Raw genomic sequence first — 72,089 nt, 5'->3', positions numbered from 1 at the left:
TGACCTCTTGTCTTTTAACTCTGTATTTGACTCTGTGTTTCTTATTTAAGAAGATGGTTACATGTCAGGACCAAACATGGGCCATGGAAAAGTACTAGCTAGGCCAGAGAACAAGCCCCTGCTCTAAACCAGATGCCCCCAAAGATAAAGAACAGGTCAGGCAGGTCAGGTAGCATAGCAACAGAACAATGGGCCCTGACCAGTGACCTTACCACCTAGCACAACACCCTCACGACTTGCATGTCCCCCTTCACCTGCATGTCTGGCACATCATGCACCCCTTCCTTCCTTCCTGCCCCCTCCCTCTCCCATGATATATAAGCCTTGCTGAGGAGAATAAAATTTGCAGCTTGATCAGAATACACTGTCTTGCTGTCTTCTTTCATGTCTCTCCCATCCCTTTCATTCTCTTCCACAGGTGGGTTGCTCCAGTTGACACCTGGCTGGCGGGGCAACTGGCGCCCAACGTGGTGGCTTGACCCTCACCACATTGGGAGTTGAAAGTCCTTCTCCAGGAAAGTCCAGACGTCTGGTGGAGATACTTTGCTGATCGTCCGTTGAGACCACCCAACTCGATGCCCTTTCTTGATGATCCGGAGGAGAGTGGGAAGGACAAGGTTAGTCTAAACTTAGGCTTAACCATGGGACAGGGAAGTTCTTCCCATGACCTTTTCCTTAAGGGCATTAAAGAGGCCCTCAAGACATGAGGGATAAGGGTTCATAAAAAAAAAGACCTCAACAAATTCTTTAGTCACTTAGAGGACTGTTGTCCCTGGTTTCCCCAAGAAGGAACAATTGATGTTAATGATATCCTAAAGCTTTATTTAAAAAAAAAAAAGTAAAAAAAAAAGATTTAGGAGACCCCTAAAAGCTGCCAACCTTATGAAATTCATTTACCGTCAGACTATGATAAGCGGCAGAGATTCTAACCCCTCCCTTTTAGGGAGGAACCTGCCGTTACTTCATTTAGGGTTTTACAAGGAGGTAACACAATATTGTCACACTACCAGACCTCCTGAGAGTGTAAACTAGAGTTAATGAAGTTCACTATGTTCTCCGTAGCAGCAGTGTCCTGCTACAAACAGGTTTTTTTTTTTTTTTTTTTTGTGCTCAAACTAAATGGATCTAAAGACCAACTTGAGCCTAAACTTCTAAATTGCTAACTAGGAGCTCACTCCAGCAGCCATCATTTAAATAACAATGCAAGCGCCACAGCCAGAGCCAGTTTAAAAACTAATGGCAACTCCCAGCTCTCCTAAAAAAAGTGTCCTTTTCTCTCTCTTTCCTCCTTCTGGGTTGACTTTTAAGTTCTTGGTAATTTACAAAAATCTTGGTCAAGTACAAGAACTTCAGTTAACGCATCGCAAAAACAGGTCCTGCTTAGGGGACGCCCTGCTACAACCTGTATGGATTCATCAGACCCCCAAAGAAGAAGACATTTGGGAGTTGAAATCCTAAACATCTGCCTTCTTCCCTCTGAACCTAACAATCTGCTATCTGCATCTCAGCTCACTTCTGCCTGTGAGTCCTCTCCACCCTTCTCCTCACCTTGCCATTTCCAGTGGCTATCTGGCTTGATACAGACTGGGTGCAGCTGCTAAAAAAAAAAAAAAAAATCCTCCTTTGTTTTACTGTGCTTATCTCATTTCATGATACACCTTAAAGGATTTATTAAATTGTTACTCTCCTTATATGCTATATTTTAAATAAGAGTTCCTGTTTCTGTATTAAAATAACTTCAGTGCAGACTTAATATTTTTAAGGCTAAACCTGACAGGTATAAAACCTAAGTTCTAAGTTTATAAAGACAACTAACTTATGAATTGTTAAGAATAAGTTTACTTAATTAAAGCTAATTAAAAAATAAAACTTGTTGATTGATTGGCTGACCTAAACTGTAAACTGTTAAGAATAAGTTGGACTTAAGCTACAAGCTATTAGAGATAATTACTAGGATACAAATTAAGGGTTAATCATCATAAATGATCAAATCTTCTAATGTGTGCAAAATCATATTTATATACATGCTGAGTATGCTAAATTTCATATAATCAATTCATTACTTAGCCCCCTAGCATTTAAAATGTTTAACCTTTGGACATAACTGCCATACCCCTTATTGCCAGGGTTTTGTCCAAACTATACATTGAGATCATTTAGATTATATCCCCATTTACCAGGCCTAAAAGATAATTTGCCTTGCTATCCAAATTCATAGAAAAGGTATCTTGCCAAAGAGATTTCAAAATAAACTTTGACTGTTTCTTTGTTTAAAGGAATTCACCACATTGGCTGCTCTCAGTAATCAATCACCTATATCTCCTGATAAATTAAATACAAAAATGCTTTTAGATGTAAAATTTTTATAGGCTGTAAAGGATTAGATATAAAGAATGTTTAAGAACATTAAGAAATAATTTATTACATATGTAACACAAGTAATTGGGATAGAGAAATATAACATATAAACATCTAGATATGTTATAAATGATACATAAATCTTAATAAGTAACCTAAAGATATTGAGAATGTATGCCTAAGTTAGATCTATTGATAAGGTTTTTATTGAGGTCTGAGATAGATATATAGGCTTTAAAAATAAACTTATGTATACCTTAGTACAAAAGTCTATGGACCTCCTCAAAAGGGACACTGGGGCTAATTATAAGCCATAGCTCCTCGGCTGTACAAGGTTGCCTTAGGGATGTGCGATTCTGACTTTACTGGAGAGATTAAGATCATTGTACAATTCAGATTCATACAGGGCAGCACCTAAGGGAGCTGCTGGTGTGGATTCTAGTGATATGGCCTTCTGGGTTCAGGAAATTAAATATTCCAAACAACTAAACACTTAAAATACAGGGAAAGAAGATAATTGGCTTGCTAGACATAAACATAGATGTTTCTTATATTTCAGAAAAAGATTGGCCAAGTACCTAAGACGACTATTACTTCTTCATCTCTTACAGGCCTAGGTCAAGCTAATAATGTAGCCACAAGGTCAGGAAAATCTAATGCTCCTATCTGGATCAAACAATGGCTTTTAAATGCTGAGAAAATTATAATTGTTACCTGTCTGGTGGAGGAAAAACTTAAATATTGGGCATATAAAGTCCCCCACCAGCCCTTAAATCACCCCAGTCTCTTTTTATTTAGGAAAATCAGGCTTATAAACTGTTACAGGTCCTTTAAAAATTAAATAAAATTTATTAAAGCCAAGGAAAGTCTCACAGCCTGGCTTGCCATCTCCCAGGGCCATCCCCAGAAATAAAAAAAAATAAAAATAAAATAAAAAATCATCATAGAAGCCGGGCGGTGGTGGCGCGCGCCTTTAATCCCAGCACTCGGGAGGCAGAGCCAGGCGGATCTCTGTGAGTTCGAGGCCAGCCTGGGCTACAGAGTGAGTTCCAGGAAAGGCGCAAAGCTACACAGAGAAACCCTGTCTCGGGGGAAAAAAAAAAAAAAAAGGTAGTAAAAAATCATCATAGATATACAAGATTGCTTCTTTACCATACCTCCTCAACCTAAAGATTGTCAGCATTTCGCTTTTAACTTGCCTACTCATCCTACCATGATGAAGGCCAAAGCTGACATACAGAGCAGGAAATGCGAGTTCTGTTTATCCAGGACTCATTCATTGAGCAAAGTTCCTCATTATATATACAGATTAACTATCAAAACTAACTGTCAATTTAGCTTCCTCACAGTCCCCCAACCTATATGTATGTATACATGTATATGTATATACATATATCTTACAATACATTTATTGTACAGATGATATTATATTTATATCAAACTATAAAATTTGTGAGTCTATAGAATGGCAAATAGTTCTACAGGATATACTGACACCTTTTCATATGTCTGGCCAACAACTATAAATTCTCTCCCTATGGAAGCTTACCCACGAGACTTATGTCCTTATGATTTATGGTTATGAAATAAAAAATAATATACCATTTCTTTCACTGCTTTTTAATTTTAGGAATGCCTTGAGCTCATATATAGACAACAGCCTTACATATACTTCAAGAGCTTTTAAGAATTGGTGCTTAATTTTTTATATCCCCCACTACAGGTATTCCTCATCACCACCAGGCCAAGTCACAAAGTTACACCTAAGCCTCTATGATCTCCTCACTGATATTTAAAAAGGTCCTGATGTTTTCATAATGTCAGGAAGAGGATACATGTCTTTATAGGACATTGACCCGCCTTTATGAATCCTGGATTGCCTGGTCATAACATATATTGGCAGCTGCAGGACAAAGGTGCTCTAAAGCTGCCAGTCTAAATACAGGCTGTTATTTACCTCTAGATTCTTAAATATTGAGCCTTGAATACAAATAAATTGATACAATTCCAGATCCTTTTGATGAACTGTTCATCAAAACTTATAGAAATATGGTTAGAACTAATAATTCTGTCCTAAATTTATTTTATTAATTTTTGTCACAATATATATGAGACTTGAGAGATATATAAATAACACATTTCAGATTTCATTCTCTGGCTATCCTGATGTTTTGTTGAGGCTCCAAGGACTCATAATTTTGCTCTGATAAAGTTCATCACTGTTATATTGCTAACATGTCTAAGATTTTGTCTATTAAGAAGGTTCTTATAAGCTTCAGGAGATCACGCTGGCAGTGATGGTGCACGATCAACATTTGCCAACGCCCACAAGCCAAGAAGGACTGGGAGGAACACAACCTGACTACAGTTTATATCTCCCACTTACAAATTTTCTTTTTCTTCTCTGGGGGTGGGGTCAGACTGCCCACAATTGCAAAATTTATTCAAGGGAAGAAAGCAGTAGGATGCCCCAACCCGTGACTGCGGTCACTCTGGCTGTCCTCCTGGGGGTTGGAGCTGCAGGGGCCTGTATGGGCATAGCTTCCCTGGTTTTATCTAATCAACATTATTCAGAGCTTAGAATTTCCATAGATGAAGATATAGCACAGCTTAAGCGAGGCATTTCCGCCCTTGAATCCTCCCTCACCTCCCTTCCAGAGGTGGTCCTCCAAAACCACCAAGGGCTCAACCTCCTCTTTTTACAGTAAGGAGGTCTCTGTGCCGCTCTTAAGGAAGAGTGCTGCTTTTATACTGATCATACAGGAGTAGCAAGGGATAGCATGGTCAATGTCTGGGAAGGCTTAGAGAAGTGCAAAAAAGAAAGCGATCAAGAGCTAGGCTGGTTCAAAAATTGGTTCTCTGCATCTCCCTGGCTAACCACCCTCCTGCTATCCCTTCTGGGACCCTTGGTTGGCCTCATTCTTGTCTTGACATTCGGCCCTTGGGCTTTGTCTCGACTAACTCAATTTGTGTGCAGTCAGCTGGCCGAACTTCAGGCAAAACAAATTCAGGTTCATTACCATCGCCTCGACCTCCATGATCATGGTCTCGATGAACCAGATAAAGACTCCGTATCAGCACAGGCCCCTCTGCTCAGGGGAGGATGCACCTGTGCCTGGGAGCTGGAGCCCACTGCATAGGGGATTGAGGGTGCAGCCGGGACTGCAGAAGGCAGGGAGACTAAAGTGCTCCACCATCCTGGGTGCCTTGGATGACATGCTCTATTTCATGGTGGTTATGCAGACCCTATACTCTTTCCTCCCGGAATTCAAACCCACCCCCTGTAAAAAAAACGGCATCATTCCAGCTTCCTTCGGGGCATGTGGGGACACCTACATGGACGACTGTTAACAATGGAACTTATCAGGGATAGAGCCTCTGTCACCCCTCTCCTGTCATGGCAAAAACATTTGGGCCTCCTTTCTTTGTTTTGCTATACGTATAGAAGGGGGAGATGTCAGGGACAAAACATGGACCATGGAAAAGTACTAGCTAGGCCAGAGAACAAGCCCCTGCCCTAAACCAGATGCCCCCAAAGATAAAGAACAGGTCAAGCAGGTCAGGTAGCATAGCAACAGAACAATGGGCCCTGACCACCTTACCACCTAGCCACCTAGCACAACACCCTCACAACTTGCACGTCCCCCTTCACCTGCATGTCTGGCACATCATGCACCCCTTCCCTCCTTCCTGCCCCCTCCCCCTCCCATGATATATAAGCCTTGCTGAGGAGAATAAAATTTGCAGCTTGATCAGAACACACTGTCTTGCTGTCTTCTTTCTTGTCTCCCCTCGTCCCTTTCATTATCTCCCATAGGTGGGTCGCCCCCATTGACACACTGCTGGCTGGGGCAACTGTTACATCTACACACAATAAACAAATAAATACAATGCAATACAATACAATGCAATACAATGCAATGCAATAAACCTTCAATGGTAACTTAGAGGAGAGGCCTCTATCTAGAAGTATTGTCATAAAGCCTTTCTCTGCTAACACGGTTCTACATGTACACATATTCTGGAGCACTGTCTAAACCATCAACACCTGGGAACAATCACATCTCATCTCTCTTCCCCAAGCAGAAGCTCATGTTTTATGACTAATGGGATGTAAGACACCCTTTTTGCCTAGGCTGCCAGGAAGTTCATTGTTAATATTGATGGCCAAATACAAGTGCCCTGGAAGCCCAGCTGTTACGCACATATGCTTTTCTCCCCACAACTTGGTATGGTGTTCTATTTATTCTTCCAGAGTCTTACTTCTGCTGCATATTTAAAATATGGCTTCTACTCTGTCTGGAAAACAAAAAAGGATAAAAATCCTGAATAAATTTTAAATGATGGGGAAAGTAAACCAATCTAACAGCATATCTAACAGTACTATCCCAAGTGCATTCTCAGCACTGTCTACAGGAACTGGAAACATGGGGCCTCTGTGCATGGCAAGAGAAGAAAAGGAAGGCAAGCAGGACCTCAAGACAGGGCCCTGCTGCACCTCTTGGCAGGACCACACATTGCTCTATGATCGTCAGTAAGAGAGTTGGTGTCTCTGTGTCTCAGTTTGCTTATCTGTCAAATAGAAATGAGACTAGTAGTGCCTGCTTCAAAGGATTGCCAAGAAGGTCAGTGAGGTGTTCAGTTAAAGCTGGCCTGGTGCTCACAAGTGAGCTTAAGACATAGTAACTCTGGCTTGCATTCTGTGCATTGTGTGGTGGTATTGTGTCCCCCAATATATTGTGTACTTTAATAAACTTATCTGGGGTCAGATAACAGAACAGCCACTAGACAGACATAGAGGCCAAAAAATAGTGGCACACACACCTTTAATCCTATGACTTGGGAGGCAGAGAACCATCCAGATCTCTGTGAGTTCAAGGCCACACTGGAAACTTCCAAGCATGGTGACATACACCTTTAATCTCAGGAAGTGATGGCAGGAAGCAGAAAGGTATGTAAGGCGTGAGGACCAGGAACTAAGTTTGTTAAGCTTTTAGGCTTCTAGGAACAGTTCAGCTGAGATCCATTCAGATGAGGACACAGAGGCTTCCAAGTTGAGGAAACAAGATCAGTTGAGAAGTTGGCAAGGTGAGATTAGCTGTGGCTTGTTGTGTTTCTCTGATCTTTCAGCATTTACCCCAATATCTGGCTCCTGTGGTTTTTTTCTTAATAAGACCTTTTAAGGTTTGTGCTATAGCATTGATTAACTATTCTCTCTTCGACCTAAGGGCAGTGCAACCTTCTATATTACTGACATCCAGTACAGAGGCTCATCCACAATAGATGTTTACTAAATCCTTGTAGATCAGAAATGGTGAACTAGAGTCAAGATTTGCTACAAAATTACCACCATGAAGTTGGAACTGTTTCCTCCTTCTTCAATCCTTGGCGACGTTCTCCTTCCTTGTCCCTCAATTCTACCAATTTTGTTAACTCCTCTCTCCAATTTTCCTCTCCCTTACCCTTCCTTGCATTTCTTCCTATGCCTATTTGCAGCTATATTAATTATTTTCCTGATACCCATTCATCAAAATTGAACCCTTCTGTAAGTTTTCCTGACCCTCTTTTCCACGTCTCACTTCATCTTGAAGTCATCACTGAAGTAACTCCATAAAAGACTCACATTTTCTCTGCACATTCTTCACCCTCTGCACACTATTCATTGAATAAATTGTAGTCTCAAATGTTCCCCCTCCCCAGTCCATTACATGGTAGCCCTCATCTCACTACTTCAGACCGTGACTGTATTTGGAGATGGGGTCTTTAGTGAGGGAACTGAGGTAAAATGAGATCTAGTATTAGTACAGTGTAACAGGGATCCTTATTACAAGGGGTGGCTAACACACAATCACACACAGAATGTGATCATGTGAGGGTATAAGAAGAAAACTGTCATCTACAAGCCAAGGAGAGAGATCTCAAGAAGGAACCAACCTTTCCAACATCTTGAGCTTCAACTTCCATCTTTGAAAACTGCAAGATTGTAGTGGTCATTGCTCCACCCATAACCTTGGGCTATATGCCTGCAGGAGGCGGTGCTTCTTGCTGTTGTATGTGATCTCTTAAAAGGAAAGGGAGAGGGGTCATGAGGTCCCTTTCCCCTGCTTCTTGCTTCCTGGTGTGATCAGAGAGCTAGGTGGATTTGGTCCTGGTCAGAACAGAGGACCACTTCAGCTTTCTATGAGGTTCTGTATTTGTGAGTGTATTTCCTCAATTTATACTCTAATAAATTCCCCAATCCTGCTTAACAAAAAGGAAAAAGGGCCACATGATGCCCCTCCCTTTCCTTTTGAGAGGTCACATACAATGGCAAGAAGCACCAACTCCTTCTCAGGGGAGTATGGGTGGAGCAAATACCACTACACAAGACAATATATTTTTCTGTTCAAGTCACTGTAACCTGGGGCTTTTCTCTGATATACCAATGTCATATATCCTGTATTGTTCAGTGATGCTGTATGCCAGGTTCTATTTCAGGACCTAGGAATAGAGATGACAATGAGCCAAAAACAAACTACTACCTCATGGACATTAGACAACCCCCTCCCCAAGAAATCAAAGATGTAAGATAGTGAGCAATGACTGGCTCTATGGAGAAAAATGAAGCAGAGTAAGGTGGTCAGGGAGGGCTCTACTCAGAACATACCCTTATTGCCTGAAACCTGAAAGACATGAAGAACTATTTTGTTCTGGATTGATAGATCTACAGATGTAAGCACCCCAAAAGCAGAATTTCATCTATTATTTTCTAAAGTAGGCCAGGAATCATGCAAGGCCTCCCAGATCATCACCAGGGACGGTGACTATTAGTTAAATTGATGAGGAAAGAAACTGAGGGCTCTCAATCAAGGAGCACCATAATCTTTTCTCTTTTTATGTAAACAACCAGACTGACTTCCTTATGAAAATGGTTGTCACTGGTGAAAGCTAGGGCACATTTTGGGGACTGCTGAAAAAATCCAGGAGAAGGATGATGGTGGCTTGTATCAAGCAGTGGGAAGGAAAGTATATTCTGGATGGAATTTGGTGGAATATTAGATGGCAGCATGGAATTTAGTGAAGACCTACAAATAGGAGTCAAGAGTGCTCAGAGATTTAGTCAAAGACACAGGAATGATGGAGGTTCTTAACTAGGATGAAGGAGACAGGGTGGAGCTGGTTACACTGAGGAGTCTGGATTTCTGGGCTGGAGATGAGAATGGAAGATATTATCATTTAGTTAGTATTAAACCACAAGACAGACACTCAGCATGGTTCTGTATATGGAGGGGGAAAAAAAGCACCTTCGGAATTAAGCCTTGAACAATCCTGTATTTCAAGGCAGAATAAAGGACAAGGAGTAAATGCAAGAGGCAGAAGGGAAGGATGGGCAATAGATGAACCACAAGAATATGTAAGAAACTGACCAATAGTAGCATGAAGACAGGGATGGGGAGCACCTGTAATCCCAGTCTTCCCTTGGGAGATTAATACAAAAGACTGAGTTTAAACATATTTTGGACTTGAAAGGACTGTCAGGCCAGGCAATTATTCAGCAGGGAGGGAGATTTGAAGGGAGAAAATTTGAAATATTCTCCTTGGAGCCCGAAAGGTGCATGTTCTCTGGAATTGTGGCATGATTGCCGGACTGCATCAAGGACACACTTGAGGATTAATGACCCTTACTTTAAAGTGAAAGTATTTATTTAGCATATCTGTGCCTATTTCTGCAGCCACATTCAACTGCACACTTGCAGACTCAGAATTGGGGTTTTGCAAGGTGAATACAAGGAAATGACAGGGAACTACCAAAAAGGTGTGTGGATTCAATGAAGAAATTCACATAACTAGTTATGGACTCTGGCTCCATAAGGATGGAGGTAAATGACAGAGTCAAGATTCAGTGAGAGTAAAGATTTAGTGACCAAGACAAAGGATCTCTGTATGCTTGGAAGAATGAGCTGCCTGTTGAAGAGCTGGATGCACAGTAGGAAGATTCTTTAAGGATGCTGCTTATAGAAGTAAGCATCTATGCTAGTGAGGAGGGCAATAAGTTGAGAAGCAGAAACACAGGGTCTAGAATTACCTGTGTCAACACAAAATCACCATGGATGTGCACATTTAACCAAGGCTAATGGCAGCCCCTTGAAACCTTCTCTGTTTAACAACTACTTACCCCATGCCTTGGCTTCATTGTGAATCTTAGGGATATAGCATCCCTGACTGTCACCTTACCTCAAAGCCTCACTGCTCTGTAAAGCTCCTTTGTCCTGCCCATCACCCCACCACTGAGTATTACCACTGCAAGAGCTACTGAGCTACAGCCTTTCAACCCTTCTTCAGCCTTGCCCTTGAGCCTTTTCCTCCTCCTCCTCTTCTTCTTCCTCCTCCTCCTTCTCTTCCTCCTCCTCTTCTCCCTCTCCCTCTCCTTCTTCCTTTTCCTCTTCTTCTTCTTATAATAGATGAATAATATAGTATATAATATACTCTAGGGGTTGGCTAAATGAAGCTAATGTATAAATTTATTGTTTGTTTATGGTGAGAACACTTAAAATCCACTATTAGCACTTTTCCAGTATATGGTGAGGATACAATTCATGTTATTGCCTGTAGTTACTAGGATACATGGTGTGGGTGGGGAAGGATTGAGTTATCTTTAAGGGCTGGCCACTGGGAGTTTGACCATGCTCCAATGAGTATATAGACAACACAATTTGGACTTGTTTTTTTCTTTTCTTTGGGAGGGGATATCACAAGGGTGGGTGCAGACCTGGGAAGAGTGGGAAGTGATTGTGATGGGGTGCATGATGTGAAATTCCCAAAATAAGCAATAAAAATATTATGTTGTGGGGAGGCCTTATGCCCTTTGACCAGCATCTCCCCATTCTCTTCAATTCTGCCACCTAAACTCCTAACATCCACCATTTTACACTCTAAGGGGTTCTGTGAGTTTGATTTCTTTAGTTTCTACATACAAGTGAAGCATGTGATACTTTTCTTTCTGTGCCTAGCTTTTTTTTTTTCATTTAACATGACTTACCTTGGGCTCATGCCTTATGTTGCAAATGGCAGAATTCCTTGTTTTTATAACAAATTAATATTTCATTGTGTATATACATCATAATCTTGATAACAAGTTTTGGCAAGGACATGGAGAATATGGACCTCTTGAATGCTGCTGATGAGAATATAAATTATTCCCATTATTCCAACAGTCATTATTGAATCAATGTAGAAGTTGGTCCAAAAACTGAAAATAAAATTGTCACATCCTCTAGTAACTGAATTTTCCCAAGTCCCTGCCCTGAAAATGTTCCTCCCAGAGTCCAGGGGAAGATGCTACATCCAGCGTGGGGTTATCTGAGGGGAAAGAATCTATATACGCCATGCTCTTTTTCCATTTACTTTATTCTTCTATGACAAAATTCTATCTATACAGCTTCAGTTCTGTTCTGAGTCTCAGTTCCTCTCTATACCTACTTTTTCTGTCCCGTCATAGCTCTAGTAAAAATTAAGCCCTAATGCTTTTGATCTTATCTTTGTCCTCTGTTCCTTCGACTTCCATCTCTCCTTGCTCTTCTCCTCTCATGATTTGATTCACCTATAATCTACAAGAAACGTTTCCTTGCTCCTCACTCTTCACCCTGAGCCATTCTGCCTTACCATCTACAGAAACTCTCCTTGTTCTTTCTTTCCTGGCCATACAACTCTCTGCTTGCCTCTGGAATCTCACTTCAGTCCTTACTGCACCTAGTTATGCAAAAGACCCTATTGTCCTGAGTCATTTGTTTGGGAATGCCATTTTCCTGCCTGGAGAAGGGAGGTCTGAGCTTTATTTGCACAAGAAGCAAAGCTATGCATCTATAGCCTGCCTGGATCAGCAGGTCTGAGAAGCTGAACTGTTTGCCAAATGGCCTAGTAGTATATGGGCCCACAAGAATTTCATAGCAGAAGACAGATAAAATATTAAAAACTGAATAACACCAAATATTCCTTGATAAAGGCTTCCTCTAGAAAAATGCCTTGAAATTTCTAGGTATAGCTTTAATATACAGCTGAATCTCTTTATATATATATATATATATATATATATATATATATATATATATATATATATATATATTCTTGTGGCCCACAAAACTCTATAGCATATAATGATCCTGTGTGTACACTTAAAGGAGATAACAGTTCTTCCATATTTACTACAGCACTGTTTCCAATAGACAAGAAGTAGGAACCCACACATTTCTAATTCAGTACCTACTATGTGTAAATTAAAGTGTCTGCCTTCTTTCATTCTGGTTGGAAGATAAAATGGCATCTTTAATTCTTATGGATATCTTAGCTTCCAACTAAGCCTGGAAGTATCCATGTCATTGCAGGGATGGGGGTTTCCACTTTTACCCACTGCCTGGCTTTTTTACCAATAAGCTCTGAGCTTTTCTTGACAAACACTAGTAGGATAAACAGGCTCAAGAAGTAGAGATTGTGGGGCTCATGTTGTTAGGTCAACTTCTACCTTGCTCAGCCCCTACTGTACAGCCTTCCAACAATTTCTTCTACACACTTAGCCTATAATAATTCCCTGGGAAGCCTTCATCCTAGGGGCCAGAGCCTTGAGAGTTCAGGGACATCAGTGGATGATCCAAGGCTGGAGGCTGGCCTTCCAAAAGAAGAAAGAAGTTTCTTCAGTGGTACTGAACTGCCTGCCTTTTACTGGATGATCATTATCCTTTTGTCTGACTGCTCTGTTTGGTGGTAAAAAAGCCATTAACTAGCACTTGCCAGACACTGTATTGCACAGAAGCCATCTAGGTTCCTTACAGACATACTATTTTCATGTCTTCATCTGTATGTTGTACAGGACCAGGAATTCTAGGGGAATTCAAACTCTGCATTTAGCACCCAGTGTGTGCAGTGACTTGCATGTGGGATTCTGGGAGAACCAAATTTCCACAACTATTGCTCTAGCCCAAAGTTTTTCCTTACAAAGCTTCTTTATCTGTCTCAGTGCCACCTGTTCATCCCCCTGCATCTCTCTCTCTCTGTCTGTCTGTCTGTCTTTGTCTCTTGCAAACATATTCTTTTCCTATCTGAGCCATCAGAATTCTCTACCCATTGGTACACACCTGTGATCTCAGCATATTAGAGGTTGAGGCAGGAGTATAACAAATACTTAAAGACTGCCTTGGATATCAAACAAACAAAATACAAAGAAAATCAAACAAACTTCTGATGGTCAAAAAAATGGCAACTTTAAGAGTGAGGTGGCTAGTAATAGACTTGAGAGGTCCTATAACAAAGTCAAATCACAGTAGCCTCCCGGAAGCCCTTGATCCTGCTCATTCTGCCTAGAATTAGTCAGTTCAAGATATCTCACAGATGTGTCTCTTGAGCCCCCACAAAGAACAAGTATGCTCATGATGATGAGAACAGAGCAATAGGCCAAAAACTCTGAAGATTTTGCCTTCAAGAGCTGTCACAACAAAGAAGACAGATGACACATTAGTAAATAAGCACAGCATAGATCAGATCCCATAAAGTCTAAAGTGACAACAATTTCATGACCTACCAATTAAGCTGAGCTACCAGCTGAGCTGTGATGTAGTGCTTGCTTTTCTACTTAGAATACAACAGCCTTTGATTTTTATTTTTTATTTTTATTTATTTATTTATTTTTTGGTTTTTGGAGACAGGGTTTCTCTGTGTAGCTTTGCGCCTTTCCTGGAACTCACTTGGTAGCCCAGGCTGGCCTCGAACTCACAGAGATCAGCCTGGCTCTGCTTCCCGAGTGCTGGGATTAAAGGCGTGCGCCACCACCGCCCGGCTAGCCTTTGATTTTTATCATCACATTTCTGTCCATTTCATTCCTTTAAAGTAAACTGCAGGCAGAATAAAATGGTGAAAGTGCACTTGCTCACATTTCACCTCTACTAAATCACTTTTGAACTCACACCTGTCTACATCCTATATATGTTTAGGAGTCTTTTCTCTAATGGTGAACCTCACCCTTCAGGCACAGCATTGTCACATGAAACTCACTCTCACTTCAAAGCCTGACTCACACAATAAGAATGGGAGAGTGTGAAGTCAATGTAGAATACATGTTTCTTAGGATCACGGTAATGTGTGTAATGGTAGCAGGCCTGTGGGAGAAAGCTAAGCAGAAAGGTGGGTGGTGTGAGAAGAAGTAGAGATGGCAGCTGTGAACTCACTGCTCTAAGGACTCACTGGGAAGTAACATTTGAGCCCCATTTAAAGGAGGTAAGAAAAATGGTTGTGCATATTATTTGGAGAATATTCTAGAAAAGTGAACTTCAATTGCAAAAGACCTAAGGAAAGTGTTAGTGACATGTCTGAGTTTGAAACTGTTCTACAGTGATACCCAGGCAAGGTTCATGTGACTGAAGCATTAGAATGTCCTTAGTCCTATCAGGGACATCAGAAAATGGGAAGCTTTTTGAGAAGTGGTCAAAGAACCCTTTCCCTCTTCCTCACTTAAGCAAGGCTACCATGAGGCAATTTCTGGCATGAATTTCTCATTCCACCAAAGGATGCCACTTTCCACCTTGTCCCTGTCATGCTCAAAATATGTGTGCACTTCCAAAATCTATATGTGGCAACCTAATCCTCGTTGTGATACTATTGAAGGTGGACTCTTAAGAGACTATAGTCCACATGAACATCATTAGTGAAGCTTAAGGAAATCTCTTTGTCCTTTGAAACATGTGAGGGTATATTGAGAAGGTTCCTTCTATGAGGATCTGAACCTGCTGGTATGTCAAACTCATATTTCTCATTAACCAGAACTGAGAATAATATGTTTTCATTATTCATAAGATACCTAGTCTTGGGTACCTTGTTATAGCAGCCTAAGCAAGCTTAGATGTATGCCTCTTTCTCTGAGGACATAGCTACATGTTGTGGTAACGCCCTCACTACCACCACCTGATCACCATGTCCCAGAGAGGGGCTGTGGATTAAAAAACAGAGACAAAAGACATCGAGTCATTTGCCCCAGCAGAATGCCAAATGCCAATTATTGAAGGAGGGAGGAAACCTTAAATACAGGCTTACAACACAATGGAGGATCCATGGAGGGCAGAAGTTCGCTATCCAATGTTCTACATTCTTGCATTTAAGCTGTTTACACCAAATGCAGGATACACAAAGAACCTCTGGTGAGCATTCAGGAAGAAGGAACCCGCCAAGGAATCAGCATAGCGAGGACATCTAGTCAAGGTCAGCAAGCAAAGCAACAGCTACCCAGAATGGGGGGCCAGGGCCCTACAGCTACAGGCTTGAGATTGGTTTGCTGCAGGATGGAAATGACTCCTTAGAAACACAGCACATTTCCTCTTGTCTACCCATTGTTTGATCATTTGATCCCAGTTCTGGTGGAACTAGGGACCTGGGATATACACATGAGCTCAATGTGTCTAGAGCAGAGGTCACCATGAGAAAGCATCAGGAAACAAGCTCAATAAATCCACCTCATCAGCTGCCTCTGCTGCAGACTTTTGATTTTTGTTCTGATGTCCCATCTAAAGAATAGCATTACCTTCTCCATTCTGTCTTAACACCTGTTTCCTTTTCTCTAGAACATTAACCACTTTGACATTTTTCTCATTTATTCATATCAGATTGTTAATTCTATGAGCACAAGGACTGACATCTCTGTCTGTTTCAGCTTCTTTCTGACTTTTTCTTCTTATTTCCTATCACATAGCCTAAGACCTGCATATGTTTTGAAATAAATATTCACAATCATTCTACCCAAAGTAAACTCTTTAAATGCTTATATATTATGTTACATTTTAATATTAAAAGCCAATTTAATACCATTTAACTAATATGTTATACATTTTTTATTTTGTGTGGGAGCCTGTTTTCAGGTTCCTCCTGGCTTTACCCAGCAGGTCCGCATAGAGGATGATTAGGGCCACAGTCCTGAGTGCAGGTGTCTGAAATGGTCTGCGCTTGGCTGTGCTGGGGGAGGAGGTCTTTTGCTCCATCCCTTGGAGTCTCTATAAATAACCTGGGGCAGAGACAGTCGGGCCCATTGGAAAAGGTTTCAGGCCCTCTTGAGGCTATCCTTTATTTTCTATCTGTTTATCTCCAAAATCTAAATCCTTCTATCTAATATTTCCTGCTGCTCACACTCAAGAAAACTCTGGGGAGCTGTGGGGTTGGTGGGTAAATGCTCCACAATTTTGCTGTCATTTAAAAAGACACAGAACTGGAGATGTAATTCACTTGGTAAAGTGTTTCCTAGTATGCCAGAAAACCTGAGCTCCATCTCTAGAACCCTGTAAAGCAAATATAGTACAAACCTTTAATCCTAGCACTTAGGAGGTAGAGACAGGAAGATCAGAAGTTGAAGGTTATCCATAGCTACATAATAAATTCAACTGGGGCCTGGGATACATAAGACCATGTCTCAAAATATGCAAACACATAAATAGTTACAAAGTACACATTAGAAAAATATTCAGCCGGGCAGTGGTGGCATACACCTTTAATCCCAGCACTCAGGAGGCAGAGGCAGGAGGATCTCTGTGAGTTCAAAGCCAGCCTGGTCTACAGAGCTAGTTCCAGGAGAGCTAGGGCTGTTACACAGAGGAACCCTGTCTTGGAAAACAAACCAAAAAAAGAAAGAAAAGAAAAATATTCAGTTGAAGGCAACGCTCAGCACTCCCCAGTTGCCTGTAGCGCTTTGTCTAGGGTTGGGGCCCCACAGAAGCATTCTCCCTTCCATATTAGCATGTCCATTGATGTTATCATTGTTCAGATCTTGTTTAGGTAGCCATGTTGAAAAGATTCCATGGGCATCTGCATTTCCAGGGAAGAGCACCCAATTGGTTATCCAATATCATGTGGTTAACCCTGAGATCATATATATATATATATATATATATATATATATATATATATATATATATATATATTGCATGATTGAGAAAGTTGTGTTGATGTGAAAGGAATACACAAACACATATATGTGTATTTATATACATATATGTGTGTGTGTATACACAGTCAAAGAAAAAGAGGCTGTGAATTTGAGAAAGAGCAAGGTAGGTGCATGGGAAGGGTTGGAGGGAGGAAAGAGAAGGAGGAAATGATGTTACTATATTATAATTTCAAAAAAATATTAAAAATATTGAGGTGAAATATTTACATTTATGTCACGTAGCATTAAGTATCATCCAGGCCAGCATGATGAGTAAGAGGGTAAAGCTGCTTGCTGCATAGGCCTGAAGACCTGAGTTTAATCCCTGGAGCCCTTATAAATATGGAAGGAGAGAATCAGAGTCACAAAGTTGTCCTGTGACTTCCATATATACACCATGGCATGCATGCTTGTGCACACACACACACACACACACACACGCACACACACATCATATCCACATGCAAGAATAAAATAAATTTTTAAATAGCCCCCCCAATACATATAATCTGATAAAAACAAACCCTGTGATATGTTGGTTTTGTTACTCCATATGTTTTTTTCGCACACATATGTTTTTCACACAAACACACAAAAAGGGAATTATAAATTATTTGTTCTCTTAATATTATCTTTATGATTTCATGGGTGACTTTTTTGTTGATTTAGTATAGAGTATATACTTACTTGCTTTTGGGAAGGGTTAATCTGGCTATTGTATAATAGCCCTGAAAGATAAATCTTTTCCTAATGTGGAAATCCTGGAATCATTGCACACTAATTCAACATTGTGATAACACACTTTTAACATGTCAAGTTAGAAAAAAATCACAAAAGAAACTAGGGATCTCTAAGTTCTTCTACAGTTTATAATCCCAATAGCCTCCAATAGCTTTCCGATTAAATTTAAGTTCCACTCTATACAAAAAGAAAAAACCAAAAAGAAAAAAACAAAATAATAGTGGTGGATTTTTGCTTAGGTCCTACAATCTCCTCTTCCACGGGTTCTTGGCCAGGTTAAGAATTCCAGGCAGAAGTTTAGTATCAAACTGTCTTAACTGCATCATACCCACAGATAAGTGCAACTCTCAGCTCTCATCACAGAGGCTTCTCTTTGCAGTGAACTATGACAGTTAATACAGAAGGTTCTCTGATGAGAACTGAGAAGTGCATTAATATATGGGAGCATCTGTGAAGAGGAGGTGGAAAGATTGTAGGAACTAGAGGTCAGTAAAGGCTGCTGTGAAATAGTGTCTCCTGGACATGACAGGCCCTTTGCACTGTGAATGAAAGCAGCTGTGGTTGCCAGGCACTGTTCTTTTTGGAAAATTTTCTGTGACTCAATGTACATGGACTTGATCATTCTATACTAAAAAGTTTCCAATCTTGTGAGCAGTGCTGATCTGTTGTTTAGACATAGATACAGCAGAAGCATTACTGGTAATGAGAGAAGAGAGGGAGGGAGGGAAGGAGGGATAATGAAGGAAAAGAAAAGGAAGGAAGGAAGGAGGGCTCCAACTCCCTTTTCTGACTTCCTTGGGCACCAGGTACACAGATATGCACACAGGCAAAACACACAAATGCATCAAATAATAAAATAAATAAATTTAAAAAACGAACAGTGGATACACAGACTGAAAGCTGTAGTTGAGTGATACAGTGTTTGATTAGCATACAGGAGGCCTGTGTTCAACCAACAACACACCAAAGGGAATAAGCAGATCCAGTGGTGAATGTACAACTGTCTTCTTTCAAAAATTCTTAATTGAGAACTGCTCACCATTCCATGGACTTTGAAACATTGGACAGTCATTCAGCTTATTGGGTTCATTTCACTCTTACAGGAAAGGTTTTTGTTTTTGTTTTGTTTTGTTTTTTGAAGGCAAGTATAATACCTTTATGGAGGGAAAGAAGTAGTTCTCTATTGAATAATCGGGAAACTATTCCATATAAAATAGAAAACACAGTAATTATCTCTCCGAAATTCAGCTGTCAACACTTCTAATATAGTTGTTATTTAAAACCTGTGAGGATTGCAGTTTTCAGGTTTTAGCTTTCAGGATTTTAACATCCAGGATTCTTAATCATCCTGGACTATGGAGTTTGGGATTTTGATCTTTAGAGGATGTGAGACTTTAGGAACTTTGATCTTTCCAGATTTCAACATCTAACGTCATGGATTCACCAGTTTCTTCCTACGCTGGCAGCAGCCTGCTGAAGCCATGAGGTTTTGTCGAGCTGTTATGAACTGGAGAGCCACAAGGACTCTCGGCTCTTGCTCCCAGTGATTTCTGTAGTGACAAAAGGATCACCAAAGTTCAAGGTCGCCTGATCTACATAACACATTTCTGCCTGGCCAGCTATATAGTAAGACCTTGTCTTAACATCTCTCATATATATATTTATTCCTCTCCTACCAAGCTCTTAATGTACCTTTGTATTTTTCCAAGTCTTATTTAAAGTCCTTCAATAAATTTTCTAGTTTTAAAATATTTTCTATATAATTGATATATATATATATATACACATACATACACACATATATTTATTTGTATGTTTGTTACAGTTGTGAATGAGATTTCTTAACCTTTTAGCTATCTCTGGCTTGTGAGAATTTGTGCTAATTTTTTTGTAAAAAATAATCTACAGTCATATACTTTTTAAAAATATTTATTAGTCATCTTCGGTTATTGAAAATATGATCACAGAATTGGCAAATAATGACAAAGTTCCTCATTTCTACTACAAGATCATGTATACATATAATTTGATACTACTAATAATATTAAAAATATTTTATTGAATGATTCCAGTTATTTTAAAGATTTTGTTTTTAACTTACAATTTTTGTTCAATAGTCTGTATTCATTGTATATACTATTGGGCTATACAAGAATATTTTCATATATATATATGTACTGTACCTTGAGCATATCTCCCCTATTTGAAAGACTTTTGAAATGGTCATAAAATATTGCTTTGTATGGAGACTTCAAATTTTCCAGGCACAGAAAATATACATTTCTCTCTTAAAACTGGAATATTGATCCCTTGGTTAAAAATTCCTAAGTTAAAGAATCTAACTTTTTCCTTATTGATTTTTCATAATTTTCTTGCACATCGTGTAGCACATATGTTACACCTTTCTTTGACTTCCTTTGTTTCCTTTTTTGCTATATTTTCATTAGTTATTTTATTGTAGATAAATGCATTGCTTTGTTTTTCCATGGTGAGTTTCTACATTTGTATTAAAAATAGCAAGTCCTATCTTTCCATTCAAGGATCTGAAAGATGTTTGCTAACTGCCTTTACAGTTGGAGAAAACAGACAATTCAAAGACATACCAACTCAAAGAGCAAGACAGCTTCACAGTGCTTTCAAAGCTCCCAGGCCTTCACTGACATGTCCCCTCTAATGTCCACCTCACTTCTTTACCTTGTGATATTGATATTGAGTCTAAATCCAGGAAAAGCCTGCTGAAGCTAGCTAGAAATGGCCTTTACATCATGTTTCCCTTTACTTTAAAGCTACTACATACTTCAATTAGAGTTTTATGTCTTTTTATTAATTCTTTTTAAAAGAAACATGTAATGATCATCTGTCTATTTTGTTCTCTGGAATCTAGAGAGAGAGGAAAGATCAATGTCTTTTCTCACTTTATAACGCTTCTAGTTCAGAGTGTGGTGATAAACTAAATAGTTACAAATGTTTGAGTGCATTTATTCATTTACTTATTAAAAACCAAAATATATGTGCAAACTGATATGCTGTTATATTCTTAGGATACTTTTTGATGAGGGACAGAACTATGCTTAAAATAATGTAGTAAAATTTGAACAAGAAACAAGAGGCACACATACTGGACATGATGCACATTAAAACTTTGCCAGTTTTTTGAAAATCATATGATTGCCTTCTTATATGATATATTATATGATAGATATTATATATTACATGATTAACAAAATTAAGAAAATTTTCAGCAAGATAGATGTATTTAAAACATTTTTAAAAATTAACACCTTTCTTATATATTATCAATATCTAATATGATGCAATGCTATGGAGAGTCTCAGGCAAGAGAGTGCTATGACAGGCTTCATGGATATCACTTTGGTGCTATATAGATAGTGGAACTATAAGGCTCATAAAAGAAAGTAAGAAGACCAGTTTCAAAAGTGACAAAAGTTATGAGCACAGGACCCAGTGCCACCGCCTGGATGCCTCCCAAACAGATCAGGCCAATCAACTGTCTCACCCACTCAGAGGGCCTGATCCAGTTGGTGACCCCTCAGCCATTGGTTCATATTTCATGTGTTTCCATTTGTGTTGGCCTGATCTGTTTGGGAGGCATCCAGGCGGTGGCACTGGGTCCTGTGCTCATTGCATGAGTTGGCTGTTTGAAACCTGGGGCCTATGCAGGGTCACTTGGCTCGGCCTGGGAGGAGGGGACTGGACCTACCTGGACTGAGTCTACCAGATTGATCTCAGTCTGTGGGGAAGGCTTTGCCCTGGAGGAGATTGGAATGGGGGGCGGGCTGGGGGGAAGGTGAGGGGGGCGGGAGGGGGGAGAACAAGGGAATCTGTGCCTGTATGTAGAATTTAATTGTATTGCAAAATAAAAATTTTAAAAAAAAAAGTAGTAACTAAAATTTCAGATTATCTAAAAAAAAAAAAAAAAAAAAAGCGACAAAAGTTGCTGGACATGGTAGCATGGGCCTTTAATCCCAGCACTCCAGAGGAGGCTGAGATACATGGATTTCTGTGAGTTCCAGGCCAGCCTGGTCTACATAGTGAATTTAAGGCCAGGCATGGTTATACAGGGTTATACACTGTCTCAAAGAAACGTTGCAAAAATAACAGCAACACATGTGAAAAATAATGATGGTTCTTCGGAGATACAGTACAGAAGGATTCTAGATGAAATTTGGAGGCAGAGCCAAAAAGATGTGCCCTTTGGTTGGCTGTTGAGAGTTGAGGAAATGGAAGTAGCCAGCGATATCCTAGGTATGTTATTTTTCTCGAGCTGCCTAAGCAAGTGCCACAACTGAGTATCTGTATCTGTTAGTTTGGGTCATTGTAATAAAATACCATAGACTGAGTGATTTAAATAATAGTAGTGTGCTTTCTCGAACTGCTGAAAGCTAGAATTCCACGGTCATGGTGTCTACAAACATCATTTCTGATTAGGATTTGTAGCCAAAACCATATTTCTGTACTAACATGGCTTTCTTCTGTGCACATCCTACTTACTGCATTAGGGCCCCTTTCTTCTGACATCAAAGATCCTGTTCTAAATATAGTAGTAGCATTAGAAGTTACAGTTTTAACATATAAATGGGAGGTTCACAATTTACTCTGCGATAGTGGCTTTGTGTGAGAGGAATGTGTTGTTTGCATTTCTAGGGACTAGCCTTAGGCCATGGTTTCCATCAGGTTGATTGTTCTGAGGGTGTAAGAGATACTCCACTCTATGCTTCTTCCCACAATTCATAATTTACCTCTTTTAACATAATCTTTACTGATTCTTTGAGAATTTCATATCATGTACCCCCATCCCACTCCTTTCTTAGTCCCTCTACATCTGCTCCTCACCCCTGTTGCATCACCTACAAAAGATTTTTATTTTATTTTATTTTTTGTTATTATTAAGAGATTTTCTATTCATTTTACATACCAACCACAAATTCCCCTCTCCTCCCTCCTCCCACCCCCCATTTTAACATATTCCAAGGCAAGGTCTCCCATGGGGAGTCAGCAGAGCATGTTACATTTGGTTGAGGCAGTTCTACACCCCTCCTCCTTGTACCAAGGTTGCACAAAGTGTCCCACCATAGGCACCAGGCTCAAAAAAACCCTGCTCATTCACTAGGGACGGGTCCAATCCCAATGCCTGGGGGCCCCCTAAACAGTTCAAGCTAAACAACTGTCTAGCCTATCCAGATGGCCTAGTCTAGTACCATTGGGGCTCCTCAGCTATTGCTCCACAGTTCATGTGTTTCCACTAGTTCGGTTAGTTGTCTCTGTATTTTTTCCAATCATGGTCTTGATATCTCTTGCTCATAGAATGCCTGCTCCTCCGTCGATTGGACTCCTGGAGCTACGCCTGGGACCCGGCCTTGGATCTCTGCATCAGCTTCCATCAGTCACTGGATGAGGTCTCTATGATGACAGTTAGGATATTCAGCCATCTCATGATTTTCTGTTGCAAGATGGGAATGATCCCTTCATCCATCATATTTAGATTTATCATGCTACCTTCCAAAGCAGCAGGAATGGTGACACAAAGAGGTGCCAGGAATAGAACATGGAAGGACAGATTAATGCTGCACTACATAGCAACTTTTCAGGAACATGGGATGACATGTCACACAGACAGACAGACAGACACACACACTGTTTTGTTTTTTTTTTTTTTGCTTTATAAGATTTATTTCATTTATTTATGTATAAGTGTGTGTGTGTGTGTGTGTGTGTGTGTGTGTGTGTGTGTGTGCATATGCATACAGATGGGAGTATAGCCTTGAATAGAGTGTCAGATTCCCTGGGGCTAGAGTTACAGGCAGTTATGAGCCACTCAACATGGGTGATAGGAAATGAACTTGCTCCATTTTTCATTGTTGATAAGAAAATACCACCAAGCATAATTTACAAAGAAAATGTCTGATTTTGGCCACATTTTTATGCAAAAGTGAGAAAATGAGTGCTGACCTTGCTGGCAGAGTCTCAAGGCAGTGAAGGGATGAATTGGTAAGAGGTGGGGAGTGGTCACATTTGACCACTCTTCCTTATAAAATCATAATATTCATGAACATTTTGAACCCTGATGAGTTTATCTAATTCTAATCACCTCACAAAGTCCCTTCACCTAAACACCGTATTCAGATTAGGCTTCCACCCTTTATACTTCACAAAGGGGAATAAATTTCAACAAAATGAAGCTTTGGGGACAGCAAAATCATATTGACTCTATGGCAAATAATGTCCAAGATTTCATGAATATGCTGTGGGTCTTCAGGAATTACACTGTGGATAGAGGAATGCTGTAGATATACAGTGGCCTGATTTTCAAATAAGGCCAAATTCTCACATACTGGCGCTTAGTATTTTACACAGGCATGTTGTGAAGATACTATTAAAACCATGACATCGTATTTCTAGCTAATGTAACTGAAACATGGCAGTACTATCCACTGAAAGATGCAGGATAATGGCAGGTGTTGAAGTTCACTTCCACGCAGATTAGAACTGAAAGGTCATGCAGATATTTACATTTTAGGGTTAAAATGTAAATAGCTACAAGTATTAGCCTTTATTAAGTAAATGTGTGTGTGTGTGTGTGTGTGTGTGTGTGTGTGTGTGTGTGTGTTCATCTAGGGTGTAAAACGATATAGGTAAATCTAAGTACCCAGTCTTATGCCCTTCAATATTGAGATGTGTCTCACAAGCGTCTCCTTGTTGCTCTTCCTTGCTGACTGTTCCTCTCAATGAAGAACCCAGAAGAGGGAATGGGTGGCAAATGAACCAGCATTGCCAAGAGCCATAGAACATGGGAGTGAGAGGGAGATTTGGCAACCTGCTAATTTTCAATCTCTTTGACAAGAGCTGGTTCCGTGGAGTGGTAGGCACAAGGCAGCACATGTGTGTTGAGTATTCTGGGCAGAGAGACAGAATTAGATGAAGACAAGGGCTTAGAAATGAAGCAGGAACCTGTGGTGCTTCCTAGAGGGGAACACACAGAAGTCAAGGAATAATATATTTTAAGGTGTGGGATATTAACACCATGCTTGCATGCTGATGGGATTGGTTAAGTAGAAAGGGGGATTTCATGATGCTGCAGGGGGAGTTATAAATAGAATGGGATGAGATCTGATCAAGAACATAGGTAACAGTATCACTGTTAAGAAAGAAACTTCTATTTAAACATGAGGAAAGGTTGGGTACAGAGGAAGGCAAAAGAATCCCCACTGAAGAGATTCTGAAGCAATTTCTGTTCCATTCTTCTGACTTCTAAATTGAATATAAGGAAGAGAAGGCATGGGGAGCTGGAGAAGAAAGCAAACTGGCATGATACAAAACATGAACATCCTGAGCAGGGAAGAATGTCTAGGTGAGACTGCTGGAGGTTGTGAGCCTATAGGGTGTGCGACTAGTTCATCAAATTTTGTGATTCCCTCTTGTCGTATGAGACTTTGAGAGCAGAGGGATAGGTTCATCCAAAGTTGGCTACTTTCTTTCTGATCAACTGGAGCCCAGGCAAGAAGGGCAAAGGAGCAACTATGGTGAGAGTATAGAATGTCTGAAAAGGCTGAAAACAGAACACACAGGAAATATTAACAGAAGAGATCAGGAGAGAGGCCACTGAAGAGCTGCAATACCGCAACGGTGCACTAAGGGGCCAAAGTTGACAAGGAATGAGTCTGACCACCCCCATCTGGCTTGGGACTCTTGTGTCTAGAGCATCTGTGGCCCTGCTGCCCCCATAAGCATCCTTAGAACTTGAAGGTGCATGGAAATACCTACTAAACTGGAGCCATTGCTGACATCACACAATGGCTGATGTGTGGTGTGATGTGGTGTGGTGTAGTGTGGTGTGGTAGGCAAGAACAAAAGAATCTGTGAGCTTCAAGAAATAAGAAAAGCCTTCTTCATTTACACGTCTTGGCATCCTTCTTGGTCCATGTGTGGGTTTTGGGCAGGATTCTAACACTAAAGTAACCACAGGAAGCAGACATTGAGTTTTTTGGGAGGCACCCCACACTGTGGAAGTTGGTGTGAAGAAGAAACCTAATTTATATGCTGGCCTTAAAAAGTCATCAGACCTTTTCCCTGAGACTGGGACCATGACATGTAGCAAAATCAACAGGCCCAGACCTAAGGGACTCCTGTAATCAAATGTGCAGTCTTCCAAAAATGTTCTTGTCAAAGGGGGAACAATTAGCTAGCAAATCTTCCCTAATGTCTCATGGCCTGTCCTAAGGTGAACTTGGGTAGATGAGACAATGTCAACTCTACTCTTCACTCTTGCCTTTATCTCCTCATTCATTTATTCTTTACCTGTTCCTTCATGCATCTCAGGAGAGGAGACAACCAGGCAAGTTCTTGATTAGTGCTTTATAACCTTCCTAATGTTGTGACCGTTTAATACAGTTCCTCATATTGTGGTGACCCCAAACCATAAAATTATTTCCATTGCTACTTCATAACTGTAATTTTGCTGCTGCAGAGAATCCCAATGTAAATATCTGTGTTTTCTGATGGTCTTAGGTGGCCCCTGTGAAAGGGTCATTTGACCCCCAGTGGGGTCATGACACATAGGTTGAGAACTGTTGTCCTAGGTGATAGATAGGAGGAAAGGAAAGAGTCAGATTGATATCTGAGTATTATCTTGGTGATTGAGAGGCTGAGCAGGGCTCTTCCTGTGAGAAGAAAGTACAGTGATCAGATGAGAGAAACAAGAAAAAGACCCACCTAGACCAAGAAAATAGAGAAGTGCAATCACTTAGGAAGGGCTAGTCTTACAACATGCTCATCCATGCACAGGCTCAGTGCCTGCTCTGTGCCTTCATAAGTGCTCAGGACAAGGCCACAGGCTGACTTAGAGATGACTAATTTGTTCATTTATTCCTTGTTTCCAGGATTCTGGGGAGCTTTGGAGTATAGAAGAATCCCCTGCTGTCAAACAACTGTGTTATCCTTCCTTACCCCTGCAATCCCATGAGTCAACAAAGGGATTCACAGGTGGTTCAGATGAAAAGTCAAAGTATGGCCTTGTTTCTCTACCATAAGTCTCAGATGGACATTGGTAGACACTGACCATTGGCAGGTGAGGAAGGTGGAATAGAAGAGCATCACTAAGCCAGGAACCCGCATCGCCTGTCTTGGGGAATTTACTGTGAACAAGTAACCCACACAGACTTGCCTAGCAAATCACATGCCCAAAGGCTCAGGTTTAAATCATCCCATGACACTGGCTGTAACCTAAAAACTAGAGCCTATTTCCTTGCTGAAGTCATGCCCCACTCCAAATCATATGAATTTCTAGCACCTCTCCAAACTACCTGCCCCACAGGCTGGGACTTGGATTACACAAACACTTGAATTCACTGTTCTAAATACTGCAGTTTGTCTGCCCTGTCTGCTGTCCATTGCCTCTCTGCATTTGACATGTTTTGATTCTATAGGGTTGTGGCTTTTGTTTCATCAACAAGGTAACTATGTGGTTAATTACACTTCGACTCTTGGACAGGAAACATCCATGGCTCCAGAAGTCTCAGGTGTCTTGGCATTTAACTGTCATTGTTAGCCTCTCACCCATTCATCACCCCCATCTCTCTGCAGTGTCAGGACATGTGTACGCTGTGGAGGAATGTCCAGAAGCTAATTGGAACCACCAAAATTTTGGTAGTGTGTTGAGTTGTCTCATCTACCAATTACATCCCTGGTTTCATCAGACTGTAGCTATCGCAGGGGCCAGAACACTGATGGAGGAGGAAGCAGGAAGGGCTGCTCATTTACTGGCTAAGTACACTTGAGCCAGATAGACTGAGTAGAGGTGGAACAATTTCTTGCCACATCCTCTCAGCTTCTGTGCAGTGGTTCCAGCGAGTTGTGATTTCCCACTTGCTCTTGTCTCAAGCAACTGATTTTCTTTGTGAAACATTTTCCTGGTGTCAACTAAGCAAAGAATTCATGAAGACATTCGCCTTGAATATTTGTGGAAAGCCAGTTAAGTTCTGTGAGGCCTTGAGTTGTGGGAGTTAAAGGCATATCTAAGATCTGATCCAACTTCTTCCAGTTGTGAAGCAGTTTAGTAGAGGCGATGATGCACATACATTAGATGCTGAAGAGAGTCTAGCATGCTCCAAGAGAGCCAGGGGCTCTTCACACCTGAGTTCTGCATTGTGGGCAAGGCTTGGATACGCACAAACAGGAGGGAAAGAACTTGGTTGTGTTTAGAATATTGGTAAGGTATGAAGGCAAAAAAGGTGCAGAATTTTTGTATCAAACCCAATTGTTTCATCGAGCTGAGGGCAGAGTGTATGATGGGAGGAAAGATACAACTACAGAGGAAAGGAAATGATAGGACCAATAAGGAGAACTTAGATTGTGCTGAATAAGAATAGATGTCATGCAGCAGTGCCTTGCTTACCCATTAATGCTGAAAAGTCCAACATTTAACATCACCTGTGGCAAATTTTTTTTTTTTAAAGAATGAACATCTTTGTTGCTTTCTCAAGGACATTTTTTTTTAAAGATTTTATTTATTTATTTATTATGTATACAGTGTTCTGCCTGCATGTATGCCTGCAGGTCAGAAGAGGGCACCAGATCTCATTACAGATGGTTGTGAGCCACCATGTGGTTGCTGGGAATTGAACTCAGGACCTCTGGAAGACCAGTCAGTACTCTTAACCTCTGAGCCATCTCTCCAGCCCAACCTGTGGCAAATTTAATCTGACACTAGCTCTGATATAGTGGGTAACCATTCCAGCTTTGATCTGGAAGTTCTAACCCCCATTGAGACTTCGACAACTGTCACACCTACAAGGCGGGGCCAAGGGAGGCGCCTGGAGACCTGAGATCTGGATGGGCCAGCGCTCTCTCTGTTCCGGGACCCTGGACAGTGGAGGTGGGCCAAGCAGAGCTCCAGAGAACACTGCTGGACTGCGATACACCTTCCCCAGACCCCACGACCTACCTATCCCTTAATTTGTAAGTTATGCCATTAAATAAATCTTTTAACTATGTGGAGTGGCCTTAATAATTTCACCAATACTCTGAAGCTGAGAGTTATTTTTTTTTAATTTGATGTTTGAAAATCAATAAAATATATTTTGATCACTCTGCCCTACTTCCTCCCCTCTAACTCCTCACATTTCCCTTCCTACCACCAATCCCCACCAATTTCATGTACCCATTAAAAAACCCAGAGTCTCTTTATTGCAGCCAGTATGTGCATGGGTGTAGGACCATTCACTGGAACATGGACAGTCTATGAGAAGCTGGATCCCAGGAAAACCAACTCTCCCTTTCCCAGTATCCCTCTGTTAACATTGGTGAATGTAGTTTGAGGTTTAAAGTCTAGGGGCCACTCAGTGGTGCTATGTAATTGGGGTAGCAGACACCATCCTAGTTTAGCTAGGGCAAGGTGTGACTTCTGACCACACCAATGAATCCTCCATCAGGCTAGCAGGCTCTTGCTTCATTTACCCAGAAGTCATGTGCCAAAGAGCCTGAGGTGAGGATTTTCAGTAGGGTGCACAAACACTCAGCACAGGCATTGATCAGATAGTATTAGATAGAATCCCATCAGGTAGAGAGAGTGAAGAGTTCCCTTGGAGTGCACCAGGGCCTCAGGTGCAAGTCTTCAGATGGCTTAAGATCACTGCATTTGGGATGGTGATTACTGTAGAATAAGTGCACAGTTCAATCAGGGTGAAAAGTACTCACATGCTAGAATGTTCCAAGGATACTTTCCCTTTTGTTGTCAAGATACACTTTAATAAATTGCTCAATATATACTCCTGGGTATTAGCTGGTGCTGTGTTGTGTGGTGTGAAGTGTTGAGGAAGGATATGGACTGAGGCTGATAGTTTGAATAACACTCTTCTTTCTTTATTGTAAAATGCATTTGGGAATAGGAATGTTTATAAATGTTTGAATATGCAGCTATAAGCCTGTGAATGGAATGTTGCATTACATACAGGTCAAGCCTTCTCATGTCCACATGGGAATAAGCAGGTGTGTGGTTAGAGTGACTGTCTAGAAGCTCTGGTGTGTTTCCTCCTTTCACCTCCACAAGCCACACAGACATTCAACCCCGAGCCTTCCCAGATAAGTGAATTGAACTTGGTCTCATGCTGAGAATATAAACAAACTCAAACTAACTCTAGCATCCCAGGTCTCATAGGGTTCTAGTAAGGTGCTTCATCTTGGGCCCACCTTATTGATATCATTGCTAGGAGCATAGAAGCCCCTGAGAAGGGATAACAGATGCCTGCTTTGAATCTTAGTACCACTGACTACTACATTTTATAGTGTGCAGGAAGCCTGAGGTCTGGTGCTTCCTTTTCAGTCGCTCCAATCTACAGGCTCTGACAGCCATTCCTGTTGTGTGTGTCAGTGGTGTGGCATTGGGGCTCCTTGATCACCATATTAGGCCAGCTCCAGCTGTGGAACCCTGTATTCACAAGGTCTAGAGAACTTTTATGTGCTTCTACTTCCCCCCAACTGGTATGGCCTGAGCATATGGACTGAGGGAAAAGGACAAACCAGGAAACTCTGCCATGTCAGCATTACTCAGCTACCTAACAATGTGAGGGCCACTGTGCTCAGCCATTCCAGGGCTGCTCAAGGAGTTTGGCATCAAGAACAGCGACATCTTAAAAAGTAATGTCAAGCAGTCACCCACACAGGTGTCCTCCAGGCTCCTGGGATTCCCATGCCTCCCCCTAAGATTTGTTCAATCTTACAGCTTCATCCAGCATTCCTATGCTCTGTGAGGAAAGTGCTCTGTTCTCTAACATCCTATTCTCTAGCTGAAGACCAAAAACTAAAATGACTTTCCAAATGCAGAGCTTTACCTATGATTGTGAGAACTATGGCTGTCCAGAAAGCCACTGAGTAAACTTTAAAGTAACACTGGCACCAGGGCGGTTGAGTACCTATCAAAAGCCCACAAGCCACTACCATCCTCCTGCTGTCCTCAGGACTGTAATCACCTCTGAACGACCTCATCTCCAAATCCATCACATTGGAGGTTATGGATTCTGATGAATTTAGGAGCACACAAACATCCCTTTTCTAACACCCTAGTATAAATCATGTGGCCCAAGATATGTCATGACACTCTTGGCTGTTTCCTTTGCTTTCTTATGATTATAGTTCATTGCCTTACAAAAGACATGGGATGATTTCTAGCAGGACTATCCATGCCCCAACCTGTAGTCGGTAGCCATTCCAGCTTTGATCTGGAAGTTCCAACCCCCATTGAGGCTTCGGTAACTGTCACTCCTACACAGCAGGGCCAAGAGAGGACCCTGAAGACCGGAGATCCAGATGGGCCAGCTCTCTTGGTTCCTGGACCCTGGATGCTGGAGGTAGACCAAACAGAGTTCTCCAGAGAACACCGCCAGACAATGCTACACCTTTCCCAGGCCCTGTAACCAATCCCTTCACTTGTAAGTTACCCCACAAAGTAAACCTCCCTTTTGACTACATGGAGTGGCCTTAATAATTTCACCAATACCAAACTCTCCTAGTTCTACCACTGTGTAGACAATAAGGGATATGTTCTTCTTGGTGCTAGACCAATGAGCAAGATCACTTTTTAGGCTGTAGGGCTGAGGACATGATCCCTGGAGCACACTGCCCAGCCAGTCTAGTCTAATTTTGGGCTCTAGGTTGAGTGGTAGATTCTGTCTTAAAAAGTAAGATAGAGACAACACACAGACACACAAAGGCAAACCAAACAAACAAAAAGTCTGCAGACACAGCGGGAGCCGATATTCATAGCCACACAGGAGAGTAGCAGCCACTGATATCTGTAAGTTTGGCAAATAGGATGATATGCTAGGAACAGGCACTGTGTAAGATGTTTAGCTCTAGAACATAGGTTCTTCATCAGGACATATGCAGGGGTCCACCAAGTCAGTAATACTCCTAGGATCTCAAAGTCAACCACACAGACACAGGACTTACAGTAAAGCACAGTGTTTATTAAGCAAAGATGTACCTTATTTTGAGCAGATATTAATTTCTCACAATTGGATACCTGTTTCACATATGTTACCCAATGTAACAGGGTTATAGGGCTACAGAAGGGAGGTGGAAATAAATCAAGATTAAGACCCCAGAATTTGGGAAAAGGACATGGTGGAATGGCTTTTTCCATATTGCAAACTTATGTGGCACTTTTTTATTTTGGCCAAAAATTCCCCTGAAAATATGTCCATTGAAGTCAGCTTGCCACATGAAATAGCTTGGGGCAAGCAGGGGCCAGTGAATACTTGTTATTACACCCAAAGTGGGATGTGACAGTTTGCTTCTGTAGCATCATTTCCAATAAACTGATTATGCTTTAAAAATAATTAGAAAATCAATTGGTGAATAGAGAATAAAATAACCCACCCTCCCTCTCCCATAAAGGGACTCTGCCCATTTTGTATGTCCCTTTCCCACACAGACCATCTGGTGGTCTGTCTTCTGCCTCATCTTCCCCTCACAGATGAGGATTGATGTTCTCTTCAGCCTGAAAACGACCAGAATTTCCTTGACCAGGCTGAATCAAGCGTGGCCCATTCTCTCTTCGTGGGTTAGAAGAGGCAAGCTGAAAAAAAAAAGAGGGGAGGGTGATAGAGTGAAATATTGTGTTATACTTCTTTGGCCCACTTTGTGCCTATGGAAGGATCCTTTTATTTCAAGCTAGGGAGCAATTGACAAATTCTTTTGCAGTAGGTGCTTACAGGGTGATAGTAGGAGAGAGAGAACTGGGAAAGACATGAGGCCTGTTCCATTTCTTCTTCCAGCTGCTTCTTGGCTTAATGGCAGTTCTGAGACATCAAAATTCCTTTTTAAGCTGAAGCATGTGTGTCTGCCCCTCAACTTTTCTGCAACCAGGCCTAGCCAAAGTCCACCTTTAGGCTTGGACTTGCATTTCTACATTTCCAGAGTGGAAGAAGAGGTGTCCGCTCCCACCAGGGAGTGGAGGAGGAGAACAAGCCAAAGGCAATGTTACCAAGATGTCTGTTGTAGGACTCTTTTTTGACTCTATTTTGAAATGATACAGGACTCAGTAAGTGGAACCTAATGAGTGAATAAGAAAAAAAAATGGAGTAGGTACTGGGTTCCAATCTGGGCAGATAGCAGAAGACCCTGGCAGTCAGAGCAGGAATGACCAGAAGGCAGAGAGCTGATTCAGAGTGTGGCCTCACAGTGAAGACCTTAATGCTCCTACTCTACTTCTCTTAAAATGAGCTATCTGAAACCCTACCCTCACTGGCCTGCACTATCAGATCAACTTGGTGACAATTCTGACTATTAGGGCCCCATTCAAGGGTGTCATTGTCTTGGTAAAAGGCAAGAAATGGGGTACTATTGAAGTCTACTTTGCTAAAAGCCCCATCAGATCATTTGCTCATTTTGATCTCTATATATAGTCAGTCCCTCATCGGGACCCAATTTCTAATAACACTGATGATTCAGCTGGTCAAGGCATGTGTTTGAAAATATCACACATTAAACTGTTTAGAATTTCTAAACATTTAGAATGTCTAATCATTCTTTTGATTACTATTTTTGTTTATGGTAGATTGTGTTGTAGGATGAAAACACTTTTGTATGGGTTATTAATTTGTCAGATTTTATAGTTCTGCTCCTCATAGGGCTAGCTGGGACTTTACATGAGGAGCTAATTCTTCTGTATTATTGTCATCTGGACCAGTTTTTATACTGCAATCCCAGCCCCAACAGATGGCCCCCAAGTGTGTCTGCCCTGTCTAACATTAGGCACCTCATAGATGCTTTACGTTAAAGCACATTCAGCAAAGTGAACTTTAGGGATTTTCTCAATATAATGAGACATACCCAAGGTAGGACCTAGACTGTATTGCAGGATCATAAGATCTGTAAGTCCAGAAAGCAATCTGGACTCATCAATGTGTTTGGCATTAAAAATGAGTTGTGTCTCACTTTCATTAGACAATGTATGCTGTGGAAGACTGAAAGTTAGGTTGTATTTAAGAATCATATGTGGAGCTCAGTTATACAAGGATCCAAGTAGACGATGATTTTACTCAGCAGTGAGTTCTACCATCACATGTATAACATTCTTCAAACTGATAACGCTTTCTAGTCTGCATTTCAAACACATTGCATATTGCTGAGGTGTCCTCCTTGTGAAAAAGAGGCACAGAATCCCTCTTGATCCAAAAGTAAAAAGCTATGGGATATCTCTGTCATGTTCATTTTCTTTGTCTGTAAAGCCCAGGGTTGTTGACCCTTAGTAAATGACGATGTTCTTTAATGTGGCTCATGGCATTGTGAAAATTATTATTTCATCCATAGCTGCATGAAATTTTCTGAGATCCCCAGGCCAGGTATGTTTGAGTCAAGACTTTCAGATGATTGGGGATCACTTACATGTGACATTGCTAATGGGTGCTGTGAACTTGCAGATGGGTGACTTGACACTGCTGCTGCTGAGTGATTGGTTGCTGCCAGAGGTTGATATGTCTCTGCTACTGGTTGATGTGGCACTGGTGTTGTTTGACGTGACCTTACCAATGGGCGATACAGCAGTGGAGGAGTATGATCGGCATTATCATCACAAACTCTGCAAAAGAAGAAATTTGGATCAGTGACATAGGTCAAAGAATGATGGACCATGAGAAATTCTCCTGGTCTTGAGTGGTGCACATTTGTTTTCAGTATAAGAGCTTGCCAATGTAAAAGGAACACAGATGCTGAGATAAATTACAGTCAAGTCACTTGTCTCACCTGGTTTCTTTTGTGTCACATAAATAGTTTCACCATGCCTGTGCTCTCTGTGGCCTTGTATATGCCATTCCATCTGGCTAAAAATGACTACCTCAGGGATCTGGTGGCTGAGTAATACCTACCAGCAAGGCATATTTCCTAACATCAAGTCCAGAGCTCTTCCACAAACAAAAGCTTGGGCAATTCAGGGAATGATAATGGATTGCAAAGCCTTACCAAAGACCCTGAATCTTCATTTTTATCCTTTTTAAGGTAGGCTCTAATGATGAGAAACATTACAAAACATGACACTGACCTACTTCACCACATGTAAGGGCAGATGGAAATCCCCATAGCTTTTTGAGACTCTGCTTCAGTAAGACAGCATTCATTTAAAAGCACTTATTGGATCTTAAGTACATGCTAGGAAGAGCCTTTTCTCTCTAGTATTTGAAGGAGAGACATTATTATTGGGCTAGAATGTATATATGCCTTCATACTACACAATCCATGTTCAGCCTTTATATGCCGTTGCCTGTTCACAGAATGTAACAAACATCTTACATCTACTTCCATGGTTTTCATGGTCAATGCCTTCATTCCAAAGAAGCTGAAAAATGGACATGTAATTCCGAAGTTACTCAGCTGTGGTCACTAAAGACTTCTCTGCAAATACCCTGTGCTGAGAGTCTGGACTTGAGCAATGAAGCCCAAATGATTTCAAGGTTTATATGTGAAATCTCTAGCTTTTAAGGTGTCTTATCTAGCCTTTCTGTGTGGAAGACCCTCCATTTTATCAACAGATACTTAGATAGGCACTATATAGGCAGGAACAGGGGAAAAGAAATGGCCTCCCCCGTTTTCCCCAATACATCTGTCTCTTACCTCCGTGTCTCACTTTGTGGATGTGCAGAGTTATCATTTCCAAAGGAATTAATGGGAAATCGTCTCAGGTTATTAGTAACGGTTACCACCTGCACAAAACCAACAGTTATTGTAAAACGATACAGGTACGCCATTCATCCCCTTATCAACATCTTAGGCTCTGACTACTCCTGTACCTGATCTCGTGGCCGATACACCCGATTTTCTTGTCTTTGCCCCATCTGTTGCTGTGCCATCGGCCGTTCGCATGGTAAATTGCGAAGCATCTCAATACGTTGAGCCAACTCATATTCACTTGGTTCTCGTCCCCTTTCCTGCAGGTATTGATGCATCAGAAACAAATATAAAAGTACTTTGATGTCTGAAAAAGCACCCCTGCTAGAAATGAACAACCTTCAAATGAATCCGAAAATAATGGAAGTCTGGTCTCTGTTGGTACTGGGCTATGGGAACTACTGGCTGCTTTGGCAGCACATTAGTCACAGACATGTGTGGGAGACCAGCTCCCACCTTTTAAATGGTTCTATGAGGGAGAGAGTGGAATAAAAATCTTTTAGATTGATAGTGGGGAAGAGACAGACGTGATACCCATGATAGCTTCAAGAGTACCTGGATCAAAATCCACCAGCTCCTTCTGTCCCTTCAAAAGGCCTTTTTATAACAATGCTAAGGGGTGAGGCAAAAACCTTCAGCTTGCTAGATCAAAGCATACCACACAGCCAAGTGCAGACCCTTGCAAACACCTGGTAACCATGCCCATGGTCCAATCATTCTGCTATGCATCCCTGCCTGGTAAAGCAAGCTCAGATCTCACTAGGAAACCTTTGTAGGTCTACACACACATGCCACTGTGTTACAGACTTTTGAGAATTCAGAACACCTGCACAAGCATGTGTATGTCATTGAGCCTGTATACAGGTCCACTTAGCACAGATATTTTTAATTTTTTGGGGCAACTCAATTGCAGCCTATGGTGTAGGCTGAACCAAGTAAACCAAGCCAATCAAACTTCTTATGCAAATGGAATCACTTTTCGTTTGTAAAAATAAAAATGGACTTTCCATACCTCTTCTTCAATTTCTTGGTAAGAAGGTGGTTCCTCACGGAAGGATCTACTTATACTCAAATCATAGACCTGTGTCCTCCTCATTCTTGGGCCACGGGGTTGGTCAATACTTTCCCCCAAAAGTGGACCCTGGAAGTGATATGGTCTTCTTGGCTGTAATTGGAAGGACAAAAAATTACAAAGGTCTTGTTGTTACTTCATGCTTTTCCTTAGTGCACAGAACACAGTGAACATGAAGAAGGATTGTTCATCCAAGCCCAAACATTTAGAAGCTTCACTGGCCCCTGCTAAGAGCTGGGTGGGCTCTCCTCAGCTCCTGTACACAGCCAGATTGCAGAACCATCACTGATTATTTTAGGAATTTAAGACCATACCTGCACTAAGAGTTTAATTCTGTATTAATCCAAAAGAAAAGAAGAAGAAGAAGAAGAAGAAGAAGAAGAAGAAGAAGAAGAAGAAGAAGAAGAAGAAGAAAAAGAAGAAGAAGAAGAAGAAGAAGAAGAAGAAGAAGAAGAAGAAGAAGAAGAAGAAGAAGAAGAAGAAGAAGAAGAAGAAGAAAAGAAGAAGAAAAAGAAGAAGAAGAAGAAGAAGAAGAAGAAGAAGAAGAAGAAGAAGAAGAAGAAGAAGAAGAAGAAGAAGAAGAAGAAGAAGGGAAAACCAAGGCATTTTAGCATAAGGACTTTTTTATTGGTTTTGCAAGAGAGGGTTTCTCTGTGTAGTTTTGGTGCCTGTCCTGGATCTCACTCTGAAGACCAGGCTGTCCTCAAACTCACAGAGATCTGCCTGGCTCTGCCTTCCCGAGTGCTGGGAATAAAGGCCTGCGCCACCACTGCCTGGCTTTTCATTTTTCTTTTTTCTTTCTTTTTTGATAAGAACATTTTTCAAAGGATAAATATATTCACATATATTTCCTATATAGTACAAATAAATTTCATGATACTCCAGAAATCCCTGCAAGACAAGAAGGCCTTTTCAAAAATGGAGACATTGAGGCTCAGGAATTTGCCATTGTCACACTGCTGGGGCTAAACAGAAATACCTGTCTTTTAGCTTTTCATTTTATGAAGATTGCTTTGGGCATTGCAGAAGGAGTATCTGGTTTTGGGGTCTGTAATAGGTACACACAATTCTACATTACTGATACAAAGCTCATTTCCTAGCTTGTTCATCCTGTACATTTAAGAATTCTGTCTAGTATAAAAAAATGATTATCAAAATCCATGGTTATGTCCACAGTCTCAAGGATAGAAGATCAGAAGAGGAGAAACCTAGCTTGCTGTGGTATGTGCTGAGGGCAAGGGTGGGATGAGTTGTCAAGAAAGCTGTCTTTTCTTAAGATGGTTAGCATTGCCTCACAACTGATGAAAAGCAGGACCCTTGGAAATGCTGTTTTCAGAGCAGCTCAATTTCCCACTTACTTCAAATTTTCTCAGAAGTATTTAACATCCTTGTATATTTAACAGGATGAGAACTACGGGGGTGTGATGTACCTTAGAGAACATCCAACCTCCCTGTTTGTAAAGGTTCAAGGGTTCTTCTCATCTGTTTCTTAAAAGCTAGTACATCACAGTTATATATGTTTTTGAAAAATAGAGATCATGCTTTCTATAAAGCAAACCTGAGCAAACAGTGAATTTCAGCTCAATGATGGTAGAGGTCCAAACAAAAAGAAAAATGAACTTTGAAAGACTTTCAGATGTACCTCAGTTACAACACAGGCTGGTAAATCTCTGCGCACCCTAGGTTCCACCACTGCCTTTGGGCGCACAGGCAGTACTACTGTGCTTGGACACTTTGGGGCTGTCTCAACTATCTTTTGATGTTCTTGTCCTTGGTCCACGATGGGTTTTTGGATTTTAGGGCCTTTCTTAGCCTTAATTTCTTTTACTATTACACAGTAATCTTCATCTGAAGAAGAGTCATGAACATCAATAACATGCTCTTTAGGATTAGAGCCGGTTGCCTCTTTCAAGGGTTTCTTTACATCCTTATCATTGCATTCTCCTTGTTCTGGGGAGGCCTGTTCTTCCTGGCTGTCATTCAGAAGAAATTCTGAACCTACTTCAAATTCCATATTCACAGGTTCTAGCGAGGACTTTGGATCTATGGTAGAGCCCTGGTCAGATGAAGAAGCTGAGGAAGGAAGCACAAAGGAGAGCATGGATATAATGGTAAAATATGCCAGCTTTATGTAACAGGACAGTATGGATTAATTTTATGATTAAGAATGAGATGTGCCAGGTACTAGGAGTCATTCAGATAACAGTATTTTGTGTGTGTGTGTGTGTGTGTGTGTGTGTGTGTGTGTGTTTTAATTTTTATTTTTATTTTGCAATACAACTCAGTTCTACATATCAGCCACGGATTCCTTTGTTCTCCCCCCTCCGGCCCCCCTCACCTTCCCCCCAGCCCACCCTCCATTCCCACCTCCTCCAGGGCAAAGCCTTCCCCACAGACTGAGATCAACCTGGTAGACTCAGTCCAGGTAGGTCTAGTCCCCTCCTCCCAGGTCGAGCCAAGCGATCCTGCATAGGCCCTAGGTTTCAAATAGCCAACTCATGCAATGAGCACAGGACCCGGTTGCGCAATGGATAACACATCTGACTGCGGATAACAGTACTTTTAAAAGCCATTCATATTTGAAAGTAAAGGAGAAGTAAAATATGTCTGAATTTCTGTCCACCTCCCAGTTCACACTGGTGCTTAAATCCAGCCCAGTTGTTAGTAACCTTTCATGGCAACATTCTGTGGGCTCTACTTCAGAATATTTGGTGTCCTATAATAATAAAGCTGAAATAAGTTGCAGATTACTCTGTAAGATGTTGCAATACACCTTTGCTTTAATAGCTGACAAAAAACAATAATGAAGAATTATGACAACATTTGGAAAATCCACTTAACATACTTCCTATATGACCTAGTAGTCTCACAGTCAGGAATTTACCCAAGCAAACTTAAAGTTCCACAGAAAACTTTTGGGAAAATATTTGTAGCAACATTATTCACAATCGGCAAAATCCTGAAAGCAACCCAGATGTCCTTCCACTGGTGGATAGACTAAAATCCTGTAGTATATTCATAAAGTGCAATAAAATGAAGTGGATCATTGTTTCCTCTTGTGACATGGAAAGTTTCAACTGTACATTTCTAAGTAAAAGAAGCCAGATGGAAAAGGCTTCACATTAGGAATAGGCACGAAACCCAGTGGTGTTTTGCTTATGTAATGTGTGGTTTTAGGGGGATCAGAATAAAATGGCTAAAATTTCTCTCTTCTGTTCATTTTTCTCTGTACTGTTCTTTCAATGCAAATTATTTAATTTTTTGTGACAGGATTTCATGAATTCCAGAATAGCCTTGAATTCATTGTGTAGCCAAGAATGGCCTTGAACTCCTGATCTTTCTACCTCTACCTTCTGAGTACTGCAATGAAATTTTCTTCTAAGTCCAAAATTATTTTAAAATGAAAAAAAAAATACAAAATGCAAACATCAGGATCAGGCACAGTGACCCACCAGATAACTCCCAACTTCTCTGTGCAACTTCAGGATGCACACCTCACCACAATGCTATGGATACAAGCAAACTACCCTTCCATCAATATATTAGTTTCAGATTCTCCATTTTAGTCATTTTGGAAAATTCTAGTTTCTTGATAGTTTCAGTGTTCAGAATTTTGTCTAAACTCTTGTACTATCAAACACTTCCAAATCACTTTTGAACCATAATAGTATATTTGCAGTTTTCTGGTACCAAATGAAAAAACCAAATAAATATCAGTAAGCCATAGCAAGGAACCCAGAAGTTTTCAAATTCAACATTTGTTGCTAAATATCATGATGTGCTCTTTTGACTGGCAAGGACAGCTGTGAGAGCTTATAAGGATTTGTCCATAGTTTAACAGTAATAAATGTAATTCCTCAGAACAAACCTACAAAGTAAATCCAGACAATTGGGTTAAGAGCAATCACTGCTCATGTAAATATAAGAAATAGTTTTTCTCTCTCTCACATACACACAAACATACCCTTGTGCTGTTTTCAAAGGATAGTTTGGAATAGAGCTCTGCAACTTACGGAAAAATGGAAGTGTTGTTACTAAAAACTATTTAAACATTAAAACTACATCTGGAACTGAGAAAAAAGAATAAAATAAAAGATTAACCACAATATCTGAAAATTCCACAATACAAATCTCTACAATAAGATCTACATGGTAAAAGGATACCTGTCCTTTTCTCAAGTGTTGCATATTTTTGCACAATTGTGTAATTAGTACTTTTTTATTGAAACACATAAAAGGAACAGCAGTATTTTTGAGGGATTGACCCTTTTTTGCCTCTACTCCTATTAAAATTTCCTAGCAAAGCACATGCCTGTGTTTCTGTCATCCCAGCACTCAGGAGTAGAGGTAAAAGAATTGCTGTGACTTCTAAGACAGGGTGAATTATACATCAAGACTCTGTCTCAAAACATCAACAAAAAACACTAAAAGCTTGTTCCTACAATAGACTAGACTACATAGACACAAATGATAAAACATTATTTCTTCAAAGACAGGTCTATCACAATGTTTGTAGTATTAAAAAAAACAACTGAATAATACTAATTTTGCAGAAAGGAGGAAAGTCTGCACATTTCTTGCTTGGAATTATAAAATGTGTAAGAGCCCTGATTGCTTGAATCTATGAGAAGATTCTTACTTTATTGCTCTGAAATCATCATCTGAAAAATTCACAGAAAATGAGCAATGTTGGACTTGACATCTGTGATTTCACACCATTATAAACCAGACACTATCTTTATTTTAAACCTTGCAACCACCTCAAATGTCATCCCATTTATTTAGTCCACATCCAAATAGCTGGTTGTACCTACCTGGTGAAAATGCTGCTGCTGCATATTCTGTGGATGAAACGCTTGTGCTCGGGCTCCTGTTTGTATCTACACTTATTATTGTGCATGTACTTGATTGAGACGGTGACCTGATCTGAAATAATCCAAGCGGTGTTCGTTCACTGGACAGTTGAATATCTATAATCTCAACCTGAATTTCCAAAAGAAGGTAACACGTTTCACTAACCAGATAGAATAAGATGCAAATAAATGGAAACATAAGCAGGAACCCAAACTTTAGACATAATTTTAAACATACTTCAATCAATTGAAAAGCTAACAAAAAATCCAATATATATCCTTTAAAATATTGTTGTAAGGAACTAAGCTTCAACATCTTTTGGATAGTAGCCACCGGTGGGTTTTCCCAGAGTTCCTGCACATGCAAAGTATGCTTCAAGCAAGTGAAAGCCAAGTAAGAGATGATTAATGCTTCAGGTTGAATAAATGGGATGATATCAGTAAGAGTATTTTGGCTGTAATAAGAAATCCATTGCTGTCAGTTTCCCTTAGGCTGCTTGTGTTTTAGTCAAATGCTAATTTAAAACACTTATGTATGCTCAACTTGGAATCAGACTAGTTACCAAGAAACTAGCCTTAAATAGAAAATTCTCTAAGATTAAAATGCAATTTAGTGGAGTCTGGAGAGATTTCTCAGTGCTCAAGCACACTGGCTGCTCTTCCAGAGGACTTGGGTTTGATTCCCACCAACCACATGGCAGGTCATGACCACGTGGCAAATGGGAGTTTTTGCCCTCTGTGGAAGCCCAGCATTGCAAGAGTGAACAGAGCAGTCTGTTCTTCAGCACTGTAAGGGTATATAAAACAGGCTACCATCAGCTTAGAATGTACTAAAAATGAAAATTAAAAGAATTGTTTCTACAAATAATGTGTGTGTGTGTGTGTGTGTGTGTGTGTGTGTACACATATGTGTATGTTGCGGGTGCTTGTGCATATGTGAACTTGCATTTGGAAGCTACATGACAAGCACGTGTGTTGAATCTCTCACACTATCCAAGCTAGTCTGGCTGGACAACAAACCACAGAGATCTGCCTGTCCTTGCCTCTTCAGTCCTGGGATTATGAGTGCACAGCATCATGCCATTATGTACACCATACTGAGGTGGGTTCTCAGGATAATCGTAAGTCATTGTCTTTGCAAGGCTAGCACTTTATATGGACTAAGCTATCTCCTCAGACTCTCATGGTCACCATCTTCAAAAAGTAAAAAAATCTCATGTCAGACCTTGCTTGATAATTTAAGACTTTGCATATTTTATTCCTAAAGAGTGGTATGATTCTATTTCCTTAATAACCTGATCCATTTTGAATAGCACATGAATCACTCTTCATATGAAATGTGTTCATCAGTCAAATCCTCTTCATCCCCGCCTAAACATTTAGTTTGGTTTCACGGAGGTAATTGATTTGGTTGGGTAGGGTTATCTACCAAGACATATCTATGGCACTTTTTCTTTTAGAAACTTGTTTCTTGAATCATATGAAGCATTTCATCTTTAGGAAACAGGAACAACCTGACTGATTAAGTGTACTCTTATTTGTACTTAATGCAATATTGGAAATATGGCAATCTTTTCATTACTTAGAAAGATAATCTGTTGAGCTGATATTAGACTGCTATTCATCTTGCTCAGGGTCATTTTGTTTAAAGTTCAAGTTGAGTTATGTCCCCTCTCTGTGTTCTATATCTATACTTAGTCTTCTATCTAATTTCCTCTGTTTCATACTTTTTCTGAACAAAATGCTAAGTTCAGCATAAGTACTTCTTCAAAGGCAGAAGCTCTTACTCTGTTGTGATTGTATACAGTATGCTAGGTCAGTGCTTAACACTTGACTACAACCTCAGGCTGGGAGTATGGTATTTACATATAAGTCCCTTCTTTTAAAAATGCATTTATTTATTTCATTTCACATGTTTGTGGTCTGTACACCATATATGTGCCTGCTACCCACAGAGATCAGAAGAAGGCATCCATCTGTGGTGGGTGCACAATATCACCTAGGCTACATGCAACATGCAGTGGCAGGGAAGGAGAGACAACTTCACTAAGTACCAGTGGGAAATGCTTGTTCTTCTATACTTCCCTTCTTAAAATTCTATTGTAATATTGTATTGGAGTTGAGTTTCAGATCACCAAGAGGAAGGCAAAGTTTTAGATTTTTATTAATGCCTTTGCCTAATGGATTCACTCCAGTAAACAATGAATAATGAATAATGAATGATAATGAGGAAATGCCTTAAGGAAAGGATAGGAACAAGCAAAGCTAATTAGGGATCATGCACTACCCATAATGGGATGTGTAATATGTTCTGAAGTTTCCTCATAGAACCCAGAGCAGCAAATAGATCAATGGACTCCCTTACCGTGTGTGTGTGTGTGTGTGTGTGTGTGTGTGTGTGTGTGTGTGTCTAAGTATATACGCCTCTCTCTGATTGACACTGGGTGTCCTGCTCTATTACTATCTAATTTCTTTGAACCAAAACTCATTACTGAACCTAGAGCTAGGTCTGGCACTCAGCAAGCCCTAGCTCTTGTCTCCACACTCTAAAACAGTGGTTCTCAAACTGTGCATCATAACCCCTTTGGCAAACCTCTATCTCCAAAAATTTTACATTACAATTAATAACAGTAGCAAAATTACAGTTATGAAATAGCAAACAAAAGGATTTTATGGTTGTAGTTAACCAATTTGAGGAATTTTATTAACCTCATCATTAGGAAGGTTGAGGACCACTGCTCTACAGGGTGAGGGTTACAAGAGTGAGCATGTACTCCAAGAATGTTATGTGGGTGTTGGGAATTTGAATTTGGGTGCTCATGCTCACACAGGAAGTTCTATTACCCACCAAACATCTCCCCATGCCTTGATAAACTTGTTTTTGTGACAAGGTCTCACTTTTTAGGCCAGGTTCTCCTGCAACTCACTATGTAGCACAAGCTGGCCTGAAATTTGCAGCCATCCTCCTACCTCATTGCCCCAATTTCTAGCCTTACAGGCATAAGTCAAGATGCCCAACTTTCAAACTTTCTTTACAAATTACAAAAATAAATAAATAAATAAACACTTTCAATGATGTCTGAAAAGGAGTTTAGCTTGATTTTTTTTCTAAGTTATCACAGAGACTATTCTAAGCATGGCTATTATGGTTAAAAAAAAAGCATACTATAGGACACTGCCATGCTCACAAGACAGTTACTGAAATGAATGTCTTTCTATGTTGACAACACATATTAACTAAATAGTAGCATTACAAGGATAAAGACCGAGGGTTCTACTTAGTGGCTGTCAATGTACATACTTCACTGACTGATTGAGGATCTTCCGCATTCAAATTTTCAGCCTTGCAATTTCTTTGATTTCCATTCCCCTTGCGTCGTTTTCGAAACCTTAATATAAAATCATAAAGAAATCATTATCAAAATGTGTTTTGTGTACTGGCCAGGAAGCTTCCTCTCTGCTGGCTAGCTTTCAAAGTACTGGAAGAGTTATTTAGGCTGATGGAGGAAAAAGTCATCAGTGGTCTTACCAGCTGTGAACATTGTGATCAACAATAATGACTGGCATGGCAAATATGCACATGTTTTCAATAGTGGCATGAATGCTATGGGGACAAACAACCCATTTCAGAATGGATTGAAGGACCCACCACAGGAGGAAGAACAGATGACTAGCACCATAAATCTGACAAAGGACACAAGGCTGAGGAGCTCACCAGCCATTAGGGTGAATCAACTTGCCATTATTTTGCTAAATAACATAGTATCAAACTGTCCTCTAAATTAATATCTTTATGCCCATGGATTAGTATAGCTCTCGGAACGCATCAAAGAAGTTTCTTTGTGCAGTATTTAGTGGTTAACATAGAAACTCACAACTGGTCAAAGTGCAGAGAATAAGTGTTACTGCAGTGTTTAGTCCTACATGGTAAATCTATGATTCCCTGCCACACAAGGTTTAGGGACTATTGCAGAAGATAGGTCAAGAAGACTGTAAGACCAGAGATCAAGGATGAAACAGTGTCATCTTGACCATGACAGGATCACTGCATTCATAAACTCATGGGAGTGGTATGGCCTGCATGAGATCTATGTAAGATCAGGTCAGTCAACATTCCAGAATGGAGTGGGGAGGGGCTCATAAGCCTCTATCCCTAATTTGGGAAGCTGTTGACAGTTGGTGTTTTCTGGGGAAGGAAGCATCAATTTTACTTAAGAGTATGACCATTGGTAGGCTGAACAAGTTTTAGTGGACAGCCCCAAATCCATGAGTATGTAGCCAGCACAAACCAGACTAAGTAGAATATGTAAAAAAAAAAAGAGGCCAAGAAGTTGGAAGGGGTAGGGGTGGAATATGAGGGAATAGATCTAGGAAGAATTAGAAAGAGAAGCTGGAGGTGAGTATTATTTAAATATATCATGTGAAATTCTCAATGAATTAATAAGGATATTATATTAAAAATCTGTTTTATATAATGATAGATAAATATGGAAATGTCATAATGCAAACCCATTACTTTGTATGCTTAACTTTAAAATGTACTGTGTCTTAGGATTAGAAGTATGATTCAGTGGAAGAACATTTAGCCAATATGTGTAAAAGCCTGGTTATCCCTAACATTCTAAAACACACAGACACAAAAAACAGTTTAGTTTGAGAGGACAAACAACAGAAAAATTCCATCACTCCAAAATATAAGAGGATGAATTATGTTAATAAGTATGACTTTAAAAAACAAAAACGAACAAACAAAATAACCTAACAGTAAATGCGGTAAATGACACTTTGGAAATTCTGAGTGCATTCAGAGGAGATAAAATAGAAAAAAAAAAAACAGTTAATGGGTTATTGCAAGCACTTGCATACATGATTTGGACATAAAATGATTAATAATTACTGGTTTGTTTTGTTTTGGTTTGGTTTGGTTTGGTTTTTTGGGACAGGGTTTCTCTGTGTAGCTTTTGGAGCCTGTCCTGGAACTCACTCTGTAGCCCAGGCTGGCTTCGAACTCACAGAGATCCACCTGCTTCTGCCTCCCAAGTGCTGGGAATTAAAGCGTGTGACACCACTGCCCGGCTAATAATTACTCTTACTGGTTTGATTTCCAATGTGAAATAATTTAAACATAAACAATGTCATGTATTATTTATAATATCTAAATACTTAAAGAAAATTCTAAGACAGCAAACACACACACACACACACACACACACACACACACACACACACACACGTTGATTTTCTTTTGGAGGCAGGATCTCAATGTATCTGAGACTAGCCTTAAACTCAGTATGTTACCAAAGAATACCTTACAATTGTAATCTGGGCGTGGGAGGGATGACTCAGCAATTAAGAATACTGGCTGCTCTTTCAGAGGGCTTGGGGTTCATTTCCCAGCACCCATGTGGCAGCTCACAACTGTCTGTAACTCCACTTTCCTGGTATCTCACACCCTACTCTGGCCTCCATGGCACTGCACACATGTGGTGCACAGACATACATGCAGACAAAGCACCAGGCACATAATTTTTTCAATTTTTTAAAAAAAAATGATCTGCCTATTCCCACCTCTGGAGTCTGATATTATAGGCACATACTATTAACTACTCCAGGTTTATGCTTTATCAACTGAACTACATTCCCAGCCCCAGAGCTTTTATACATCAAATTTACATTTCATACAATTCAATTAAAGCTTTTAAAATTCAATGATTTTGGGCACATTCACATCATACAATTATTGGAGTAATTTTAGTTCCCTTGAGGGTTTTAGTCCTTTTGTCTTTACATATTTATTTATATGCTGGTGACTGAACTCAGGACTTTGCAGTTCCTGGACAAAGCACTAATATAAACCCCTAGAGAATTTAAGAACATTTTCTTATCTAAAAAAACTATACTGTTCTAGCAATCATTCCCCTCTGTCCCCATCCACATACAATACCTGGCCAGAGGCAACCACTTATCCACTTTCAGTCTCTGTAGAATTCTCATTGTGACTTTATAGATGAGTGGAATTTAAAAGTCTGTCTTGGCTGCTTCTAGGCCAGCTTCAGGGGCTTCTGGTTGCAAGCCCAACTGACAATTGTACTAGACCCAGACTCCTCCCATCCCTCATTTTAAACCAATCATTGAAGACTGAAAACTTCAAGCCTTCCCCAACTTTTTCTCAACCAGGTGTCTTAGCTGTAGAATATTATTACTTTTTATCCATCTGTTCTCAACTGTGAATTTTTTAAGGTAGTAAACAGCCTGGTACCTCTGGGTCTCCCAAGTACTTCAGATGTTATTCTTTCATCTTAAAATGACTTAGCTTGGCAAAACTGTCTTAAAGGGTAAGCTTAGGGTTTTCTTAAAATCTTAAAGCAACATTTTGCATTTAAATTATCTTGCAGGCTGTACACAGTGGCCCACACCTTTAATCATAGCAGTGGGGTGAAAAAGGCAGGTGGATCTCTGTGAATTTGAGCCAGCCTGGTCTACATAGTGAGTTCCAGGACAGCCAAGATAAGTCTGAGCTACTGTTTCTCTTACTCCGTATCTTGAATGCTACCATGTCTGTTTTCAATATTCCTATTGCTTAAAAAATATTTATTCATTTTGTGTGTGTGTGTGTGTGTGTGTGTGTGTGTGTGTGTGTGTGTGCATGTGTTCATTCCTGAATGTCACTTGTGTGAAGGACTGAGGAAAAGTTTCAGGAATCAGGCCTCTCTTTCCACCATGTGGATGCCAAGAATTGGGCTCACATCCTCAGATGTATATTATATTTTTTTCTGTCATTTTTTATAGGATTATTATTGGACCAATCTACAAAATAACGCAACAGACACTGGTTACATAATCACTTACAGATATTAAAATACACAGATCTGGAAGCTGGAAGTGGTGATAAACACAAATACACATACAGTTAGATGATATATGATAAGGATAGATAGATAGATAGATAGATAGATAGATAGATAGATAGACAGACAGACAGATAGGCAAGAAAAATCTGCACTTTTAAGATAATTAAAATTTAAAAATTAGAAATAAAAAGGCAATTATCAGTATTCTGTGGGAAAACTATAAATTATATTAAATGATGAGGTAGGTTCATACCAATAAATTGGTCATTTTAGATTTATTAAAATCCTTAGATGATCTTTCTATTGCTTTGGTTTTAATTACTTACAGCCATGGTATGTCTTACCTGCAGTGCTGTATATCAGTGTCATCATCCGATTCAATAACTATAACATTGGATTGAATTTCAACAGGATGTTTCTGAAGAAAAATTAGCATATTGGTTTCCATTGTTGTCATCATCATTTTGGCATTTATTTGAGTCAAACCTATATAGCCTTGTGCAGAGTAGAGCTACATGCTCTCCCAGCCCCCTAATTGTCATTTAAATGTATCTGTATACTAAAAATTCCCTGACATTTATCACATACATTACATATTCAAGATACAACTGATCCACATGTTAGTGTGAGGAAGACACTGGGTTTACAGGTATGAAAACAAGGTATACACATACAATGGTTTAGCCCAACACTAGTAGATCCAGAAGATGAATTTCACTTCGACTCAAGTTCTCACTGTTTTGTACCATCATACTGTACAGACTGTTTGGAACACTATCCCTCTGTTCTCTTGAGATATGTATTCCAAAATATCCACTGATATAGAAACAATATCCTAGAGGCCCAGAAAGAAAAACTGGAGGAAATCACAAAAAACTTCCTGGTGTCATGATGGAGACTAGTGGAATATGGGTGAACCAAGAAAGATTTGTTTTCTCTTTCTCAGAAAAACAAATAGACCTTGAGGCTGAGTCCTACATATTAGAAGACGGTATTCTCATGGCCGATAATGGAATTCAGGGCCTAGAGGGTTAGCACAAAGGAAGAATGAATGAGGCAATCAAATCAGACAAACTTCCTTCAGTTTTTTCCTCTATACCACTTTCCTTACTATCTTCAATATAGAGAAGTGGTTTATTCTAAAATTGAATGTAGGAACCATCTACTCTGCCATCACAATATTAACATGGTCCACAGACCAAATGGAGCTCCTCATCTGGGCCACCAATACTGCACAGTCTACAATTTTCTAGTCCTGTCTGTATCTGCTGATAGTGCCTCCATTCATCCCAAATCCTGGAATTTACACCCCCATGACCACAATCAGTCCAGACCTACCATCCTCATCTGGTTAGCTCCATTCCTGTTTCTTTATGCTTCATGATTTACCTATAAAGCAGCCTGGTGTTTTCAGTCCATATCATACTACCCCTCTGCGTTCTAGTGTATTTAGCATAAATTTCATATGTATTTGTACAGATAGTGAAGTTCTGTACACTCTGTTCCCTGCCTGCCTCCACTATCCCCTTACCATTTTCCCCTTATTTGAGTCACATAACCAATTTTTTTTTCCTTAAAAATCTTCAAAGTGGAGTCAAGGCACTCTCTACACAGATTGCCTTTTTTTTAAATCATTCTTGGCGTCCTGTACTCCAAACACAAATCACCAGAGATACCCTACCAACTCTCATCCCTATGACATTTTTCATCAATACTTTGTTTATTGTCTGCCTCTATGTATTCCCCTGGCACTTACCACAACATCTGGGACATGAAAAGTGTCCCATGTTACTGAAACAATAAACTAAAGGAATTTCAACCTATCACTTGGATTCTAAAAACTCACTTTTCCTTTGAGAGGTTAAAAACAAAAACAAAAACAAAAAAAAACTATCTAAGAGAAAAAAAAAACAGAGCTGCTGTTACATGGAAATTCACTTACTAACAGAAACATACAAGTTGTTCTTTCTTTACTGAGTATTGAATGTTTGTGCACTGATGTCCAGAGGCTGAAAGTGAAAATGATATGCCCTTCAAAGTGGGAGAAACAGACAGCATACTCACTGATTCAGCCTTTGTACGAAGAACTGAAATGGTTCCCACAAGATAGTACTGTTGCTCCCATAACAGCCTTGGAGTTGATGACCAAATATTTCTTCTATTTGGACCATAGTTTCCAAAAAACACAAATGACTCTAAGGGTGATAGACACAATGGCAATTAAATGAAAAGATACACAAGATAAGCAAGGATGAAGACAAATGCCATATCATAATGCTATTTACCATCCTATTGGCATTTTTCAACATTCTGAGCCATGGGATTTTCCTTGTCTTCCTTCCCTTTCATCCCAGCTCCCAAGATGGTCACCACCAAAATATGAGACACTCATACAGAAAATCAAATGTGAATTTGTGCTGATGTCTATCTTTTGCTGTTGCTCTATGTATTGTTGTGGTAGTCTCTAAAAGAAACATGGTCTGTGTGTGTGTGTGTGTGTGTGTGTGTGTGTGTGTAAGTATAAATGTACATGCATCTATCTAAGTATTTTTTTAAAGATATTTTAACTTTAACTTCCAAGAAACATGAGAAATGTCTTAACAAGCATTTGGGTACCTAAAGCACAGCTTGCTTCTGATGTTAAATGTTTTATGGCTACAAATGAGTTAATTTTAATTACGTATGTTTATTTATCAGCTTGTACTTCCTTAAATCTCAAAAATTATACACTAGACCCCATAGTACACATTACACAATTGACAAACTTCTTTTCCTATATTAGTGTACAGAACTTTAGTGTTTATATTTTATATATTTGTCTTTGATAGGATGTTAGAACTTTAGACCCCAGTTAATCCAATCTGTGGTATGATTTATAAACTACAAAATCCATTTGTAAGTTTAGGTATTCATGGGGTTCCCTTTAAGCTTGGCAGTGCATTAACTTTTAGGAATAGGTTTTACATTTTATTTTGTTTTGTAAGAGGAGACAGCTATTCTTTGTCAATCTATTTCTCTAAGAAACCAACTTATAAGTTTTTCTATTATTTTTTAATGCCTAATAGGTGTAGCCAGAAATTGTCAGTGTAGGGATATCAAAGATTTTGTAAATACCAATAATACAAGAACATGTATGCTAGCAATTAGGAATACACCACTCTTGAACATCATTTAAAAATCATGGACTGGGGCTGGGTTGCTTACCATCATAAGAATCCTGCAGGTACAAGATGAATTTTACATACTCATATGTGTCCCTGCCTTCGTACATGTCCCCGTGACCATATGTATCCAGAGCATCCCGGCCGGCATTTCCTCTTCTTACATAGCAGCAAAACTCAATAAGGTTGCCAACTAAAGAGAGCAAGAAACAAAGTTGTACAGTCAGAGGGATTATTTAAGTCAATGAAAGTCTTCTTTAGTCAAAACAAAATTTTTTTTTTGTTGGGGGAGGGTTTCTCCATCTAGCCCTGGCTCTCTTCAAATTTTCTCTGTAGACCAGGCTGGCCTTGAATTCACAGAGATCTGCTTCTGCCTCCCGAGTGCTGGGATTAAAGGTGTGCTGCACCACAACCGGCTCAAGACAACATTTTAAAGAACACGATTTTCTTTCAATGAATGCTGTACTCAAAGGGTATCATTTGTAGAATAGGATACCACCCAAAATATAATACACTGAAATTTATATAACACTACTACAATTAGAGAAATACTGCTGTAATTAGGGTTTAGGGTAAAGAAAAAGACAGGGCTGGGAATGACTTTTCAATAAAGAATTTTTTATTAGTTCTTTGAGAATTTCATATATGCATGTGGTATATTTTGATCATGTTCATGTCCCACTCCCACCAGGTCCTACTAGATCCAGCTCCACATCCCCACTAATTCCTTCCCAACTTTGTGCCCAAAAAAAACCACACAATTCCAATTTGTGCTGCTCATACACTTCTGAATGCAAACATTCACTACAGAAGTGGTCCTTAACACATGGGCTGTAACTCTTTTGGGGGACAAATGACCCTTTCATGGGGGTCATCTAAGATCATCAGAAAACACAGGCATTTATAATACAATTCATAACAGTAGCAAAATTAGAGTTATAAAGTAGTAATTAAAATAATTTTATAGTTGGGGTCACCATGACATGAGCAAATGTATTAAAGGGTCACAGAATTAGGAAGATTGAGAAACACTGTACTAGATCATGGTCAGCCTGTCAGGGGCCAAACCTTGAAGAAAACCCACTTACCTCTCCCAGTATGCATCAACTGTCACTAGCTCCTCATCTGAGGGTGAGGGTGCATGAGCTCCTCCCCACTCCCCCACAGGAGAGAATTTTTTTAAAATGTTAGAAAGGAGGTGTTTGAATCTATAAGCTATAAACTTAAATGAATATATGATCAGCAGCTACAGTGACTAATATTTTTTTCAAAAAATTACTAAGTGTTAAGACAGCAAGAAATTATTCGACTGGGTGTTACTTGTCACTCAAAACCTCAAAATTAAATTAAAACAAAATAAAACCATATGAACATACCTGACTGTGCCAAAGGAAGTTTAAGAACGATCTTCTGAGATATTTCTTCTTTTTCCTCATCAAGAAGAATGTTTAATAAAGTCTTCCCCATAATATCCTCCTGGAGAGAAAGAGAGAGAACAGATTTTGTTTTCTACACTAATACTATTAGTCTGACCTGTCTCCTTACCACCAATGAATTTAGCTCTACCCTTGACCATTTATGGCAATAGGTACTGTGCTTCAGTCAGTTTTCATTACCCTCCAGCAGTTACTGCTTGCTACAATCTATTCTGGATACAGTTTTTCTGTACATCCTTTCTCTCAAACATTTGAAGTCTTCCCTGGCCATCTCAGAGACAACAGATGTTGTAATCATTACCATGTGTTCTTTCCCTCTGTGCTATGTGCCTGGAAAAATTTCAGCTCTTTATCCACAGTGTCCAAGAAACTGAATGTGGATGGGAAACCCCCACACTTTCTCACTCTTCAATGGGAATCCTTTCTCTTTTGTACCTTCCTCACACTTGGGTCCAAAGCCCTCTCTACATTTTAATCTGGCCTTGTTCATTTTGGTGGGGAAACCTCAATCCCCAGTACCATAAAGAAATAGTTATTTTTTCATTAAAAATGTTTTCATTGGTTCATTTATAAAAATACAATTCAAATACCCAAACTAATTTATCTCTGATTAATCTGGAATTTCATTGATTTTCACATCACCCATGTCAGACAGCTCACAACTGTTTGGATTTCCAGCTCCATGGTAGCCAAAACCCTCTGAAGGCTTTTTCACATGTGTGACATACATTCAGTCTCTCTCCCATACACAAAAATATTTAAAAATTAAAAATAAATCATAAAAAATTAAAGGTACGTATAACTACTTAGTAGATACAATGTATTTTTACAGAAAGAAAGGTAGGCAGGGGAGATAGATTGGTTATTAACAGTACTTATTTCTCTTGTATAGGACCTGGATTCAGTTCCTGGTGCCCACATAACAGCTCACAACTGTCTGTGATTCCAAATCTAAGGGGCCCAATGCCCTCTTCTGCCCTCTACAGTAATCAGGCTCGTACAAGGTGCACAGACACACCTTCAGGCAAAATGTTTATACACATAAAATAAATATATTTAAGATTTTAAAAATAAATTAAACAAGAATTTAGATACAGAAAAATTAGACCTATAATAGATGCCATAATTAAATGGGTATAGTTGGACATCAATGAGTTATATGAAGCTAAAAAGAAACACCCAAAAACAGCAAACCAGCATGACCCTTTCCCCCAAAAGTTGGAAACACTTACTGGTCGATGGCCAAGAAGAGGTAACACATTCTGCGATATGAAAACAACTTTTCCATCTATGTTCAGTATAATTGAAATGTTTTCAAATGACTAGTAAAGAGAATAATAACATAATCAAATAGTGCAACAATTATAAAATGATAGCTTTATTTATAGATTTATAAATAATTTTAACAGCATACTGAAAATGTGTATTACTTAAATATCAATAAATTGGACACATACTTAATTAAAAAATCTGTTATTCTGCCTCCTACACAGAATCTACTTAACCTTAAGCATGAGATATTTATCAAATGATGTGTCACAAACAAACAAATTTCAGTGTACACCCAACAAACATTAACTCTCCAGCACAAGACAGGAAGATTAAGTTCTATGTCTAGATTGTCACACTTAAAGTATATTTAATTTTAAATACCAAGAATTTTTAAGGGCACTTTCATTTGTGCTTAGTCTTGTTATATACTTATAAAGATGATTGCTGCCATCCCTTTCCTTCTGTATAATGGATATAATATGTAGACAAATACTTTCTTGTTAATAACATTTAAATGAACTTTTTAATCAATAAAAATGTTTTCATGCTTGATTCTATAAATTTCATTAGGGCTGCTTACAGGAGCATGGGTGAGGGGTTCCATATAGGTTTTTGAGTACATTTTCAGTGTCTACAGCCAGAATAAAATGTCTTTTGTCCATTTAGCAACCATTAATTGCCTAGAAACCCTTAGGAAGAACTGAGGACTCATGATCTGCTCTCCCTTAGCTACTATTAATTCTCAGGGAAAGGTGTGGTGTCATGAAATCCTTTTCTTCCAAGTTATGATAGTAGAAGGGTAGAATGGCTGGGAGGAGGAAAGGGATCAGTGAGAAGGGGAAGGAACAATAGAGGGTAATGGGATGCAAATTTGATCAAAATAATTATATAAATATATGAAAATGTCATAGTGAAACTGACTATTACATGAAATTTGTGTATGCTAATAAAATAATGAACTTGCTTTCAATACTAGGACCAAGCTCATAGTAAAGTAACGGAAACAACATATCACACACTACTGTGAATGTAGGCACTAGGCCACAAAGGAATGTTAGAGACTTGGGAAGAGACTTGGGAAACCTGTCTATCACAGATGACTTAGAGCTTGGGAATAAAGCAAAGGTGTGTTAACAGATAGTACAAGAAGTCAGAAACTATGGTATGAAGCCAGGTTTCCCAAAAAGTGTTATATAGAGCATGGGAAATTCCAAAAGATTGTTCAAAGGAGATGTGGACATGTGTGTGCCTGCCACAGTTTCAATTCTAAGAAGAGGACAACTAAATATAGGCTACCTTAGGAAACACAAATCAGATGTCCACATGCACTTGAATTTAGAGCTACATACAATACAGACAATACATGTGTAGTCTTCTAACTCCAATTTAATATATCATTCAAAGCAGTCCTTAGCCCTGTTCTGCAATAAAATGTTTATTTTAAGAAACAGGCTCATAGAATTCATGCAGACAGATAGTTACAACTAAAGGATCTCATGGTAAAAACAAAATAGCAAGCACACGGAATGGCAATCTATTATAAAAAAAAGAGTATATAGAAACAGTAAAATGCAGGATGAGATTAAAAAAATTGGAGTTTTAAGACACAAATGAGAGCTGAATATTGCAACACACATGACAAGGGTTTTAAAAAATTTGAGTGAACCCAAGACACTAAACTGATCAGAGATGTGAAACATAAGCAAAAGGTTTTCTAATGAAATTATCATAAAAATATCAATTCAGGAGCTGAGATTATAGTTCAGTGGCCAAACACTTCCTTAGCATGTATGAGGCCCCGGGTTCTATCTTCAGCTTAAAGGGAAAGAAAACATCAAAGTAGAGGTTAAATTGCACAGTAAAACACAACTGGATAGCTTGGGCATTTGATTATGTTCGTAGAGTACTGGCCAGATTCTCAAGACCCTGGTACCCAAGCCCAGTAACAAAAATCAAAAGCAAACACAAGTGGAAAGGAACTAGAACTGAAGACAAGACTCTGACTACAAGCTTTGAGAAGATTGTGAAGAAATGTGAATCCCTGTGTATTGTCACTGAGAGGTTAAAATGAAGAAGCTGTAGAAAACTGTATGACCATACCTCAAAATATTAGAGGACACCATAGACTGTAGTGTTTCTACTTCTGGACAAACAGAAGAAAGAGTTGAAAGCAGAGCCTCAAATGGCTGTGTTCATCCACATTCTCAGCAGCATTATTTACAATGGCCAAAAATTGGAAGCAATCTGGTATGATTTGGATATGGTCAGTCCTCCAAGCATTCATGTACTGGAAGCTTGGTCCTCAATGTACAATGGGAGAGGTGGTAAAGTATTTAAGAGGAGAGGCCTAGCTGGGCACTGGTGGCACACGCCTTTAATCCCTGCACTCGGGAGGCAGAGGCAGGTGGATCTCTGTTAGTTCGAGGCCAGCCTGGATTACAGAGTGAGAATCAGGAAAGGTGCAAAGCTACACAGAGAAACTCTGTCTCGAAAAAACAAAACAAAAGAAAAAAAAAAAAGAGGAGCGGCCTAGTGGAAGGACACTGAGGATACTGCCCTCATTAGTAATTGATTTAGTTCTTATGAGACTGTGATTGATTCCTAACAGGTGTTTGTTACAGAAGAAGACTGATGATTCCTCCCCACGATCTGGCTTTCTGTCTTACACTATGATTGTTCCCTCTCATACGTGAAGCCAGTTCCACTGTGAAGCCATCTCACAAATGATTCAGCCAATAGTCCATTAAAAGAGGACACAGTTTTCAACTTGCAGCTAAATAAGCCTCATTTCTTAGAAGACAGCTATGCTCACCACTACACTACCAATGCGACATCAAGCTTCTTGTTTTCATGTAGTTCTCTAACTCAACTATTTGATTTAGCCCCAGAGAAGTATTAACACATATTCCAAGCAACTGACAGATAAAAGCCTCTATAAAATGTCATATAACATGTAAGTGACTATTATTCAGCCTTCAGAGAGAATTCTGTGACCAGCTACAAAATGAATGGATCACATAAATATTTTAGTGAGAGAAATAAGCCACTCAGGAAAAGAGGAATGTAAGGTTCTATAGTATGACATAAATAAATCTCTAAAATAATCAAATGTGTAAAGAGACAGAATGGAAGTGAAGGGCAAAATGTAAAGATACAACAGAGCCTTAAAACAAAGTAAAATGTCCAATTCTTTGAAAAGAACAATATTGGTAATAAACCTCTGATGAAGTGATTTGCAGAGTGAAAAGCACAATCTTCTTAAAAATATTTTTGTTTTATATGTATGAGTGGTTTGCTCCTGCATGTATGCCTGTGTACCATGTGTGTGCCTGGTGCCCAAAGAGGCCAGAAGACAGTGTCTGATTCCCTGAAACTGGAGTTACAGATAGTTATGAGCTGTAGTGTGGGTGCTAGGAATCAAACTCTGATCCTCTGCAAGAGTAGCCAGTACTCTTAACTGCTGATCTACCTCACCAGGCCCACAAACAATCTTAAGAACAAAAAGTAGGTATCATTACAGAAGCATCAGCCATACCAAATATGAATAGAAAATATTATCATCAATTTTATGCCAGTAATACTAAAAGTGATGCGATATACAAATTCTTACGAAATATAATTTACCAAAGATGACTCATGAACAGTAGATTTGAATCATACAGTAATCATTAAAGAACTGAACCATTAATTTCAAATATTTTCTTATTAACTTATGTGGTTTCAAATTGGTTTGAATGTATCATTAGCCAAAGATTCATGTGAGAGGAGATATTTGTAGCATATAACTAACAACTGACAAATCCCAGAATCATTAAGTGTTAGTCAAATGCTTTATGCTACTTTTATTTTTGTCATGGTATAGAATCCAGGATTCTGCATACAATAGGCAAGCGCTGTGTGTGAACTACACACCTAGCCTCAATTGAAATTTAAAAAACATCCACTTCATTTCATGAGTCAAAATAATGAAGGAAAGTTATTAACATCTGTCAGAAGCTAAAAGGTGGTAGAGGAGGGAATTATCCCAGTTTCACAGCACAAACCACAATTTTCAAGTGTGCATTTTGTTTCATAAAACTATTGACATATTTCAAATGATATATTTTAAGGCCTCTTAACAACACAAATTTCAGTATATAAACCAAAATTTCTTTTTAATAAAAATGCTTGAAAGGACATAAAATGTCCCCATGTGGCTTAGGTTTCATCTAAGAACATATATTGTTATAACACTTGTTGTATTATTTGAAAGCATATGCTCTTCCAGCTATGCTTTGAAAAGTGCTGTAGTAGCCGGGCGGTGGTGGTGCATGCCTTTAATCCCAGCACTCGGGAGGCAGAGGCAGGTGGATCTCTGTGAGTTCAAGGCCAGCCTGGGCTACAAAGTGAGTTCCAGGAAAGGCACAAAGCTACACAGAAAAACCCTGTCTCGAAAAACAAAAACAAACAAACAAAAAAATAGAAAAAAAGAAAAAAAAAAGAAAAGTGCTGTAGTACATCTTGCATTGTATGTGATTCACATGTAAAGTAACCAACAAACAAAAGCACCCTTACCTGAATAACTGTCTTATGAAATTCTTCATAGGTATTGAAGACAGGAACTTCATTTTGGTCAAAGTTGGTTCTTACATTTAACACTCCTTTTCAGAAAAGAATGGAGAGGTATTGTATTAAGATAATTAGCAGTCAATATTACATTCCTCAAACTTATAATTTAGGAAAATATTTTATTATTTTGTGAATGTATGTTGGGGGCAAGTTCCATAGCTCATATGTGGAGGTCAGAGACAACTTTTAGGAGTTGGTTATCTCCTTTCATCTTTATGTGGGTTCTGGGGATGGAACTCAAATCATCAGGCTTTCATGCCTTGTGCATTTAACCATTGAGCCATCTTGCCAGACTAAAGTTATAATTAATATTATAAAAAAGACTCCAACTGTGGAGTACCAATTCTCATAAAGAAAGAAATGAGGTAACTGAAAATCACCCAAGTTGTTGGTTTCCTTTTGGTTCTGTCAAAACTCAGGATCCATAATATGCCAAGTCAAGAACTATTCATAGACTCATACTACCAGTCCCTACCTAAAAACTAGAATTGTATTCTTTTCATTTCTGGACAAAAGTCTTTCACTGGAGACTCTTCAAGCCTCAACAATTGTCACTGTTTTGCTCCCAATCTCCAGGTCTGCTCAATGAGCAGCACACTTGATCTTGTCCTCTGTTCCTCCTCCTCACAGCCCTACCACCCCTCTTCCTTGATCTGAATCAGCAAAGGAATTCAGCAACACAACCTCCTATTTTCATGCTTTGCATCAATAAGAATTAGCTCCTCTACACACAAGAAAAAGAGAAAGACTCAGGGTATACAACCCTTGTGCTGGGTGATTCTAACTTTAGGGCAGGAGTCTCACAGCATGACCTTGGAGAATATTCTGGTGGGGGAGGAGCTCAAATATCTCCACTAAGGAGGCAATGAGAATAGGGTGTGTAGCATCAGTGCAGTAGAATGAAGTAGCAACTATAGCCTTGTTGAAGAGGGTTGTAGAAGAAATGCAGTGGAGGGAGTGGACACAAGGTCTAACAAATATTTTGGGAAGCTTAGCCACAGAGAGGGCATAGAAACAGAGAAACTCCTAGAGGAATAATGTGGTCAGGAAAATAGTTGTTTCACTTAAGATTAGGAGAGTTAGATTATATGCTTATGGGCATAAAGCCATCTCATGTTCTTAACTAAATGTGCCCAATGCTATAAGTATCATTTTATAGGTCCACAAAAATGGACATTACTATTTTCCATATATGCTTCTAGTAAGCTCCATTCTTGCACAAGCCTCAGGAATATTTTATGCATAGAACAGAAAAACAAAACAAAACAAAGCCTTGTGAATGGAGAGAAACAAACTGTGTAGCCAAAAGCACTTCAAAGTCTCCTCCAAACAATACTCTGTTCCCTAAGACACTTGAAGCAAGGTGAGGGTTATGATGCTTTCAAGTCAGCAATGGCACATGGAAGAAACAGGTCTATGTCAAACCTCTTGGATCAGAAGGTGAAGAAGTAGATGCAGAGGCAATAATTCCTTCACATCTTGCAGGTCGTGTTCTGATTCTCGGACTAGAGGGTCCATTTCCAACCTTATCCACCATTTCCCGAAGTTTCTTCAGCAAATTGGAAAGATCCTCCTGTGTTGGCTTCTGCATACATTTAAAGGACACCCTATTCAACAGAAATGTGAAGGGTGAGCTTCTTGATGAGTAAGGCTGAGGCAAATTAGTCACATGGTGCCTCAATAGGACTAAGATGACAGATAGATTTTTGCATTAATTAAGCATCCAGTGTCTTCATTACATAAAATAACTACTGTAGCAGAATATGTCAGCAAATGGCCTTAATCTCAATACTCAGATGGGAAGGCAGGAGAATTGAGGATTTGAGGTAAATTTTGGGTAAGTAGCATGAGCTAGGCATTGAAATAAATAATATATGAACAAGCAAACAAATAAATCAAATTTCTATTTAAAATACTGAAATGACGGTGAGGATCTTAAAAGTAGAGACCAATCTATTTCTATGTCTCCTTAGCACAGTCCAACACCATGCCTGGAGCTGTAGTTTAGCAATTACTTGAAGTAAACCTAAATTCGCTTGAGTGTAACGGTTTTTGCTTTACATCTGTTTTCACCTGCTTTAATAACAATAAGTCTGACTGGGTGTTCCAATGCAATTGAGTGCAGTAGAATGGAAAACCCAAGAAAGAGACCAAATTTCTCCAGAGAGAGTCAGGCTTTCCTCAGAAAGTCTGTTTGGCTAGATGTGAAATAAAAACAGGGAGCAGGGCTTTGCCATCTACAACAGTTATGAATTCTTACTTCTTTTTTTGTTGCTGTTTACGCTCCATTTTTCTGTCAGGTACAGGTTGACTCTAAAACCAAATCAGAGCAATGTATTACCAAGTAATCATCTTTCTATAATCTACAGCATCTATCTGTGCTTTATCTATCACCTATTAACTTTCTATCCTCTATTTATCCCATTTTCTCTCATCTAAAATCTGTCTTCTATATGACATCTCTCAACTATCTACCATCTATCTTTCCATCTATTGTCTAGCATTTATTTTCTACATATCATTATCTATCTTCTATCATCTAACAACTGATTATCTCTCTTCTATCATAAACAATATTTCTATCACATATCTCCTATCATCTATTATCTATCAAATCTGTCTAAAATCTATCATCTGTATGTATATAAATCAACTCTCTATTTTCTATGTGCTATGTATTTATCATATATGTACCTCTCATTTATTTATATAACACCTACCTTTATCTACCATGTATCACTTATTTTATATTGCCTGTATTTTATGCTGTATATAACATCTGTCATAGATTTATACTTATCATCTAGATATTCAGTATATTCAAGCCATGCTGTTTTTCACTTATTTCCCATCAATAATCTGTCCTCTTACAAACCTGTTTCTATCTTTCAGCTATTATCATCTATCTTTAATCTATCATCTACCTATCTTGTGCTTTCATTATATGTACCATTTATATTCTTGCTGTCTGTCTCTAATTTCTGTCTATCATTGATGTACTAACTATATATACCGTATCCCTAAGAGATGTATATTTTTTCATCCTTCATCCATCTTCTACCTATTCTAAGACTTTGATTCATCCATTATCTTCATTTAACTACTGTCTATCCTCTAGCTATCCTGTATCTATCATCCATCATCTATCATCTAGCTACCCTTTGTTCATCTCTCAAATTTCTATAATCTGTCATTCATACATCCTGTGTATAAATCCCATCTATCTATCTCTATTATGTAGCTCTACTATGGCTATCTACCTATACACCCTCTAACTATCCTGTGTCTATCTTTGCATCTATCCTGTAGTTATCCTGTGTATATCTTTCATTGATGGGACACCTACACTGTAGCAATCCTGAGTTTATCTTCCATATATAAATCACCTATCAAATAGCTATCCTGTCTGTTTACCATTAATTATTTATCCTCTAACTACCATATGTCTTCCTTCCATCTATCTTTTATCTATCCTCTTCTGTGTCTATTTTTCATTTATCATTTACTATCTATGTAGCATTTATCACCCAGCTATCTTGTGTCTGTCTACCATCTATCCAGCCTCCAGCTTTCCCTTGTCTTTCATCTATCAATTATTCCTCCTCAAGATATCCTATGCCGATCTTTCTCTATCACCTCTCCCCTACATATCCTGGGTATATCTTCCATGTGTATTTTACCCACTAGCATGTCTATGCCCAACTTCCATATACTTGTTTTACATCTATATATTATATATCCTCTAGCTATCCTCTGTTTTCCATCTATCTTCTTTCCTCTAGCTATCCTGTAACTATCATTTATCATCTATATTCTAGCTATATTATGTCTGTCTTTCCTCTGACATTTATCCTCTAACTATCCTGTGTCTATCTTCCATCTATCTATCATCTATCCCTTAGATATCCTCCATTATATATCTAGCCAACTTTCAACTTTCATCTCTCTTCTTTCTTCTATACCCCCATTCTTCAATTTATCACCTGTACTTTATCTTAGTTCTTCATCTTGTACTATCTATACATTATCATCTATTGTCTATAATCTACCATCATTTTGTATCAGTGACCAATAATGTATCCCTTATCAATCATACACCTTCCTTCATGTGTTTTGGTTCCATTTAACACTCAGAATAAAACTTGACAGTATTTAAAAATACAGCCAGTCAGGTCCTATTTGATAATGCAAGGCAAGAGGATATCAGAGATAGCGAACTGTTGTATAAATAGTATTACTTGATAAAATGAGAGCCATTTCATAAAGATCAAGTTAGACAACTAAGTTTAAGGACCACAGATAGGTATGTACTTGACTACATGAATTCAGACTAAACTATAAACTGATATAACTGAAATATGAAATTATCAAATCCACAGTTTACAGTTGGTGAGTTCACCATCCCTGTCTCAATGATAGGTACAACATTAAACACAAAATCACTCAATAATTTTCCCTTACAGCACAGCAGCAGTTGACTTAACCTTACCTCACCACCCACTTGAAGTCAACTGCTCTTATGTTTACTGTATCCAGGCAACCACAGAATGCACACTGCCTATGTGATTGGTTGAGAACATAAGACCTATGGATTCTGATTGGTCCAAGGCTGTGATTGGACAAAACACAAGTTTAAATGACTTTGGTTTCTGTTAAGAACAAGACTGTGATAGGTCTGAAAATAAAAACTTCAATTACTGTGATTGGTCTTAGTGTCAACATTGTGATTTGTTCAAAACATAAACTTTGATGAAGTGGCAAGTATGTGATTGGTATAAATATAAATCTCTATGCTTGTGACTGGTTCTACAAGGCAAAACAGTTGGGCTTACTGAACAACTAAGGAGACATTCACAAGTTACTGCTTTTCATGATTTGTAACACCTGGCCAAATAAAAGATATCTCAAGATACACACACACACACACACACACACACACACACACACACACACACATATATATATATATATATATATATATATATATATATTTGATGATGATTCTATGTAAGTGTTATGCCTGCATGTATGTATGTGTACCATGTGCATGCCTGGTATATATAGAGGTAAGAACAATGTGTTGGATGTCCTATAACTTGACTTACAAATAGTTGAGTGCCAATATGTGGGTACTGAGAATCAATCCTGCATTGTTTGCTAGTGTTTGCTAGTGTTTGCTATTGTTTGCATTGTTTGCTAAGTGTTCTTGACCACAGAACAATTTCTCCATTTTCCTCAAGTGATATTTTCTTGCCTCCTCATCATAATATGAATTAAGATAGTAACCGAGGGATACACTTCAGAGGAAGGATAGTTCCAGAAGAGGCAGCAGAGCAGCAGAGACAGCAGAGGTATCAACACATTGAAATATATATTCTGTACACAACTGCAGACAAAAAATAGCTGAACAGTTCAAGTGTGGCTAGGGCATAAGGAAGAGCCAAATAAGAGAGGCAATAAGAGAGGGAATAGACCTGAGCCTGAAGAAGGATATAGACTTTTAAAGTGTCATACAGAGGAAACAACTGTCCCTGGAGACCAAAAAGGTTCCATAAAGCAGTCAAGTCTTTAGGTCAGAGGTGTTTCCAGTCTTGGGCTAAGATTTCTAATGCTGACTTGTGTTAATGCCTAAAAAATTCCCATATTTCCTAGGCCTACATAAGACCTATAAATGTCTGCTGCCAAGGAATGAGATATTTCAATGCCCACGCCTGCCTTGGAGCTGCAAGTCTAACCACAGAGGAAGGCTGAACATTCTCTACTTCCTTGGCCCACACAAGAACTGAAACACTTATAGGGTTATGGGTCTCAATGTCAGAGGTTTGCACAAGATCTGCAATACTAGAGACTGTTCCATCCTGCTCTTCATATTACTGTGGATATTTTTAAATTTTAATTTTTTATATTATTTGTTTGCTTTGACAAAGGATGCTGTGTGAGCTAGCTGAATCCCAAACTCACTACAGGACCTTAAACTCTTGATCCTCCTGTCTCTATCTCCCAAATATATGGATTAGAAGTCTCTGCCACCATATACAATTTCTGTATGGCTGAGATGGATCCCAAATTGCTGTGGGATGTTCTGTATGTTAAATGTGTTGCTTTGATTGGTTAATAAATAAAACACTGATGTGCTAGTAGCCAGGCAGGAAGTATAGGTGGGACAAGCAGAGAACAGAATTCTGGGAAGTGGAAGGCTGAGGCAGAGAGATCCTGCCAGCTGCCGCCATGAGAAGATGCTAAGATACCAGTAAGCTACGAGCCACGTGGCAACTTATAGATGAATAGAAATGGGTTGATTTAAGATATAAGAATAGTTAGTAAAAAGCCTGCCATGGCCATACAGTTTATAAGTAATATAAGAGTCTATGTATTTATTTTATAAATGGGATGTGGGACTGCCAGAGCTTGGTGGAACCTGGAGATAAAATCTCTAGGTACATCAAATGAGTCATATTACCAGCCTAATATTTTATTAATAATTTTGATGTTTTTGCCATTTATGTAGCTGTGGAAAATAAAAAACCCCTAATCCCCATAGAAATTCAGTAATAAGAGTGTAACATAGAATGGGTCTTTACTTACTAGGTATCAAAGGTATAAAGCACCAGTAATCAGGCTTTAGGGAAAAAATGAAGACATGTAAAATATAATGAAACAGAAGTAAAAACATAGAAATAGATCTATACATAAAATTAATTTTTATTTCTAATAAAAAATTATAATTCTGAGGTTAATACCATTAAAACCAGAGGCAAAGTGTTCTGGATGTCTATGTGTTTGCTGGGAATATGTGTTGCTCTGATTGGTTGATGATAAACTGTTTGGCCTATGGCAAGGTAGCTTAGAGTCAGGCAGGAAATCCAAACATATAGAGAAGAGAAAAGATAGCAAGGAGAAACTGCCAGCCACTACCATCAGGAACAAGATATAAAAGTACCAGTATGCTATGGGCCATGAGGCAAAATATAAGTTTACAGAAATGGATTAATTTATGATATAAGACCTAGGTGGCAAGAAGGCTGCTATGGTCATAGTATAATATGATATATATATATATATATATATATATATATATATATATATATATATATATATATATATGCATGCATCTGTGTTTTATTTGGGTCTGAGTGCCTGTGGATCTGAGAGAACACAGGAAAACTTTCAACTACAATTGGCTACCACATGTGGTTGCAATAGTTTCCACCTAAACCCTGAGAGTGCTTAAAAAGAGATTATAAATGTAGCTAAGAATACCTTCCTAGTTCATGTCGCTCATGGCAGGCCTAGGTACAATGTTGTGTCCCCTGACTGTGGCAGGCTTACAGAACACAGGCTTGAGTAAAATAGCATAACAGATTCCTGCCATGGCACAAAGAAGCATCTCCAACCTAAACAGTATGCTGCATGATGGATTTATATTTTGTTAGCAAAAAAAACTCTCTGGGTTACACGCTACTGGATGGAGACACTGACACACTGCCTCCCAGAGTCAACAGAAAGCATGGCTACCTAAACTTGAAGTGAATTACCCCTGCCATTTTGGAATGCTATTGGACACAGAGGAAAAAAAAATAACTGAGAGAATAGACCTATGGGCTGAAAATGGACTACCCAAGGTTGCAGAGGAACTTTGGATGAATGTCCAGGCAGCCAGCTGTATCTGTAATTCTAGATTCTTGGAAGTTGCTTACAATGCTCTTGCTGTTTACTTAGGTTATATTATATCCTTCTGAGGTCTTTGATTTAGTTGAAGACTACATTATAATTTTCCTTGGTTATGATATAAGATAAATTAGATATGAAACTTTAGACTCACAAATATAGGATAGATGGAATATTATCTTTAATATTGCCTTATACTAATAAAATGGATATTATACTTATAATTCTTGCTTGATAAATGTTCTGTTATATGTAATTTTACTATGTTGAGGTTCAAACCTTCCTTTTAAATAGAAAGAAAAGGGGAAACGATGCGGTGATGTTGCTCTTTATGCTGGGAATGTGTTGCTCTGATTGGTTGATAAATAAAATGCTGCTTGGCCAGTTGCCAGGCAGGAAATATAGGTGGAATAAGCAGACAAGGAGATTTCTGGGAAGAAGAAGGTTGAATCAGGAGTTGCCAGCCAGACACAGATGAAGCAAGATGTCAAGGCAGAACTGAAAAAAGGTACTAAGCCACATGGATAAACATAAATAAGAATTATGAGTCAATTTGAGTGTAAAAGCTAGTCAGTAATAAGCCTGAGCTAATGGCCAAGCAGGACTAATTAATATAAGGCTCTGTGTGTTTACTTGGGGGACACAAGTGGGAGAGATTTGTTGCAACTACTGGTGGGCTGGGAAACAGGATAACTTCAAGCTACAGCAAATTTTATTCCTACTGTTGTTCTATACCCCAGAGTAAGCAGCCTTCCTATAAAAAAATAATTTATTGTGAGATACTAGTACTGTAACACACACAGTACATTCCCAAAACAATGAGCAATAATCAATGGTCTCAAACTTATCACTGAAGTTGCATGCAAGCAACAAGATGGCCAACAGTGAGAATACTTCTCTTTAAAGATGGGTTAGTTTGTTCCCATTTGCTTTATTTTAAATATGATGCTAGGAATTGAACTCAGGGCCTTGCATATACTAGGCAAGTGTTCTACCAGACCTTCACCTTCAACCCTTTCTTCCCATCTAAAAACAGGGCAGAAGGCTTTGCCATCTATATCAGTTGTGCATTCCTATCTCTTCATTTTTGGTTGCTGCTCTCATTCCACTTGCAGTCAGGTAGAGGTGGATTCTAAAACTAAATCAGACCAACGTTTTATGTAGTAATCATGTTTCTACAATCTGTAGCATCTACCTGTGCTTTATCTAGTACCTATCAACTTTCTATCCTTCATTTATCCCATCTTCTCTCATCTAAAATCTGTCTTCTATATGTCATCTCTCAACTATCTACCATCTATCTTTCCAAGATCCTTTGTCTACCATTTATTTTCTACATATCATTATCTATTTTATATTATCTAACAACTGATTATCTCTCTTCTATCATGAACTATATTTCTATTAAATGTCTGCTGTCTTCTATTTGATATTAAGTCTATCTATACTCTTTCATTTGTCTATATATGTGTATAAATCCCCTCTGTATTTTCTATCTGCTATGTATTTACCATAAATGTACCCCTCATTTATCTATATAACACCTACCTTCTATGTACTATGTATCACTTATCTTCTATTGCCTGTATTTTATGCTACAAATAACAACTGTCATGGATTTATACTTATTATTTAGCGATCTATTATATTCAAGCCATCAAGTGTTTTCACTTATTTCACATCAATAATCTATCCTCTTACAAATCTGTATCTATCTTTCAGCTACAATTTTCTGTCTTTAATTTATCATCTGCCTACCCTGTGCTTACATTCAATGTATCATTTATATTCTTTCCATCTCATGTTTAATTTTCGTCTATCATTGATTAACTATCGACATACACTGTATACCTATCAGATCTGTTATCTTCCATCTATCATCTATCTTCTACCTATTCTCAGTAGTTGTTCCAAATATTATTTTCCTTTTAACTACTGTCTATTCTCTAGCTATCCTGTATCTATCATCCAATATCTGTCATCTATTACACTGTGTCTAGCTCTCAAATTTATACAATCTGTCATATATACATCCTGTGTCTATATTACATCTTTCTAACTCTATTCTGCAGTTCTACTATGTCTATCTACCTATATACCCTCTAACTATCCTGTGTCTATCTTTGCATCTATCCTGTAGTTATCCTGCATCTATCTTCCATTGATGGAACATCTGTACTGTAGCTATCCTGAGCCTGTCTTCCATATATGAATCATCTATCCTTTAGCTATCCTGTCTGTTTATCATTAATCATTTATCCTCTAACTACCATATATCTTCCTTCAATCTATTTTTCATCTATTCTCTTTTGTAACTATTTTCCATTTATCATTTTCCATTTATGTAGTATCTATCCCCCAGTTATCCTGTATGTCTACCACCTATCTAGCCTCTAGCCTTCCCTAGTCTTTCATTTATCAATCATTCATTCTCAAGATATCCTATGCCAATCTTTCTTTATCACCTCTTCCCTACATATCCTGTGTATATCTGAAACCTGTCGTTTATCTTCTAGCATGTCCATGCTGATCTTCCAACTGTTTGTTTTACATCTATAAATTATACATCCTCTAGCTATCCTCTGTCTGTTTTCCATCTATCACCTTTCCTCTAGGTATCCTGTAACTACCACCCATCATCTATATTCTAGCTATACTATGTCTATTATTCATCTGTCATTTATCATCAAACTACCATTTTTCTACCTTCCATCTATCTATCAACTATCCCTTAGCTAGTCTCTATCATATATCTAGCCAGCTTTCATCTCTCTTCTTTCTTCTATATCCCCATTCTTCAATTTATCACCTATTCTTTATCTTAGTTCTTCATCTTCTACTCTCTACACATTATCATCTATTCTCTATAATCAACCATCATCATTGTATCAGTAACCAATAATGTATCACCTATCAATCATTAGCCATCCTTCATGTGTTTTGGTACCAATTAATCCTCATGATAAAACTTTTCAGTATTTAAAAATATAGGCCAGTCTGGTACTATTTACCAATATAAGGCAAGAGGATATCAGAGATAGTAAACTGTTGTATAAATAGTATTACTTGAGAAAATGAGAGCCATTTCATAAAGATCAAGTTAGACAACTAAGCTTAAAGATCACAGATAGGTATGTACTTGACTACATGAATTCAGACTAAACTATAAACTGATATAACTGAAATATGAAATTATCAAATCCACAGTTTACAGTTGGTGAGTTCACCATCCCTGTCTCAATGATAGGTACAACATTAAACACAAAATCACTCAATAATTTTCCCTTACAGCACAGCAGCAGTTGACTTAACCTTACCTCACCACCCACTTGAAGTCAACTGCTCTTATGTTTACTGTATCCAGGCAACCACAGAATGCACACTGCCTATGTGATTGGTTGAGAACATAAGACCCATGGATTCTGATTGGTCCAAGGCTGTGATTGGACAAAACACAAGTTTAAATGACTCTGGTTTCTGTTAAGAACAAGACTGTGATAGGTCTGAAAATAAAAACTTCAATTACTGTGATTGGTTGTAAGAGTCAATGTTGTGATTTTTCCAAAACATAATCTTTGATGAATGATTGGAGGTAAGTGGCAAGGCTGTGACTGGTCTAAAATATAAGCCTCCATGTCTGTGACTGGTTCTGTAAGAGAAAGCAGTTAGGCTTAATGAATAACTAAGTTGAAATTCACAGGTTACTGCATTTTCTGGTTTGTAACACCTGGCCAAACAATAAATATCTCATATATATATGTACATATATGTATATATATATAATATTTGGTTATTATTTTATGTAAGTTTTTTTGCCTGCATGTATGTATGTGTACTATGTGCATGTTTTATATTTGTAGAGGTCAGAAAAATGTGTTGGTTCTCATAGAAGTAGATTTGTAAATTGTGATCCACTACGTGGTTACTGTAAATCAAACCTGGGTGTTTTTTTAGGGCAGCAAGTGTTACTAACCACTGAACCATTTCTCCATCCTTCTCAATTGATATATTCTTGCCTCCTCTTCATAATATGAGATAATATAGTAACCCAGGGATAAACCTCAGAGGCAGGATAGTTACAGAAGAGGCAGCAGTGGCAGCAAAGGTATCAAAAGATTGAAATGTGAGTAAAGCAAGGCAGCTGCCTACACAGTTACAGGAAAAAAATAGCTGAACAGATCAAGAATTGCTAGGGCAGAAAGAAGAGCAGAATAAGAGAGGCAACAGGAGTGGTAACAGACCTGAACCTTAAGAAGAAGAGAGACTTTTAAAATGTAATACAAAAGAAACAACTGTCCCTGGATACCCAAAAATTCCACACAGCAGTCAAGTCTTTAGGTCATAGATGTTTCCAGTCTTGGGCTAAGAGTTCTAATGCTGGCTTGTGTTAATGGCTAAAAAGTTCCCCTACTTCCTAGGCCTACATGAGACCTATAAATATCTGCTGCCAAGGAATGAGACATTTCAATATCCAAGCCTGCCTTGGAGCTGCAAGTCTAACCACAGACGAAGGCTGAATATTCTCTACTTCATTGGCCCACACAAGAACTGAAACACCTATAGGGCTAAGGGTCTCAATGTAAGAGGCTTGCACAAGAATTGCAGTAGCAGAGAGTGTCACTTCCTGCTCCTCATATTATTGTTGATATTTTTGATTTTTTATATTATTTGTTTGCTTTGACAAAGGATGCCTTGTAAGCTAACTGAACCCAGAATTCACTATAGGACCTTAAACTCTTGATCCTCCTGTCTACAGCTCTGAAGTACATGGAATAGAGGTTCCTGCCACCATATATTAATTCTGCAGGACTGAGAGGGATCCCAAATGAGTCATATCACCAGCCCAATATTTTATGAATAATTTTGAGGTTTTTACCATTCATGTAGCTGTGGAAAATAAAGAGCCCCTCCCTAATCCCCAAGTAATTTAAGAAGAAGAGTGTAAAATAGAGTGGGTCTTTACTTACTAGCTATCAAAGGTTATTATAAAGCACCAGTAATCAGGATTTGGGAAACAATGAAGACATGTCAAATATATTGGCACAGAAGTGTAAACATAGAAATAGATCTATACATAAAATTAATTTTTATGTATAGTAAAAATAACTATAATTCTGACATTTATAGCATTAAAAAAAGAGGCAAATTTTTCTGAATATCTTTGTGTATACTGCAAATATGTACTGATTTGAAATGTTGATAAATAAAGCCTTTTGGCCTATGGCAAGGTGGTGGCAAATCCAAACAGACAGACAAAGAGGAAAGTAGAGCAGAGGAGATGCTGCCAGGCACCACCATGGGAAGCAAAATGTAAAAGTACTTGTATGCCATGAGCCATGAGAAAAAATATAGATTATAGAAATGAGTTAATTTAAGATATAAGACATAGCTAGCAAAAAGTGTGCCACAGCCATAGTTTAAAAAAAAATAAGCCTCTGTGTGTTTATTTGGGTCCAAACGT

The 72,089-nt window shown here is 39.0% G+C and overlaps 1 protein-coding gene across 1 annotated transcript; it reads right to left on the bottom strand.

Moving 5' to 3' along the window:
- Positions 1-35,649: 35,649 nt before the first annotated feature.
- On the bottom strand, positions 35,650-63,524 carry LOC131900005 (circadian clock protein PASD1-like). The gene is made up of 15 exons (XM_059251464.1): positions 63,450-63,524; positions 61,221-61,273; positions 60,386-60,567; positions 58,907-58,992; positions 54,313-54,402; positions 53,021-53,120; positions 51,688-51,837; positions 50,548-50,678; positions 48,828-48,901; positions 44,934-45,021; positions 41,594-41,762; positions 38,422-38,852; positions 36,720-36,872; positions 35,830-35,967; positions 35,650-35,742 (listed from the first exon to the last, which is right to left on the bottom strand). Exons 2-15 carry the CDS (start codon positions 61,247-61,249, stop codon positions 35,650-35,652), a joined length of 1,914 nt encoding a protein of 637 aa, XP_059107447.1. The 5' UTR covers positions 61,250-61,273; positions 63,450-63,524.
- Between the last annotated feature and the right edge of the window lie 8,565 nt (positions 63,525-72,089).

Source organism: Peromyscus eremicus, chromosome X (genome assembly GCF_949786415.1).
Source record: "Peromyscus eremicus chromosome X, PerEre_H2_v1, whole genome shotgun sequence".
Taxonomy (NCBI): Eukaryota; Metazoa; Chordata; class Mammalia; order Rodentia; family Cricetidae; genus Peromyscus; species Peromyscus eremicus.
This window is presented reverse-complemented; position numbering and strand designations above follow the sequence as displayed.

What these genes read in the sequence shown, in the direction of transcription:
- LOC131900005 (XM_059251464.1), bottom strand. Translation starts at nt 61,249, where the DNA reads ATGGAGCGTAAACAGCAACAAAAAAAGAA. An exon ending in CTCTTCTTGGCCATCGACCA is followed by an intron (nt 53,121 to 54,312) that starts GTAAGTGTTTCC and finishes CTTTCTCTCCAG; the next exon opens with GAGGATATTATGGGGAAGAC. An exon ending in CAGCCTGTGTTGTAACTGAG is followed by an intron (nt 36,873 to 38,421) that starts GTACATCTGAAA and finishes TTCCAATTACAG; the next exon opens with CCAAGAAGACCATATCACTT.